The sequence below is a fragment of the Lissotriton vulgaris genome, chromosome 3_1, assembly GCF_964263255.1.
Source record: "Lissotriton vulgaris chromosome 3_1, aLisVul1.2, whole genome shotgun sequence".
In the NCBI taxonomy this organism is placed as follows: domain Eukaryota; kingdom Metazoa; phylum Chordata; class Amphibia; order Caudata; family Salamandridae; genus Lissotriton; species Lissotriton vulgaris.
Genome location: NC_141689.1, coordinates 1387065256 through 1387137344, shown reverse-complemented (window position 1 = coordinate 1387137344; position 72089 = coordinate 1387065256).

Here is a 72089-nt window from a genome sequence, read left to right as displayed (position 1 = left end):
GGCCTTGATGTGTGCCCCTTACCTGTGGATCTTCTCATGTACTTAGTCTGCACGTTGTGCTGGCCACCAGCCTTGTTGTTCCCTGCTGTTTGCCACTTGCCTTTGCAGGATCTCATGTAACTACTATGAACATTGGACTGGCCACTGGTCTTGATGTGTGCCCCTTACCTGTGCAGCTTCTCATGGACATACTATGCGCCTTGTACTGGCCACTGGCCTTGTTGTTCATTGCTGTTTTCCACTTGCCTGTTCAGGAGCTCATGTACCTCATCTGCGCTTTGTCCCTGTGCAGCATCTCATGTACTTACTCTGCACGTTGTGCTGGCCACCAGCCTTGTTGTTCCCTGCTGTTTGCCACTTGCTTGTGCTGGATCTCATGTGACTACTCCTCCGAACATTGGACTGGCCATTGGCCTTGATGTGTGCCCCTTACCTGTGCAACTTCTCATGGGCATACTCTGCACCTTGTACAGGCCACTGGCATTGATGTTCACTGCTGTTTACCCCTTCCCTGTGCAGGATCCCATGTAACTACTCTGCACTTTGTCTTGGCCACTGGCCGTTGGTGCCTATCTGTGTGATATGTGAATAAAAACAGTTACTCCAGTTGTCTGCCTTGTCAGTGTCCTTGCTAAATGAAGCGTTTTCTGTGTGGGTATAGTTCACTGTGACACATGCTCTATATGCCACTTCAACATTGCCAATAGCTTTTTTACTTTGATCATGTTGTTTCCACTTTTGGGGTCCCAGACTTGTGCATCTGTGGGTGTTGGGTTAGCTGTATGTGTGTTTGCTGAAGGACTGCTTAACTTCCTGGGTGTGGTGTTGTCTGTGTGCAGTTTTAATTGTTGTTGTGGGTGTTCATGGTGTGTCACTCATAACTGTGTGAAACTGGTATGTTTGTTGTGCACACACTGCTTCGAGTGCATGCAGTACTGTGAGTGTATGTTGCCTTGTCCTTGCCTGGTGTGCATCCCCTGATGTACTGCTGTGTTTGCAACGTGATTTCTTGGCATGTGCATCTGTTGTGTGTCTGATATGGCTGTGTGCAGTGTTTGGGCTGTGTTGTCTCTTGCAGTTGACAGGTGCTCTGTGTGTGGTATTCAATTTGCATGTCAGTGTATGTTTTTTGTTGGTGTCTATCATTCAGATGTTTGTTGCCAGTGTGGTGTCCCTTACTTGTGTGTCTGTCACATGAACTTAGGTCTATTCTAGTTACCATGCTTGTTTTAGGTGCAACTTGGTGTTTTCTCCTCTCATATTTGGGCTGTCTCTTGTCATTCTTGTGCCTGTGCAGGCATGTGGTACACTATGAGACCATTTTGACTTGATGGGTGGTGTGGTATGTCTGTCTGTGTGTCATTGTAGGCCCATTTCTCCCAGTTTGTGTCCATGATTGTTTTGTGATGATGCACTTCTTGTCTGTGTTGTGATATGTTGTCCGTGCATTGTTCCTGATTGATGAGGTTATTTACTCATGTTGTGTCTGTGCTCCCATTGCCTTTCCACAGTTTGGATGCACAGATCATGTCTGGTCTTGTTGTAGTTCTGTGTGTGTTTTTATTGGGTTATGTGTTTGTCTGTTGTTTTTGTGCAAACATAGGTTCAAGCATCCCTGTGTGTGTGTGTGATGTTTGTGGATACCCTCCAGGGAGTGTGATTGTTTGTCAATGTATTAACTGGACATTATTGGCACCCTTCTGTGTGTTTGACACTGGTGTTGTGTGCTACAGGTGTTATTGGGGGGGGTATGTGTGAAGTTTCATACTTGTGTTTGACAGTCATGGAGTGCTGCAATGGGCCCTGTGTGTTCTGCTGTCATACTCCTGTCATGTAGTTGGATACAGATGTGTGGCTGATCACCATTTGACTTCATACCCTTCCTTTCATCCCTGGCCCTGTACATGGGTTGCCTTGCTGTCTCCCTGAGTTTTTGCACTGAGGTGACTGTGGTTTAACTTCACTCACTGTGCCAGCCATGTGTGATTTGATGGGCTGAGGTTGTTGTTATATGTTCCTTCTCTTGCATGTAATGTACACATGCTTGTTGGCTGGCTCCCTGGCCTTCCATTTGTGTGCACATCACTTTAGGTTTCCTATTTGTTGTCCTCCATAGCAGCTGGCACGTGGCCTGTGTTTGTGGCTGTGTGTCAGTGTGAGGTATATCTGTGTGACTTGGCAAGCTGTATGTCCAGTTGAGTGCTTGCTATTTATCTGTGTGTGGGTTTATTTCGTGCATGGACTCATTTTTCTTGCCATGAGTGTGGTGTTTTTGTGGTGTGTGGGTTGCCCTGGCCCTGTGCTCCTGTGCTGTGTCTTCCTCTGCAGCCACACCTGTTGAGACTGTCTCCCTAGTTGTTTGGTGTGTGGTGCAGCGTGTGGATTCACCTGGCTGGGTGTTGCGTATGAGGGAGCACAGGAGGGGCACATAGCATGTCCCTTCATGTATTAGGGGCCTGGTATGTGGAGTGTGGTGGTGTGGCCCTGCGAACTTTGTGCATTGCATTGATATATCCACTAATACAGCCATAAAGCCACTCACAAACAGAAAGGACCAGACCACATACCACGACCATATGAGGAAGTAGAAATACTACAAATAATAAAGAAAAGCAGGCAAGACAGTGCACCAGGACCGAACGGCGTCCCCCAGGCAATCTATAAGGAAGATCCCCACTTTTGGGCCAGTAACTTCAACAAACTGTTCCGGACGATAAACATCACTAGTCGGATCCCGGAAAGCTGGAGAGGGGCGATTATCAACCCAATATATAAAGGCGGTGATCGAAAAAATCCAGCAAATTACCGCCTGATAGCGCTCACCGACCCCGAGGCTAAGTATTACGCCTCCCTGGTGTTAACCGATCTCATAAAATGGTCCGATGACAACAATAAAATCCCAGAAAATCAGTCAGGGTTTCGCCGTGGCATAGGCACTATGGCCAATGCCATAGCTATAAGCCTGATAGCTGAAAAAAGCCTGCAAAATCGTCAAGCATTACACTAATGTTTCGTGGACTTTAAGGCGGCCTTCGACCGTGTTAGCCGACAATTAGTTTGGTCCACACTAAAGCAGCAGGGACTGCCAGATGCGATCGTAAATCCAATAATGGACTTATACACCAACACCTGGATGCAAAGGATTAAAGCAAGGCTGTGTCTTGGCCCCTCATCTGTTTAACTTATTCATTGCTGATTTGACACCAAGGCTAGACGGGATCAATGAACACCCTCCACGGCTAGGAATATTGCCCCTCATGCATCTTTCCTACGCCGATGACGTTGTTCTTCTCAGTCAGACGAAAATAGGGCTGCAACGCCTCATGCAAGAACTGGCTGAATACACCAATCAGAACCTTTTGGAAATAAACAGTAAGAAAACAAAGGTCATGATAATAACCCATCACTGTATACAACCGCTGATCTACACTATCGACAATAATAATCTGGAAGTAGTAAAGGCTACAAGTACCGGGGGATACATCAGGACAGACGGTTCACCTTTTCCACCCATTTTGATGCCATAGAGAAGAAAGGAACAGCCTTACTACACGCATTCAGCAGTTTATATAAGCAGCTAAAAGGCGCTTTGTTCACTCCCCTCCTAACAGTCATCAAAGCCAAGCTACTTCCAACAATAGCTTATGGCAGTGTGGTATATTGTGGAAGGAGTGCACCGCTCTTAGACAAAATTCAAACAAGAGTATATAAACGTGTATTTAGCTTACCTTGTGACGCCTCACCTGCACAGGTTCGGCTCGAATTTGGCCTGCAGTCCCAAATATTGCACAAAAAATACGAGACAGTCAAATTTTGGTACAGCATCTGGTTGAACCGCGAAACAGAAATTAAGCCATGCAAAACAATCCTAATTCCCAGTATGCGAAGTACCTAAACTCCTCCCTTGTAATCACTGAATTGACGTCATTGTGGAAAAGGAAGCTACCTGTATCCCTATTCAAGCAGGCTGTAAAAAAGGCAGCTAACATGCATTCGCTGATCGATGACAAAACAACTCTGAGACATCGCTCACACGCCTGGTTGATAATACAAGCTTACAAAAAGCCGGTACCTTCAGCCTATCTACGGCTTGCTTTTCCCTCACATTTCAAACTAATGTACCTAAACCTACGCATGGGCAAATTGCCAACAAATGCCGACCAACCCGGCTTGAGGACACCAGGCCCAAAGGAGTGCGATCTATGTGGTGCTGCTGTACAAGATATTATTCACTTGATCTGCATTTGTCCTGCATTCGATAGTGAACGCCGGAGCCTACTAAAGGCAAAATTTAATGAAAAAGGAATTTGTACATGCCGCTCAGCAATTCTACAAGCGTTGGACTCGGTGGATCCCCAATTTATCTGTCGAACAATTAAATATGTTATTAATTTCGGGAAAAAAAACTTTGCAAAGAGCTATCACAAACTTGAATCTCTAGGACACTTTTTACTTCAAAAGATCTTTATTGAAAGCAAAGCCATTGACATCACCAGCATTATCACATGTGCATGAATGAACTCCGGGATTGGCGCCAATTTCTCAGAAACTGCTAGATGTAAGTCGTACACAGCCTTAGTGCCAGCATCCCGGAGGCCTGGCGGCGAGGTAGTAAAGTAGCAGCACAACCATGCCAATCGAGGGCTCCCAACACAGGTAGCGTATTGTAGTGGTGTGACAACTGGCAATCAACCTGTCCACATGATAGTCAGCGATCCAACCTCATATCTACTATAAGAAATTAAACAATGCCCAACAAACTGCCCCCCCACCCACCTGTGTGTGTCTGTGTGTCTGCCTAACCCGTCCCGACTATACAATCACCCGAGTGTTCCTACCCCGTGTCCCCACCCCGTCCCCCCCTATAAACCTGCCCCTACCCTACTATCCTTCAGCAGCCCATCTCCGAGTTCTCACAGCCACCCTCAAGCAACCAGAGGCCTCCCCATTCCCGCCTCCCCCGTGTCACCGTGTGCAGTGCTGGCATCGATCTCTTCTACTCTATCTTGTAGTTCCACCTCCTCAGCGGTGTCAGAGCCGTCCTCCTCACTCCTCTGTTTGTACTCTTTGTAAAGGTCCCAAAAATTCTTGGGCCTGCTTCTGGGCGGAAGAAGGTCGCTATACAGTTCTGTCTGGGTACAGCAGTACTGCAGGTCCCTCAGCCATTTAGCTTTGGTGGGGAGGGGCCCCCTCATCCAGCAGGTCGCTACCACCCTCCTTGCAAGGAGCAACGCCATGTCCACCAGACGACGCAGTCCCGGGGCTAGTGGTTTCGAATAACCGAGTAGCGCCAAAGCAGGGGCACGAGACAAAGGCTCCCCCAGTATTTGATCGAGTTCCGCAAAGACCTCCCCCCATAATGCCTGCACTCCTGGGCACTGCCATGCCAAATGGTAGAAATCAGCTGTCGGAGTCCGGCAGCGTTCGCATTCGGCCGAGGCGCGGAGGCCATAGCGATGGAGGCGAGCCGGGGTGTAATACACTCGTTGTAAATATTTGAAATGCACCAAGCGGTGCCGTCCGTTTAGAGATATCTTGCGCGTGCTTGTGCAGCAGTAGCGCCACATTCCATCATCTATGGGGGATTGTAGGTCTGCCTGCCAGGCCTCTCTGGCCTTCGACTGTTGCAGACGCTGGTGCGTCACACCCAGCTTGTTAAGCTGTGTAATGAGTTTCGCCGCAGAGGTGGATTTCAATATATATGTTAGTTCCGGGATCTCCTCAGGTTCCTCCAAATCCGGGCCCAGTAGCTCACGAAAGGCCGAGCGGAGCCTGTGGTATTGGAATTTTTGTAATAGCGTGTGGCCTGCCCCGGCTACTAGTAGCTGATCCCAGGTTTTGAGTACACCTCCCTCAAACAGGTCCTCCATTTTCGTTACACCAAGAGAACTCAGCGCCTTGACCACTCCCTTCTCACCGAGCGGGTCGAGCCATAGGGCCCACTCCACCGGTAACAGTGGGGAGTAAAGCAGAGTGCAGCCCCGAGAGCGCACTAGGCAATTCCAGGCGTGGTTGGTCGCCTTCAGCGAGACCATCCGGCCAGTGGCGCGGTCTGTGGGTAGGCAGACAGTAGCAGGCAGAGGGAGCGGGTCCGCGAACAACCGCTCCAGTATAAGGTGCGGGGTCCGAGGGTCACCGTGCACCCATGAGTATAAGTGCGATGCCTGGGCGACTCTATAATACCGTTCTAGGTCCGGCGCTCCCAGCCCCCCCATTTCGCAAGGTAGAATCAAAGTCTTCCAACTAACCCTGGGCTGTTTCCCCCCCCAAGCTAGTTTCACCAACACCGAGGTGAGCTGCCGGAAGAAGGTCTTGGATAACACCACAGGTAGGTTCAGGAAGAGGAACAGAAATCGGGGGAGGACCACCATTTTCATTAGTGCAATCCTACCCGAGAGGGAGAGCGGGAGACGGATCCACTTATCTACGTCATCCACTAGGTTGTTATAGGCCACTCCGTAGTTGTCTCGAACAAGGACCTCCGGGTCCGAGTGGAGTTGAATGCCCAGGTAGCGAACTGAGTCGGCGGACCAGTGCAGTGGGTAGTCCATGCCGAACTGTCGTGTCACCGGGGTGAGCGGGAACGCGATCGATTTGTCCCAGTTCACTTTCAGGCCCGATAGCGAGCCGAAACGGACCACTTCACGGAGCACCGCAGGCAAATTAACTTCCGGTTCTCTGACGTACAACAGCGTGTCGTCAGCGTATGTTGATATCCCGATCTTATATGTAGGGAAGCTAACCCCCTCTAGGCTGTGGTACTCCCGCATGGCGCACGCCAGGGGTTCCGCCACCAGTGCGTAAAGCAACGGCGACAATGGGCAGCCCTGTCGAGTGCCCCTGCTTATGTCAATCGGATCCGTTACCCTGTCACCCAGGCGGAGCCTAGCGAAGGGTCGATGGTACAGCGCGCCAACCTGCTGAAGGAACTGTTCGCCCAATCCCATCTTGCGCAACACCCGAACCATAAAGGGCCATTCAACCGAATCGAACGCCTTTTCCATATCAAGGAATATAGCCAATGCGCTGTTCTCCTGCTTGATATGCTGCATCGCGCCTAATACTGTTCTGATATTGTAGGTTAAATTCCTGCACGGGACAAACCCGGACTGTTCTGGGGCAACCAACCCAGGTACTAGCAGGGCCAGGCGAGTGGCCAGGACCTTGGCATAGATTTTGGCGTCTACATTAAGGAGACTAAGGGGTCTATACGAGCCGCAGAGATCCGGGGGTTTACCCGGCTTGGGTATGGTGATGAGTAGCGCCTCCCGCATGGTGGTCGGCATTTCACCGTTCTCGCAGATGGCGTCAAACAGGGTGATTAGGTGTGGCAGCAGCAGATCCTTAAATGCCTTATAAAACCCCACCGTGAGGCCATCTGAGCCCGGTGCACTACCCGAGCGCATGCCCGCCAGTGCCTCTAATATTTCGTCTTGGTGGAAGGGGGCCATTAAGAATTCCCTGTCCGAGTTCTTGAGGAACGGCATGGCTATATGGTCTAAGTAGTCCTCCATCTCACCCTCCACTCCCTGTGTTTTAGCTCGGTATAGCTCCGCATAATAACTCCTGAACGTCTGAAGTACCTGCTCCTCGTCCGTCACTGTGTCTCCCTCCGGAGTTCTCAGTTCCTCTATGACCAGCGGTCGCCTGGTGCTGCGAACCATGCGTGCTAGAAGCGCCCCGGGCCTCTCACCCTCCCCGTATTGTCTCGCCGTGGCGTATTTGCCCATGTAGAGGACCTCTCTGTCCGCCAGTGCCTGAAACTCGGACAGGAGTTGGGACAGCGCCCCGTCTCCCGCCTCGCCGCCCAGCCGCAGCTGCTCTGCCTCAAGATCCGCCATCTTCGTTTCCAGAGTAGTTAGGTCTCGCTGTATGGATCGTAACACACTGGAATGTTTCGACATCGCTACCCCCCTGATGTAAACCTTAAATGCCTCCCACACCGTAAAGAAGTCATCCACTGTGCCTATGTTTGTAGTAAAGAAATGCTCTATTTCCTCTGCTAGTTCCCCCCTGAAGGCCTCGTCAAGCAGTGCAAAAGGCGGGAACCGCCAGGTGAAGGCTGGGATCCCCCTCCTGGGCGTCGCGAGGCGGAGGAGAATAGGGGAGTGATCTGAAAGCGTGCGTGGGAGGACTGTGCATGTGCTAATGTTGTTAAGTACCAGGGGGGGTGCCAACCAGTAGTCTATCCTGGTGTGTACATCGTGAAATGCAGAATAGTGTGTAAACCCACCCGCCCTCGGATGCTTTTCCCTCCACACATCCAGCAAGTCAGATTTGATCATTTCAGCCGCCATGTACGTGGCCGAGGCCACAGGTCTCCGGGCAGGGCCCGCGGAGCGGTCAATTGATGGGTCAAACACAAAGTTAAAGTCCCCGCCCCACAACATCCAGGGCTAAGCATGCATTCTTGCCACAGCTGACAGGGTCTTATAGAATTCAGGGTGGTCATAGTTAGGGCCATAGACGTTCACTATTAGTATGTCCATCCCCTTACCCACACATCTCGCCAGGACATATCTACCGTCTGGGTCTGAATTCACCGGAATGAGCCGCAACTGTGACTTTGGATTGACCCAAATTAACACCCCTCGGGCATGTGTAGTGTAACCCGCCGCCACTGTGTTCCCCGACAAACCCCTGGATTTGAGCATTCTGCTGGAGAGTGGCAGGTGTGTCTCCTGCAGCAGTGCTATGTCAACGTGGTGTCTGCTAAGATAGTTAAGGACTTTCCTCACTTTGTGGAAGTCGTTCAGGCCCCGCACATTCCAAGTCAGTAAATTCAGCTCATTCCGGGCATGTGCATGCAAAGTCGGTGTGGCATCAGCCATTGCTAAGTGGTTCCAGAGCATGGACCGTAAGGATGGATAGTGCTGGACACAGTAGGACACCCCAACTCATAATCGCCCTCCGGCGCTCGCAAACAGGGACAGCAGAACACTTCAATTCACACACTTCACAGTCAAACCCCGTCAACAACCCCAACCAAACACCCCCCCTTTCCTCCCCGAGTCTAGCTCCCACCCCAAGTACAGTAACCCACCCACAGCCGACCTCCCCCAACCTGGTCAGACAGACCCCACTCTCCCCCCCCATGTACCCCCTACAGGCGTAGTGTCAAATGGTCCGACACCAACCCCTCAGTGAGTAAAAACAACCAAAAGCTCAAGGGCAGAGCGCACCAATGCAGTACACCCCGAACTGTTCCAAGAGAGTGCAAGTACCGCTCCCCTCTCATCTCCATTCAAGAGTCAATGCTCAAGGCATGGTAGAAAGTGTTACTCAGACCCACTCTGACTGGCTCCCCCGGCACAGTGTATTTTGCCACGAAGCACACAACCCCTTACCAGCGCCATAGGGTAACCAAGTTGTCCATCCCCAAATCGTGGAGCAGGTGCCAGTGCAAGGCCGGGGCGCCCATATTATCCGGGTCCGTGATCCGACCAGTGTGTAGAGAATCAACCCCCTCTTCAGCCGCTTTTTAGTCCTGTTCCTCCATAGATACCTCCTCCTCGTCCTCCCGGCCACTCCGGTTCTCCTTCCTTACCCGAGTCCAGGTCTTAAGGGACTTATGCAGTTCTGTCGGGTCCGTGAAGTAGTACGATTTCCCACCTGTATTGATCTGAAGTTTGGCTGGATACATCATTGCATAATCCAGGCCTAGTGTTCTGAGTTGCTTCTTATATGGCGCGAACTGCCGCCGTTCCTCCTGCACCTTGGCTGTGAAGTCCGGATAGAGGGAGATGTTCATGCCCTCATGCTGGAGTTTGCCCTTCTCCCTCGCCACTCTCAGGGCAGTGTCCCGATCGCGATAGTTGAGCAGTTTCGCGATTATGGGGCGAGGTGGCAAGCCAGGCTGGGGCTGCGGGCCCAGTGTGCGGTGGGCGCGTTCCACAATGAACATGGGGGAAAAGACTTCCTCTCCCAGGAGTGTTTTCAGGAGTTTCTCCACAAATAGTTCCATTTTCCCCGTTTGCGTGGATTCCGCCACTCCTGTGATACGGAGGTTAGATCTGCGAGAACGTGCTTCCAGGTCCTCTGTCTTGTCCCTGATGACTGTCAGGAGTCTGTCGAATTGCTTGCGTTCCTTGTCCCACTCCATCTGGGCTTCTTCGGCCTCAGTGAGCCGGCGCTCCGCCATGTCAAGGCGCTCCGCATGTTTGTCCACACGCTCTGCCATACGGTCCATGCGGTACGACAGAGCATCTATCTTGGTGCCCACCGCCGCTATACTCTCCTGAATGCCTTTCTCCATGGCTGCCAACATGTCCCGGAGCTCCGTCGGAGCCTGGGTCGGCGCCGCTGCCGCACCCTTCGGCGATGTGTCCGGTGCCGGGACCTCTGATCCCTTCAGACGGCGACGTTCAAAGGAGATCTTCCCCTGGGTCGCCTCGTTCTTCCCCATGGTGTTTACGATGCGTGGCAGCACCGGGCAAAGAAGCTCGCCGCACTGGCCGGTCAGGTGTCTACTCCGGTCCTCGATACCTCGTCGCCAGCGGTCAGGTATCCGATGCGTGGAAAATGGCGGCGGCAATGGCGGGCAGTACTTCCTTGTCCGCAGGTTCCAGAACGGCCCAGTGCCAGATAGGGTCAGGTCCTCCTCAGCTGTCCCAGATAATCAGTCCCTCAGCAGAATAAGGGGAGATGGCAGAGCCTCATGTGATCTGTGCAAGTGAGCCAGGCTGCAGCGCCGGGCTCGGTGTCGCCCCACCACGTGGCGCGGCGCTTCAGTTAGTGTGCTCCACCGCTCCGCTGCTTCTTCAGTCCCCTGTCCCACCGGGGCAGTGTGGAGTAGGAGGTGGAGGGCTTTGCAATCCAGGGTCCGTTCCAATCGCGCCTTGGTTTGCACGGTGTGCGGCAGCCGCCGGAATTGTGGCCGCACGCACAGTGACGTCGCCCGGCCTCTTTTCCAGGATAGCCCGCTGCTTTCGGCCTAGTCCGCCACAGGCGCGCCACCAGGCACAATGCCCCGGGATGTTCAGGAATTCACGCCCTGCAGCCGTCCAAAAAGATCATCGATCACTGCCCGGGGTGCCAGCCGATGGTTCCAGACAAGCTATAGCCAATTTGAGCACATCAAGGATAGTCAAGCAGGATAATTCTGGAGCTTTGCGAGGAGCCGAGGGCTCACGCGTCCGCCATCGACGCCGGCTAGCTCCGCCCCCCATCTCTAGGACACTTAATACGCATTTCCTAATATTGAATCAGCTCTTTGAATCATTAGGACACCAAAAACACCAGTGTTCTTTACCATTTTAATTAACGGTTGTTTTAACACTTGTATAAAAATGTATTTTTCTACATATTTTAAAATAATATTGCATTTCATATTGTAACAGTTTTTATTAACTATACAACAAAATAATTTATACCTTCAAACACTGTCAGTCACTCATGGAGCTACTCACACACCTACTCACTCACCTATAGAGTCAATCAGACAGCCATTTACTCACCTATAAAGTTATAAAACACACCCACTCACTTACTCATACAGATGCTAACATACAATCAATGGCCCACACAGACCCTCACACGTGCACTCATTAACTCATACAGCCACTATCACAATCGGTCACTCATACATAAAGTCACTGATATACTCCAACACTTACCTATACTGCCCTTCACATATCCACTTACTCACCCATTTACCACTGGCAGATCCATTCACTCACTGACACAGCCATAGACACACTCAGTCAGTGATGTCATTTGAGATGTCATGAGTGATGTCTCTGACCATGTCATGAGTGATGTAATATGTGAGGTCATAAGCAGTGCATTGTGGGGCTGTGAGTTCTGCGGAATTTTTCTGGTTTTGTACAAATGAAATGTCAGCCTAACTATTAGGTACCTATAACCTTTGTTTTTTTCAGTGAATATCTAAGGTTTTTTTTCACTCTATTTGCTAACTATAACAGTCCTGTAACCTCTTTTTTTGTGAATATATATATATATATATATATATATATCCTGATTTCGCCTCTAGCACACAGGATTCGAATCCCAAGAGACGATGCAGACCCAAAATCGTGCTGAATGTTTCTTTATTGCAGTTACTCGCCCAACACCACCCCCATGACGCTTTTCGGTCCCTCTCGGACCTTGATCACATGACACATCACATGGGCAGATCAACACCTTTTAAAGTGACAGTGCAATTACCAATGTACTAAACATGGAAGAAAGACTCAGTCCCTGCTTGAATGCAAATATAACTGTGAAATACAGTACAAATTGGCTTATACATGTTGTACAAACCTCCTGTGCAAATATTACTGTTAAATACAATGCATGTAAAGTGCAAAACGTGCCAAGGTCATGTGCAAATTTGCAATTTAAGTAAACATTCACAATAAATATTTGCAGAATCGAGTAAAAAAACATCAATAAATAATTAAATTCATTATTCATGATAAAAGCATCCCATTATTAAAAACAACCAGATAAAAGGAACTTTCTAAAATATATGCATGATTTAAAAATCTATGCTACAAAAGGTCCTCCACGGCTGTTTCAAATAATCAGTCTAGTTCACTCGAAAACATGAGTCACATCCGTGACTGGCACATAAGGAGAGTTGTGTTAAGCCACTACCCCTGCAGGAACATGAGAATAATTACTCTTAAATCAATATACAATATATATATATATTCACTGAAAAAACCATAGGTTATAGACCATATATAGTTAGGAATTAGCATTTACAAAACCTTGAAAATTCACTGAAAAAACCATGGGTTATAGAACATATATAGTTAGGGATTAGCATTTACAAAACCTTATTTTACTCACACAAAACCATTGAAATTTCATATATAGTTAGTTGCACTAACTATATATCGCGCACCCGCAATCCACTGCTGATCATGTCACATATTACATCATTCATGACATGGTCAGTGACATCACTGATGACATCACTGATGACATTATCCAGTGACTGTATGTTTCTGTAAAGTTAAAATATGTCTTACATATTGAAGAATGAGTGGATGTATAAGTGTCTGGATGAAGGATTTAGTAGGGGCGTGACTGACTGTATGAGTGAGTGATTAAATGTGTCTCACTGAGTGCATGGGTTAGTGACTAAACTGTCTTAATTTGTGCATCATTATGTCTGTTGTTCTGTAAACTGCTGCATGTGTTGATCAGTAGCTATATGAGTAACTATATGGGTTATTGATTGGTTGCCCAAGTATTTGTATGGGACACTGAGTGTGTGTGTGGGTGGCTGGGAGGTGTATGACTCTGTGCATAGATGTGTGAGCAGTGGATTCACTAGATGTATGGGTTCAAAAGTGCATGTGGAAACAGCTGTATGGGCGGTTGACTGTGTGCATGAGTCTATTGGTGAGTGAATGGATATCTCAGTGCTACATGTCAAAGTAAGTACATATGTAAAACACAGTACATGTGAGAGTTGACATATTTAAATAACTGTGCATGAGAGCCAGTGAATGTGTGAGTGGCTGTATGGATCATTGTGAACTTGTATCAGGGATTGTATAAGAGAGTAAATGTGTGTTAGTATATGTTTGAATAAGTAAGGTGTGTATAACTGTATAGTTGAGGAAATGGAGGTGTGATTGATTCTTTACATGACTGAATAGGTGTGTGAGTAACTCCATGGATGAGTGACAGTCTGTGAGTGTCTGTTTACACTGATTGTATCTAAGGTTATATTAGAGTCTGAAGAGGTTCATCGTATTATCACATGAATGATATCATCAGTGATGTGATCAGTAATGTCAAATGAGATGTCATCAATGATGTCATTTGAGATGTCATCAGTGATGTCATTTGAGATGTCATCAGTGATGTCATCAGTGATGTCATTTGAAATGTCATCAGTGATGTCATCAGTGATGTCACTGACCATGTCATGAATGATGTAATATGTGACATGATCAGCAGTGGATTGCGGGTGCGCGATATATAGTTAGTGCAACTAACTATATATGAAATTTCAATGGTTTTGTGTGAGTAAAATAAGGTTTTGTAAATGCTAATCCCTAACTATATATGTTCTATAACCCATGGTTTTTTCAGTGAATTTTCAAGGTTTTGTAAATGCTAATTCCTAACTATATATGGTCTATAACCTATGGTTTTTTCAGTGAATTTCATTGGTTTTTTAAAAGCTAATATCTGTAGCTGTAAAATGTATTCTTCTTTAAATCTTAAAATATATTTTACATGTTTTGGATACAATTTTTTTTTAATTTTTTTTTTTGTTTCGCTCCCAAGTCCGCGAACCGGTTAGCTTCCCGTTAGCTCAATTTGGAGCCGCGACTCGGTCCGCGAACCGGTAAACGTTCCGTTTGCGTACCTGTTGCGTTAGCATGACGTTTTGCGTTGTCGCGTAATACGTCATGTGACGCGCCAAGTTAGCGTACCCGGAAGCGAACTGGAACGCGGCGCAAAGCGCGAAACGTAAACACAGCAGGTCATGTGACTCGGTAATAACACTTTTCATTGGTTCATTTCACTTTTGGTTTCCTAATGATGTAATACTAGGTCATGTGATCTAAAATTAACACTTTTCATTGGTTTAGAACTTTTGCTTTTCCCAAATGATGAAAACACCTCCTTCTTTCCTCATTCTGACTTTCATCTTGGTGAGAGAAAGACCCTTTATTAACATTGAGCAATGGCTTCTTTAGTAGCTTCAGCTGGTTCTTCCCCACCCCCTCCACCACATCCAAGCAAGAGAGGACCACCTGCTGAAGTTATTATTCAAGAAGAAGAGGAAGAACAGGAAGAGGAGGAAGAGCAGGAAGAGACACTGTTTTTGCCAGAGGAGCCCAGGAGGTATCATCGGAAGGAGAATTATATTTGGCGATTTTTTAAATTTCCCGAGGGCCAAAAGAAAGTAAATGCACGCTACGTGTTTTGCCGTATATGTAATGATAGACTGTCCAGGGGGACTGATAAAAAATACAGTTACGGCAACTACACTATGCATCGGCATATGAGTAGGTGGCATCCTAACAACTATAGTGCTGCCCAGTTACGAGACGAGCAAGAAAATCCCCCTTCGATGGCCAGAAGATCGGTTGTACAAGAAGTGACGAGACCAGAGGCGAGGGAGATGGTCCCAAACATACAAATGAAGTTTGGGGAAGTGAAACAAGTGTGCGTGCGCTGTAATCAATTCATTTGCTACAGAGAAAGTAGCATTACTCTAATTATCAAAGCTATTGATAATCATGTTTGCCCGAAACGCCCCAAACAATAAATTCTTCTTTTTTTTGTTGCTCCTGTTGAGCCCTTTACAATGAATAATTTTTGTTTTTCCCTCTCCCCAAAAAACCAAAAAAATATCAAAATGTTCAGAAAATACAAAAAAATTTAAAAAATGTTCTGAAAAATAATAAAAAAAATTTAAAACAACAAAAACAAAAAAAAAGTTCTTTTCAGAACTACCTCCCCATTATAAAAAAATTGGTAGAATATTTGGAACTCTGCCAACCTCTATTTCTTTTAGCTCGCTTCCCGGTTCGCACTCCGGTAAGCGAACCGGGAGCGAATCAAAAAAAATGTTTTTAAAAAAAGAACAGTAAGTATAAGGGAAGGAAACAGACAGTTATGTTAAAAGAAAGACAGCTATAGGGACTAAACAAAAGATACTGTTACCCGCAATCCACTGCTGATGATGTCACATATTACATCATTCATGATATGGTTAATGACATCATCAGCAGTGGATTGCGAGTAACAGTATCTTTTCTTTACTCCCTATAGCTGTCTTTCTTGTAACATAACTGTCTGTTTCCTTCCCTTATACTTACTGTTCTTTTTTAAAAAAAAAAATTGTGATCAATCAGAAACAATGAAATTAATAGAGACAGAGTGAGTGAACAAGAGTGAAGAAGTATGAGAAGAGAGGGACTGAGAAAAATAGTGGAAGGAGTAGAATAATTAAGTAATAGAGAAAGGAATGAGGGAAGTAGCAAAGGCAGGAAAGTAAGGATTAAACAAATGAAGCAGTAGAACTAATAGAAGTTAAATGTGATAGATTAAATGATTGATTCAGGATGACGATAAGGTGTGGCCTCTCCAAAAGTTTGTTTAAGGTGAGGCCTACTCAGGGTTGCATATCAAATTTATGCTTGTTGAAGAATACAGAGGAGATAATACATGTGAAGGCCTACCATTGAAGTAAAACATGTCCACTTCACTCTTGAACAACGGCCAGACTTTCACAATCCTGGACTACTAATATCTTACCCTTCTTGCTCACTCATGTTCTACTTTTCCTATGACACTGATACTGCTTACTATGAAGCAGACTTACTTGCATCAGGTTTATATAGTTGGATTTTTAAAATGACATTATAATTAAAAGTTTTGGACCAATAATCTAGACAGCATTGCAGACTTACCTTCCCTCTACTTCATGAACCTCTTGCAATTCCTCAGAGCAAATCCCGAGATTCTTTCCTTAAAATTTTGGTTTTAAAAACACCAGGTAAGAATTTTTAAGGTCATATGGCAATTTTTTTTTGAAAGTTACAACAGAATCGTTGCAGAATGACCAGCCGTTTCTAGACTTTAAATAAGCTGTGTAATGTCCTGATGTTGTTGAAGGACCATCATGATAGATAATTGCTGCAGTTACAAAAGTCCTTCCTGATATTGACAACTGCGAAGCAACAAAAATGTTTATTAAAGTTGTCAATTTTGATCCATCAGGCCTACATCGTTGGATCATTAAAATGACATACTGGCCATATCTTCGTATAAATAATGTTGACATCATTTCAGATTTACATTGGCTACACTCCATGTTGTGATCAGCTGCTTTTACTAGCTTATTAAAGGACACTGATTTACTGTCTGGCAAAGTTAAATATATAAATCTTTCTGAGTCTACACTAGTAGTACTTGATACCCTACAGTTCTCGCAGTCATGCTGCCATTGATAAGAAAGCCCAAACAGGTGATCTACATCTACACCCTCATCTTGCAATACATCAAGCATATACATTAAAAACTCCTGACAATCCTGCTGAATATTTTCAGAGAAGTCTGTTTGACCTGAACATTCGTCTAACAGATAACGAACTTCAGACACACTTTCTACTTTTGTTCTATCAGTGCTACATTTCTCTAACACAGAATTCAACAAACAGCATAAACTTTGTTCAGAATTGATCACAATCTGTTCTTTTAAAGTCTCTAGTGAAAAGACAACATTAACCACTACATTAGCATAGCAGTTGACACCAGAACTGTTTTCAAATTGAAAACCGACAACATCTTCAACAGAATCCATTTTCTTTCTGCTTACAATTTTCGGTTCATCGACTTTTGGGCTTTTTGCTACAACCTCCCTACTATTACTGATATTTCTTCGTTTCCGGCCTACCACACGTTTCTCAAACAAAGGATATTGAGGCAAATGTGGCGCATACTCTCTTCCTAACCTATTGTATTCCTTAACACAATCTAGATCTGCACAAATGTTTGTGACATCACAGTCAATCAAGTACAATCCTGATAAAGATCTAACTTGTGACAAAGCCACATATGCCATACCTTCCTTGAACACAGAACTTCCAATATTCACCAATGCACTATCTACACTTAAACCTTGCGATTTATGGATTGTCACCGCATATGCCAAGCAAACAGGAAACTGTTTACGGCGAACATATAAGTCTTTAACAAGCAAAAACCTTGCAGAACAACGACCAATTAGCTGTACTTCCTCAATGCCATCAAATTTAATTTTTAAGAATTCAATTCCATCTCTACTTCTGTATTTCTCAAAATCAACAACATTACCCATTGATCCATTTACCAGACCTCTTTCAACATGTAAATTCCTTCTCAAAATGATTCGGCAATTTAAACACACATTCAAAGTCTTTTCAAAACCCGCTGTTTTAGATATAGTCTTCTCTAATGAATCCAATTTTGATTTCAAATTCTCAGACAAAATAATTGTTGATCCCATATGCTCTATTCTGTCAATAGCTTCAAGTTTCACAATCTCTTGCTTTTCTAAATTCAACATTTTGTTGTTGAAGATGGCACATTCTGCAAAAGTTGGCATCAAACATATTCCGGATTTCTTCTCAGTAATTTTCTGAAAAATATTCTCAGGCACAACGTCTTGTTCTGGATATAAATTTGACAGTAATCGTGCATGTAATGCTTTTTTTCCATGCTCGGTCACTTTTCCAATTCTAATATCTTGTAGAATATTCTTGTAATCTTCATCCTTTGCCTGACGCATATTTTCATGCAGTTCAGCATAATTAAAGTTTAACCATATATTGACGTTGCCAATGCTCTTTAGGCACTTCCTGGTATCTTCATGCGTGAGTATTTTGAACACAGGTTGTCCTTTTACTGGTGTCAGCTGTAGAAGATCTCCGAAAACAATGATGTGTTTGCCACCAAATAACACATCATACTCAGTTTTAAGAACGTCTTGCATTCTCAAATGCACAAAGGCAAGCATGACATTGGAAACCATGCTTACTTCGTCAATGATAAGAAGTTTCATTTTCCTCAAGACTCTTGAAACTTCACAACAAGCATCCCCAGATAACTTGTGGTATTGTAATTTGTTGTCATGCTCCACTGGCAGCATCAGTAGACGATGCAAAGTAATACCTTTAATGTTATGTGCTGCCAGTCCAGTAGGAGCGGTAACAACACAAGACAGCGATGACTCAGTCCTTTCCTGCAAATAACAAGAAATTGCTTTAATAAGGAAACTTTTTCCAGTTCCCGGTTCTCCACTCACGTACAGTCGGACAGGCTTCAACGACGTACATGAGCATTCTTTCTTCTCATGACTTAATCCATGATCAATTTGCTTGGTAACTTCGTCATATATTTTCCTCTGCTCAACGTTGAGTTGTTTTTCCAAGTCTTCTAAGTTAACCGCATCATCCTGAGCATGTGCCATGCGCTTTCCACTTCATTCATAGCAGTGGCAGCTTCATTTTCGATAATAGGTCCTCCTAGTGGATCCTGACTCAATGAAACAGAACTCTGACTGTCCTGAGAACTGTCTCTGGCAATCTCGGCTGCAATTGTTGCTTCCTGCTCAATTTCCAAAGTCAACATTTCTTGATATTTGGGAAAAGCAGGACATTCTATGGTCTCCTTGGCGGCAGTGAAAGAGTCTTCGTAACAGAGGAAATCTCCAAGCAGTTCCTCTTCTGCACGGCAAGGCTTGAACAGTTGCAAAAGTGCTAAATAGAAAAACTCCTTTTTTTCTGGAGATTCGCCACTCAATTTTCGATTATTTACCAAGTTGCATTTTCTTTGCTTCACCAGACATCCCTCACTTCCAATTACAGCATACACTCCTTTCTCAATATCTTCTATGATGTACCTTTTGAATATGTAATTTTGTAGAACCTCATACAAACAAACATTCTCGAGGTGAGTGCTTCGATTTGGATAATATGTATCCAACATGTTGGTCTTCAAAATGTCGGTACTGTTTGGCTCCTTTTCCGCCAAATACTCAATTTCCCGCACAGGTTTCAGAACTCGATTACGCGTTGCAGCAAGACCAAGACTCGCCCAAACGATACTCCTGGATTTAGAATAAAGACTTGCTGAAGACAACCGGTCAGAACATTCGTAAGCTCCAATTTCTCAATGCAACAACATCTTCAGACTGAAACTGTACAACTTCTTACTGAGGCTCTTTTCATGGGAAATGTCCTCCCACATATCCTTCAATTCTGTCTTTTCTTTTTTGGTGATGTAAGATGTCACATACCGAGCCACAGCCATACAGTTGTCAGCCACAAACTGTATATCCATGTTAGCATTCCACATGGACAAAATCACTGGGTTGTAGTCGTTGATGTACTTGGACTCTTCGTTCCTTTTCAAATTGTATGTATTTTTGGGTGATTTCCTCGTCACATTATGTCGCAGAGAAGACATTAAACTGTTCACTCTTCCTTTAGAAATCACCGGTCGTGGAAATTTGAAACGACATTTGGTGTAGAACTTGTCCTTGTTTCTGAATTTACGATGACAGTACTTTCCACAACGATGGCTTTGGAAACGTAGAACTTGTTCTCTTAGGCTTTTCTTCTCCGTTGCGTTTGGAACAGCACACGTAGAATACTGTTCTATGAAATTCATCACTAAGTCATCCGGATCTGTTCCAAATTTAGGTGCATCCTTGATCCACAGCAACATATGTATATAAGGAGCACCTCTTGCTTGGTACTCCTTTCTCCAGAAGAAATCCAACACCTCTCCAAGAGGTGGATTCTTCTTATTTGTGATGAAAGACATCATAGCTTCAAATCTATGATTGAAGTACCTGCATACATTCACTGGATCCAAAGAGCACAGTTCTCCGGGTGTCTTGAATTCAATGTTTTCAATGTTTCCATTTGCCTCTCGTAGAAATTCAAGTAAGTCTTCCCAGCCATACTCGGCACAGCTCAGAGTGAGGAACCATGTCGGAGTTCCTAAGTTCCTCAGCATACATTTTAATCACCATGACGATGGTACCAGTATTCATTAGTACCACGCTGACACGCCATGAGATTTATTAGGTGAGAATCCAAAATACTGTCTTGGACATTGACTTTATGCATAAAGTCACTTGCCGAGATGTTTCGCATCTGTATACCACTTTTTAAGATGTGGTTCACTGCATATGACAGTCCAGACAGATCGCTTTCAAACAGGAGATGAAACAAATAGGGAATACATTGACGAAACCTAGGATCTTCTGCATACAATCGTAAAGTCCGGTATTCAGACGCAGGAATTTGATGAGGTCGCTCATCATATCTTCCTCCTTGACCAGTTGGAAATAGCTGTGGGAAACACCGAGCTTCCAAACTTTCCTCCCAAACACTAATGGGACTCCCTTTGGCTTGTTTCATTTGAAACAACTCAATAGCATTCCCCATGGCTTCCTTGGAATGCAAAGGATGAACACTACAATGTTCATATATTTCTTCACTTTTAGAGGCCTCTACTTTCTCAATTTGGCCAGCACACAAATCGCTATCCTCTCCATCACTTACTTCCTCTTCTGCAACATATACATTCTTATAGTACTTATTATTTTTCTTCAAATACAATGTTGCCTTTTTGACTTTCCTAACATCCACTAAATCTTGCCATATTTTCTTATTCTTTGTCGGAACCCCATAAACTAAGATAACCAGAGGTTCCTCTTCCACTTTTTCTACTCCAATTGTGTTTATGTTTTTGTTCAAATCTAGAGGCAAATAAACAACTCTTCCCTTTAATCCTCTCTGTAAATCTGATGGAGGCAACTTCCCTGTCTTTGGCTCCATTCTTACAATAGCCTGAAAGGGATGGATACTTTGAATCAAAATAGATTCATAAGTATTTAAATCCTTCAATTCAGAAGGAATCTCAACCAATTTCAGATTATTATGAACCGCCCTAGCAGGCATCTGGTTTTGGTTTAATTTGTTACAACAATAAGTACACACACGTTGATCCGATCCCAAATCAAAACAATTTTCTACCATCAAGTATGTGGCAAAATCCTTCCATTCACTATTATTTTCCCTTTCAGTTTTTGCATATAAATCCACTAACTTAATCTGATTCTTGTAATAAGTGCGTCGACAACACACACAAGTGAAATTAGGCCTCTCACTTGATTTCATCTGAAACGTGGCAATTTCCTTCTGAAAATTATCTGTACTGGAAACCTGTACATTATCTTCAACATTACCCTCTACTTCTGGGTCAATTTGAACATTCTCATCTTTACTTCCAAAGTAACAAAAGTCAATTTCTTCACAAATATTCTTGACATCTATTTCAGAACCATGCAAAAGAGCAGCACATAATTGTTTAAGCATAATTGCTGGACTCTTAGCATGATACAACATTCTGACTAATTTCCTCACTTTATTATGATGCACTGCTAGCATCCTGAAATGATGAAAAACACTCTGGCATACTCTCCTGGAAAGACAAGCCAGTGAATGACCACGCAAACCTGTCACTTGTCTCACTCTGCAAGGATCTAATTCTTGCAACAACTTCATTTTCTGCTTCAAACTTTTCTTATTAAATGCCCGTACAAAATCACAAAGCAAATTGATGGAATCCTGTCGCACACTGCAAATAGAACTACACTTCCAAATGTACACAGGACCTTTAGGACGTCTTTCTAAAACCTCATTACCTAACATCTCTTCTATCTCTGCTGTCACAAGTTTTTCTTTTTCAACTGGACAACCATCCTTCACTTCATAAGCTCGACCACTGGTGTCAACTGCAAACACCAAATCATTATCCTGAAAATAACTCTCCTCATTAAAAAATGCCTCACAACTTGAACTATGCATCCATTCTCCGGAAAAAACTTCACAAAAATTACTTCGATTAACTACTCTCTTCCATCTACTATTTGATTTGAAATCAGAAATTACCTTGTTTAGTTTCCTAATTCTATTGATTACCAAAATAAATAACTTTCGCTTAATTTCGAAAGCATGATCAATAATTTTCTCTACATTTTTCTTTTTCTTATAAAATGCCACTTTCTGTTGGCCTTTCTTAATATTTTTTAATAAATTAACTATTATCCTGTTGCGGAACATTCGTTTTCGAATGTCCCTAAACTGTTGTTTCCTTCTACTATCATACACAGAGTTATCTCTTGCTCTAACAGTAACATTTTTGATTGGTCTTTTCTTTCCGTTTAAATTTCTTCTCTTTTCCTGGACTGAAACATTTTCTGTAGAAATACTTTTTTTACTACAAATATTTCTTATGAATGATTTCGTGGTCTTACCCGGAGCTTTCTTGGTGATTTGACAGGTTTTTTTGGGAGAGGACTGCTGCAATAATAGATGATCCTGCTGTCTTTGACGTTTTCTAGCCTTTCTAATTCGATTCTTAGTTGGCATTTTCAAATTTTGAAATGATCTGCAGTTGAATCTGTGGAAAAATATAATAAAAAATGGTATTAACCACTATTACCAAACAGAAAATGAATAACAGTCATCAAAAACTTAACACCCTACTTATTATTTAACATAGCAAATCTTTTGCACCACCACTGCGTCACAAAAATGACGCACAGTGGTACAAAACAGGCATACACCTATCATAAATCTCTCCGTAACATTTTAAATGATTGATTCAGGATGACGATAAGGTGTGTCCTTTCCAGAGGTTTGTTTAAGGTGAGGCCTACTCATGGTTGCAGAAGAGTTTTTCGCTTGTTGAAGAATACAAAGGAGATAATACATGTGAAGGCCTACCAATGAAGTAAGTCATGTCCACTTCACTCTTGAACAAAGGGCAGACCTCTTTTGAATCTGTGGTCAGACCTAAACTTCATCTGCACAATGTCATTCATAAACTTAGGAAACACTACTAATGTAATTGAAAAAAGTGGAGTTTTTTTCCTTTTTTCAGAATTACATCACCTATGTTTCCTCATTGACTTAAAATGTCCTTAAGACACATGAAAGCGTTTTTTGATTGCCCTTGCACCATTTTTGGGTCATTTTTAAAATGGCTATGTAACTCCCATAATCAAAATCAAAATTTGCCAAGCACAGGTGGGGGCGTATTTACAAGAAAGTTGCCCCATGGAGAAAGCTCTTCAATTAAAATGGGAAAAATAACATCATAGACACTCAAATGCCTTTTAAATATGCTCCAAATAACCTATGAAGCTCTAGCAGTACATATCCAGAAATTTAATTGATTTCAAAAAACGTTTTTGAACACAACATATAAATCAATTGTATACCTACATTCAAGAGGAAATGACTGAAAATGTCCTTAAGACACATGAAAGCGTTTTTTTTGATTGCCCTTGCACCATTTTTGGGTCATTTTTAACATGGCTATGTAACTCCCATAATCAAAATCTAAATTTGCCAAGCACAGGTGGGAGCGTATTTACAAGAAACTTGCCCCATGTAGAAAGCTCTTCAATTAAAACGGGAAAAATAACATCATAGACACTCAAATGCCTTATAAATATGCTCCAAACAACCTATGAAGCTCTAGCAGTACATATCCAGAAATGTAATTGATTTCAAAAAACGTTTTTGAACACAACATATAAATCAATTGTATACCTACATCCAAGAGGAAATGACTGAAAATGTCCTTAAGACACATGAAAGCATTTTTTGATTGCCCTTGCACCATTTTTGGGTCATTTTAACATGGCTATGTAACTCCCATAATCAAAATCTAAATTTGCCAAGCACAGGTGGGAGCATATTTACAAGAAACTTGCCCCATGAAGAACGCTTTCCAATTAAAATGGGAAAAATAACATCATAGACACTCAAATGCCTTAACATTTGGGCCAAACAACCTATGAAGCTCTAGCAGTACATATCCAGAAATGTAATTGATTTCAAAAAATCGTTTTTAAACACAACATATAAATCAATTGTATACCTACATTCAAGAGGAAATGACTAAAAATGTCCTTAAGACACATGAAAGCGTTTTTTGAATGCCCTTGCACCATTTTTGGGACATTTTTAACATGGCTATGTAACTCCCATAATCAAAATCTAAATTTGCCAAGCACAGGTGGGAGCGTATTTACAAGAAAACAGCCCCATGACGAACGCTTTCCATTTAAAATGGGAAAAATAACATCATAGACACTCAAATGCCTTAAAAATATGGCCCAAACAACCTATGAAGCTCTAGCAGTACATATCCAGAAATGTAATTGATTTCAAAAAATCGTTTTTAAACACAACATATAAATCAATTGTATACCTACATTCAAGAGGAAATGACTAAAAATGTCCTTAAGACACATGAAAGCGTTTTTTTGAATGCCCTTGCACCATTTTTGGGACATTTTTAACATGGCTATGTAACTCCCATAATCAAAATCTAAATTTGCCAAGCACAGATGGGAGCGTATTTACAAGAAACTAGCCCCATGAAGAAAGCTCTTCAATTAAAATGGGAACAATAACATCAGAGACACTCAAATGCCTTATAAATATGGCCCAAACAACCTATGAAGCTCTAGCAGAACATATCCAGAAATGTAATTGTTTTCAAAAATCGTTTTTAAACACAACATATCTGTTTCAGCTTACATGAGAGACCATGGAATGGGCTCCATGTACAACAATAACTTATGTTACTGCATGCCAGATTTCTACACAGAATATGCAATTACAATTTCTCAAAGAAACAAAATCTATTTGTATATCACTTGAGACAAAGCAACATTTTAAAAACACAGCTTTCTTAATCATTTTCTCCTTAAATCATACTATTCTCTATCTAAATTAAATAAATCTTTTCTCACCTTAGCAAATACTTTTTGAGTTTCAAAACAGTCTCAAAAATACACCAAATTGTCTTCAGCAGAACAAAGAGGATGCACTCCAGAGGCTGCAGCTATAGAAAGCACAGAAATGCTGATATTCATTACACATATCTCTCTTATTAGCCAATCAAAACTCTTCCCTCACTTTTTTCAAATCAAAACCCTTCCCCCCTCTGCCCTCTCTGCCTTTTTTGCTTAGAAACCACCTCCTGAAAGACATCTGATATTTGCAAGTTCACACAACAATGTTTCAATTGAACTCTGAACTCTCAGTGCACCTGCGTATCCAGTGCAATCTTTCATTAAATGTTTTTTCCTTGACCATTCAAATTACATCTTTCAAAGAACACATCCATGCACCCTAACTTTCTGTTTTCAGAAATGGAAATGCACCAATCACTGCTAATGAATCATTAGCCCTGGAAATCCACACTTTTTTTCCTTACAAACTCCTACTGTTTCAACTGCCCTTTCATTACCACACTTCATCTGACTGCAGCACAACCTTCTCCCACCATGTTTAATGTCTGGATTGTTGGACATAGTTACATCTACTGGGCTCAAAGGTATGCTGAGAACAGAAATTTACCTAACCTCAATTTACAAGATGTGGAAATTAAGTGGTTGGGCCAAAGAGGATTAAAATGTCACCAATTGATACCATTGGTGAAAACCTTTATGCATTTGCCAAAACCTGACCTGTTAATTGTGCACTGTGGAGGTAATGATTTGGGCACTTTGACTGGGGTAGGTCTGGAAATGCTTTTAAAGGACACCTTTGAGCAATTAATGGCACTTTTTCCTCAAACTGCCTTGGTATATTCAAATATATGCCAAAGACAGAAATGGAGGTGGTCCAACCAATTTTGTCCACAAATTGAGAAGTCGAGGAAGCATGTAAACAAATCTGTTTCAGCTTACATGAGAGACCATGGAATGGGCTCCATGTACAACAATAACTTGCGTTACTACATGCAAGATATCTACAGAGGAGATGGAGTTCACTTCTCAGATGAGGGCAACAGAATTTTCATTTTGAATTTAAGACTGTGCATTGGTACCTACTTATAAGTACCTAAATGTACCATAAACCCAAAAGCTCTTCTCAGAGCTACCCTACATCTGATCACTCACAATTATTATTTTTCTCTAACTTTTTTCTCTAATTTTCAACAAACTACGCTCCCAGAGCGCTACCCGGTACGCGAACCGGAAGCTAACCGCGCAAAATTTCTAAAAAAAATGTTTTTTTCCCGCACATATGGTCCTCCTCAGCCACCCTCAGAAAACCTAGGGGGTCAAGATACATCTACCGTGCCCCCTTCTACCCATTCTGAACATTATTTGCCCTCCATCTTGTATCTTGATTCGACCGAAACACAAAATGGTGGACTCCCGTAACGCTGCTGGTTCGCGGACCGGGACGCATACCGGGAAGCGGTCCAATAAAAAAGGTGGGAAAGTAATTCACAGAAAAACGACTGGAGACACTCTCACCAAATATAGATTAGCTCATACTACATAACAATCCCTTTCATTTTCACAAATTTGATTTAACTTCTATTTAGCCATTAAGCCTGTAGACCTCTCTAAATACCGTGAGGTAAATTACTTCACAAAACACATCTGAAGTGTTGGAATTGACAACCAATGAAAATGTTACTTTCATTTTCTACTTTTATTACCTGACATTTGATTGGTTATATACCTGAATATATATAAAGGAAGAGAAGGAAACACAGCCATTTTGACTGCTACTTCTTGTTGTACATTACATTTGAATTATCACTAAACACTTCAACTTGTTTGTGAAGGTAAGTTGTTATTTTTAAAACTGAAGTATATTGTACACTATAAATTAATATGGTAAACTTTTTCTGATAGTTATATACTATCCCTCTGTAGTAGTTATAGATTTAGATAGACTTCTCTGTTATAGTTATGGATGGAGTTAGGCTTCTCTTGTATAATTATGAATTTACTTACGTAAAATCACATACACTTTTTTATAGTCCTACTTCCACTCTGATACTATACACTGCCAAAAGATAAATTCACTGATAAAAACTGCCTATCTAAAATTAATCCCAACAGTGCCCTATCTCTACTAATATATATTTTTTTTATCCAAATTTCAGGCAAAATGGAAGGCGAACAGAAAGTTGAATTTAAAATTGTCCTACAAGAGAGCAGCCAAGAAATCATTGATCAAAATGAAAATGAATTTATGGATGAAAGTAGGGACCAAGAACTACTGCAATGTGTACAAGCAGTAGATAACCTCCTTAAAAATGAGGACATTTTACACCCTCAGAGACTACAAAGTATATTCAATGAGAATTATGATATTTCTGACAGTGAAATGTTAGAAAGTTTAATAAATTATGAAACACAATCACAATAAAAAAAATGTTTGAAAAAATAAAGAAATTAAAAAATAATCAACAAAAACAACAAACAATTAACATACAGTATTTCAAAAGTCTATCATTCTTTTTTCCTTATAGTACGCTGCCCATAACGCTTTCCGGTTCGCGAACCGGCTGCTCCCCACACAAAATAAAAAAAAAATATATTTTTTTTTTGCCCTGCTGGGCCTTTTTAAAACCTCCACATAAAACCTAGGGGGTCAACGAGGATCTACTATTCCCCCTTATGGTAATTTCCCCCTTTGTTTTGGCCTCCTCTTGTCTCTCGATCCTACCGAGAGACAAGATGGCGGCCGCTCCGGACTGTTTAGAATGTTGACAGACACCGGAGAGCCAATCAGCTTCGCATCGCAAAGTTCCGTTACGCGAAAAGTACGCGAACCGGAGCGCTACCCGGAGCGCTGTTACAGATATATATCTTTTTTTGAACGTTAATTTCTCAAAATCCACTGGAGCACATATATTGAGACCTAGGTTCTGGTCAAAGATTCCTGATTGTCAGTTTCAGTGACCACTAGAGTGTGCCAGAGAGCTGCGAAGAACGCCAGAACGCCATTTCGAACGGCCGAACGGCTGAGTGAACCGCTGCGGAACTACCGGCTCGCTGCCCGACCTAGTAGTGTCCACCCATGCCGTGGAAGCCCCGCTGAAGCCCGCAGAGAGCCGCTGAAGCTCTCCCTCCCCGCTGGACCTCTTTGCCTGCTTGCCTGGCCATTTTCCATCTGTGCAGTGCCGGAGACGAGCTGAGCTGCTGAGCTGCGGAGCTCGCGGAGGGTTTGTGGCGGCGGAGCAGAGGATCACGGAGGGAGGACAGCGGGTTCAAGCGGGTTCAAGTGCAGGTGAGCAAGTGGGCAGCGCAGCGTCCCCGTGGAGCAGAGATGGAGCCACGGAGGCAGCCCAGAGCCTAGAGCAGCCGAGATTCATCGAGCCGGGCCGTTCTCTGTCTTAGCTGCGTCCGCTCACGCTCTTGCTGAGAGGCCCTTTGAGGAGGCAAACGAAAGAGGGCAGAACTGCAAACGAACGGTGTCTGCGGCCTGCCCGATCTGAGGAGTTGTAGGATCTCAGGAGCTTGAGTGCCGCTCGCATAGAGGTCTGTGTATTTGTTCAGGACTTTGCCCACAACTCGCTACAGGAGTAGCCCACCAACAAATCTGTTTACCTGCCCAAGGAGGAAGGAGTTCAACCAGCGCGGCCACAGAGGAGGCGCGAGGCGCGGCCCCGGGACTGCGAGGTACAGCGTAAGCACCATCAGCTGTTTCCTCTTCCCGCGTGGGCCGCGCCCCCTCCCAGTGCCCTGCCCCCTTTCACCACTTACTGTCTTAAGCAAGGCTGCCAACGCGCATCGCGGGACGGGCGCGGGTCGAAGCCCGGGCGAAGCCCGGGCCAAGGGCGGGCCCGTTCAAGCCTGGGCAAGTCTGGTCTGGGCCAATCCATTGACATCCCCACTAATCCATCTTTATCCATCCTGCAGCTTGGCCCCGGTAAGATTATAATAACCATAACTACATCTGCCACTATGACAACTAGGGCAATGAGGAATAAAACAGCACAAGGAGCGGGTCCCATAATCGGGCCGATCGATCAATTCATCAGTAAAGCTAATGACGCGATCAATCAGGGGATAGTCCTCCTAGAGAGACGCGTCTCCCAGGACCTCGCAGCAGCACGTAGATCCTCAATGGGCCTTTTGGCCCTAGCTAAAACACCCACCCAGCAGGAAATAAATGTCCCATTACTGCGCGAAACCCGTGCTGAACTTCATACCATACCAACAAGCGTTGATCTATCTGTCACCCACTTATCACTTGAAGAAGATACCTTGGATGATCTCGAAAAAACACCAACTTTGATGATTAGCCCCACCCAAATCACCCAAAGTCAACTACCAACTGCGATCGGGCCACAATCCTTAACCCAGTCCTCACTTCTAATAGTAGCTCCTCCAATAACAACTGATAAGGAGATAAGGGAGGGTCCTTTTCCTAATGAAGATAGTACAAGACCAGTAGTCAAGAACAAGATTAAGCAAAAAAATACACCAAGGCGCCGGAGGTCCAAAAAGACGACCCGCAATAATAACCGGAATAACACAAGCTATTCATCATCGGGAAACGCGGACGACCCCTCTGTTGCAACTGTACCGCCTGACGATCACAGGGGGCATGGCGCTACCAACTCGAACTATCTTGAGCTTAACTCACAAGTACTAGATGTAATTAAGGACCTTATAAAAACTCAACTAACACCAATAGAGCGAACCTTAAATAATATCGAAAAACAGATGGCAAGATTAATCAGCAACACTAGTCACCTTATGCCACCCATTACCACCTTAGCTCCTCTGGCTCCCACGACTTCCACCCATTCTAAGACAGTCACAGTCAAGAAACCCATACCGACGCCAATAACCCTCCCGAAACAAAATTCCCACAGCAACAGTATAATTGCCGCAAGCAAACCTCCCAGGCCCAATATAACACCACTTACCACTAATTTAAACACTCAAACAGCCAACTTACAACCGGTAAGCACCTCTATACCATCCCAGAAAGGTTCACAGAAACCAGCGCAGAAACCTACACAACTAAATCAGCTTAACGCAAAATCCCAGCAACCAAAGATACCATACGAACAACCATATAAATCTAGACAGATACCGGCACGCATTACCCTTCCACCTGAATGCGGAGCCTACGTCCTTGTATTGGTAAACATTCCAACACTTAAGCAAGAACAGAGTGAAACAACAACATCCCTGAAAAATAAGATACTTCATTGGTTAAGCCTGAATTGTAACTTCCCAATAGAATGTGTAGGGGAAATTTCCCACACGCAAAGAGTAGGTTGGATAGGCCCCTTACGAAAAAAATTCGAGGGGGATTGTGTAGCTATTACTTTCAGAAACCCCCAGTGGGCCGAAAAGACACTAGCCAAAGCACCACCACCCTCTACATGGGAATTCAACACAACCCTTCTCCCATTAGGTTATTTCTACAGGCATTTACTAAATACAACCACCAACATCCCGCCTGCCCCTATTAATCCTTTTTTAGAAAGACCTTATCCTACTACCTCTTACCCTTCCATCCCTCACCAGAACTCTAAGTTTCTATACCCAACAGGCTCGGTCCAGTGGCATCAGAGCCAAACGCCCATACCCCCACCTACCCATCCTTATCTCTCTGATACTCCCCATCAAGAGAATGGAGATAATCGATGGAGACAACCAGTTCCCCCGCTAGCTACTTCCTTTAACATCCCAATATATAACAGATTTAATGCCTTTTCTGGTTTAGATTTTAACGATTGACTTTCCAACCCTTACAATATCGGGGAATTCTCACAATCACCCAAAACGAACCCAACTTCATCATCTAACTCATATCCCACCCTTGCAATAACTCCAACGCATTTGCCTCTTCCTCCCATTAAACCTGAGTGCTCAAAAATCAATCATGAAGTCATTACAATTGTAACACCGACCCAAACTAATCAGGAAATCATCGAACGGAGGGCTAATACAGGCAATCCAGTTGACTCTATCTTAGATATTTTGCAGTTTCATTTTACCTTCTGGAATATCGCAGGTCTTTCCGCAAAGAAGATCGACCCCGACTTCCTAAGCCAGATCAATTTGAGCGGTTGTATCTGTCTTCAGGAGACGTGGGCCATAAGGCCTATACATATACTAGGCTTTAAAACTTTTTGGTCACCTGCGACGAAATCAACCTCTGGCAGAAATAGCGGAGGCTTAGTTACTTATATCAAAAACACCCTTTCTGTGGATGAGATAATCCCCATAAGTTTAGATACAAATTTTCAGATCATAGCAGTTAAGGTCACCAAACAAAGACTTTACCTTATTATAAACTTTTATAATAACCTCTCCAACTCTGCTATGAACACGCTACTCCCAGAGATCTCCGCAATAATACAAAAGCAACGAACTATTCACATCAAAAAGGCATGCATAACAATTTGGGGCGGAGATTTCAACTTACATCTATGCAGTAATAGTGACAACAATAAATGTGGTATTAGTGATGAGTCCGATACAAACCTCACGCATTTTACACACTCTAATGGGGGGGAAATAATGAATGAACTCATGGCTGAACTAGAACTAAACTTTGCTAACGAAATAAAGAACCCACCTGTTCAATTTCAGCCCACATTCAACGGAAGAGGTTTAACAAGCATAATTGACTTCATACTGATCTCATCACCCATAGGATCCATCGTAGAAGATTTTAAGGTTTTTAACAACCCTTTAAGTGACCATTTCCCCATTACCATGGTCCTTGCTGAAAGAACAAAGAACAAGCCATATGACATTCTGACCGCTCTAAATCAAAGCGATCTAGAACTAGGCTCTTTGAATGGCTTTACACTGAAGTGGGGTAATATTGATAAAGAAGCCACAACAAAAAAAATTGTCACAAATAACCAAACGGATATTATTAACTGCTTGGACTCCACCACCCACCCTAGTGAAACTATAGTAAGCTTTCTATCAATTACAACAACCATACAAAAAGAATTGACTAAAAAGCACAAACAAAGGCCCCAACCGAAGAAAGGATGGTTTGATACAGCATGTACTAAAGCATCTACACGCCTAAAGGAAGCTCTGAACAGTAAACATAAGGACAGAGTCGAAATCATCAGACTCAGAAAAGAGTATACAGCCGCCCTAAAAAACAGGAAAAAGGAAGTAAAAGCTGAACTATGGTCAAAACTGATCCAAAGCTCGGAACTTAATGATAGTGCTTTTTTCTGGCAGATAGTTCGTTCCCCACTCCTAACAGAGAAATCCAACCTTCCATCAATTGACGTAGCTATAAGCCAACACGAATGGGTGAACCATTTTACTAAAGTCTTTGCCAAAGACCCGACCGAAGACACAGATCAGCCTGAACCTCTGCCACATATTGTCTATCCGTTAAATCTTCACTTCTCCCATGAAGAGGTCCAAAAAGCTTTAAAATCTTCAAAAACAGCCAAAGCACCAGGCCCGGACGGCGTTCCGGTTGACGTTTTTAAACACCTCCCAGATCTTTGGACCCCGCTATTAACTAATGTCCTGAACGCCACCACTGAAGTAGGTATCCTGGAATCCTGGAAAACATCAACCTTGGTACCTATCTTCAAGAAAGGAGATCGAAATAGTCCAACATGCTACAGGCCGATCTCCCTCCTGGACTCCCTAGGCAAAATGGCAGGACGAATATTACTTGACCGCCTCCAGGAGTGGGCCATAGATCACAAAATTATTTCCGATCTACAATATGGCTTCCGGGAGGGACTAGGAACAATTGACCAGGCCCTAAACCTGTCCCTACTGGCGAGCAAATACCTGGACGCCAAAGGGTCCTCATTCCACATGGCCTATGTCGATCTTTCCGCAGCATTTGATTGCGTGGCACACTCAATGCTGTGGAATACAATCTTGAAAATGGGCGTTCCTACGCCAATTGTGGATTTCCTACGCGAACTATATACAGGCACCACTGGCAGGGTAAGATTTGGGACAAAGGGCGAGCTCACTAACTTCTTCAGAGTGGAAAAGGGGGTCAGGCAGGGGTGCGTATTGGCCCCCTTCCTATTCACCCTCTACACGAATGGCCTAGAGGCTGCCATGCTACAAGGCAGCAAGGACCTCCCGGCAACAGCTCGTCGGCAGATACCAGCACTTCTATATGCCGACGATGCTGTTATCCTAGCAAGAACATCAAACGAATTACAAATGGCCCTGAACAGATACTGTGATTTTATGGCAAGTTTAAACCTGAAACTAAACGCAAAAAAAACGTACACAATGCACGCAGGGGAGAAAAGAAATGTAAGACACAGGAAGCTAATGGCGCAGGGCGAACACCTGGACAGGACTAAAACCTACCCCTACTTAGGGATTGTCATTGACGAAAAATTCAAATGGACCCCAGCCATTAATACAAGAAAATTGATTTTCCTCCGAGAGACATCATCACTAAAAACCTTCTCGCAGAGATTGGGGCAGAGGCCAATTAAAGAACTAGTGCAAATATATAATGCAAAATGTGTAAGCACTGCAACATACGGGGCGGGGATTTGGGGTTTTAAAAACGTGGACTCAATACAAACAATAGAGAACTCCTTCCTTAGATATTTGCTGGCGGTGCCCAAAACCTGCTCCACCTATGCCTGCCACTCTGAGCTGGGCATTGACTACATCACTGACATCATAAAACTACAACCAATAATGCTGTGGCGCAGAATATGGGTTACCGAGCAATGCCACTTGACCAGGACGATTATACAAGATATTTTAACGCTAGACCACGCTAAGAAAATCAAATGGCTGTCGTACGTCAAAGCGTTATTGACAGATCTTGGATATAGGAAATACTTTGACCACCCATCGCTGATAGAGGAAATCCCTAAAAAGACCTTAAAAAGGGAGTGTTTAACTCATCTACGTCAGCTACGCTTATTATCCGAGGTCCACAAGCCATCAGTCCAACATTCCCTGCTAGTCCAGACTGCGTTCTCTGCTGAACCTTACCTAAATTTCAAAATAACACAGTTTGAAAGAATGCTGCTTACCCGCTTCAGACTTGATTTGTTCCATCTACTAGTTGCATTTCCTGAGCAAAATGTCAGGACTTCTACTACCTCTATGTGCCCTTGTGATTTGGTATCGCCACAATCAACGATACACACAATGCTATTCTGCAAATTCTATAGCGAGCCCCGGAAGCGCTGGATACTCCCTATCTTGAAGTTCTGGGGTCTCCGTCAATGTCGCCCAGCGTATTTGGCACTACAATTCCTGGAAAATGAAAACTATGCGAAAGCGATTGTATCTTACCTTAAATTCTGTATACGCCACCGCACAAATTTATAACCTCGAACAACATCGCTTATACATATTAACGAAGGGACTGAGATAACAGAAAAACTGTACGTCTTTGCACATGTGGGGAAAATTTGCCCTAATGAAATTGTGATGCACTTCTTACTTCCATGTATTTTTTTTTAAACAAAATGTACATTTAATAATCTTTTTAACCCTTTTCTCATACAATTGTAACTGTGTTTTTATTCTATCTGAACTTTTATGGTGTTTTTTCAAAACTACCGAATAAAGTTGATATTGAATTGAATTGAATTGAATTGAGACCTAGCAAAGGCACATCGGGCTAACAGTCCATACAATTTTGCCAAGTTTCGTGCAAATCCATTCAGCCGTTCGAGCTAAAAGTGAGGCCAACCGCCCTATGGAAAAATGAATGGGAAAAACGCGTTTTGGGACCCCCCTTTTTTCTCGGCCCCCCCTTGACGACCCCCCCAATTTTCAGAGGCTGCTCAGAAACAAAATGTGCCATTTTCCTGAAAATTTCAGCCGATTCCGTCCACAAACGCCAAAGTTATTAGACATAGAATTTTCAAAAATCCCATAGGGAAAAAATCCTAACTATATATACCTACTGGCCACCGCCAGTAGGTAATATATATAAATATATATTGCTTCAGCTTCTTCTCCCCACGATACCCGCAGATGAAGACACGGCACAGCAACAGGTAATTTCTCACTTGGTTTATTTACACACCATGTGCAAAGCAAACGTGCATCAAAAAATTGACGGTCTACGCGTTTCGGCTCCTCGCCTTCAACTGTACCATAAAGTCCCTAGGTCTAGACCTGATTTAAATATAGTGCTATGTGTAAGTGCCCTCTTCCCTTTCCATGGTCATCTAGACCTTCAACCCTGCATAATGCATTTTTGGCCAGCTCATGCTCGTGGCCATTTTATGTTTTTCAATTACCGTAAAGTACTCATATTAAAACAAACCTTTCCAAGCCGAAATAAAGTATTTACAATTATATGATTATCTAATCATGATGCTCATGTTCCCACCCTTTACTATATACAGTGTAAATCATATAGTAGAGTTTTAAATTTAAACTTATTGCGTTTTCACTCTTTCCAGTAAAGTAACATTCTCTTATCAGGGATGGTTGATTTGTAACCCATTGTTTCCAATGTTTCCAATGCTTAGCCAAATCAAATTTTCATACGTATATATGCAGCATTTCAAATTATAACCGATATTGAAATCTTCTATTTACAATTATGTACATATTCAGTTAATTCTGGATTGTATGGCCAATTATGCTTGATTTCAGGAATGTGTATAAACATGATATCTGTGAAGTACTATATCAAACAGTTCCATATCCCTTAATTCCTCTTACAAACTCTATTGTGTTGTTTTTTACCTTCCCTGATTATATCCTGTATTAAGAAGAAGTGGGGTTAATTGATCTAAGGTTTGTTTTCCGGTATGTGCTGTATCCAATATCCTATACATCTTTTTTACATAAATCATCATATACATTATTTACATTGATCATCCAAACTCACTAGTGAAGAATTCAATCCCATAGTTCATATTACATCAATTTCTATCTACAGATGTACATGTAGTTTGGCATCCAGATTGTGCCCAAACGGCACCTCAGTTCCCATACTTAATATCATTCTCGATTCAAGTCGTCTTAGTTGTACAGTTTAATCACCGCCTCTTTCCGAGATTTTGCTCAACTGGATCCCTGAGTATTTCAATAGGGCAGGATTGTTCTGATGATATTTGGCAAAGTGTGTGGCCATCGGGTAGCTTGGGTCCTTGTTCTTAATGGCCCTCAAGTGTTGAAGTATTCTTAGTTTTAGTTTGTTTATAGTGCTCCCAATATAAAACTTGCCACAGGGACATTGTAGTCCATAAACCACACACTTTGAATTGCATGTAATGTAGTCCTGAATTTTGTTTTGTTTTGCCGTTTTGCAACTTATATTCTTTGATGTTTATTCCATGCTCCTCACAGGCCTTGCACTTGTAGCATCTCCAGAAACCTGGTGTAGTTAGCCACGTCTGTTTGCTCCCTTCCCGTAGTTCCAGATGACTTTGTGTCAAGATGTCCCTTAGGGAAGAAGTCTTTCAGTATGTAATACTTGGATGTACCGTCAAGGTCTTTTTTAAGGTGTCATCCAGAAGTAGAACTTGCCAATGTTTTTGAAGGGCTTTTTTCATATTGGTACTCTGATTGTCAAAGTCCATAATGAGTCTAGTTACTTCATTCTCCTGGTTGGTCTCAGGCTCCAAGCTGTTATTTGGCCTTTTGTTTTTTGGAATCAGTAGATCAGTTCTGTTCTTCAAATGCATCCTGGTTCTGGCAGAGGATATTACTTCCTCAGGGTATCCCCTTTCTAGAAACCTTGTGCTCATTTTGTTTATTTCTTCTACTAGATCTTCCTGTTTGGAGCAGTTTCTTTTAGCTCGTAGCATTTGGCCATATGGAATGCTCCATTTCAATCTCACAGGATGTCCACTATTTGCGTGTAGGATGCTATTACATGCAGTCGGTTTCCTGTGGATTTTGGAACACAATTTGTTGTCTTTCACTGATATTTCCACATCTAGGAAGATCAGGGACTGAGAGCTAATTGTTGAGGTGAAGTGTAAGTTGTAATCATTGTTTTCTAGAGATGCAATAAAGGTTTTTAGTGACTTCTCATTTCCGTCCCATATGATGAACAAGTTGTCTATGAAACGACACCAAAGTCTTATTTTCGGCCCCTCCGGGTTCTCTTGGTCCTTCCTCACTACCTCGCTCTCCCATGCTCCCATCAGGAGATTTGCATACATGGGTGCAAATGATGTCCCCATTGCAGTCCCCTGTTTTTGGAGGTACACCCCCCCAAAAACAGAAAAGCGTTATGTGTCAGGCAGTAAAGGAGCATATCCAGTAACATTGTCGTATGTTCTAGTAGGTTCACGGAGCGTGTTTCTAGTGCTTTCCTGACCACCCTTACGCCATCCTCGTGGCGAATTGAGGTGTAGAGCGATGCAACATCGATGGTTGCCATTAAATAGGTTGATCTCCATTCACTTGTAGAGATTTTGTGTAAGAAATCCAATGTATCCCTTAGAAAGGATGGTAAGGCTGTTACATAGTTCATAAGAAAAATGTCTATGAATCTTGATGTGGATTCCAATAGTGATCCTATCGAACTCACAATCGGTATCCCTGGGGGGCATTCAAGGGACTTATGAACTTTGGTAAAAAGTATAGAGTTGCCATGATTGGATTGTCAGTTTTTAGGTAGCAATACTCCTCGAAGTCAAGTAGACCCCTTTCTTTCCAGCCCAACAACATGGAGTGATATTCGCTAGTCCATTCCTCCATGGGATTTTTCGTTAATTTCTCATAGTGTTCTTGAATCATTAATTGCCTATTCGCTTCCTCGATATAGCTCGAAACGTTTTGTACAACGAGATTGCCACCTTTATCAGATGATTTGATAATTATCGATGTATCATTTTTCAATTCAGCCATGGCTTTATACTCCTCTGGTGAGAGATTTTGTTTTTTCTTCCCTTCTCTTGCTGATTTGTCAGCAATCTTGGTTATTTCTTCAACCATCAGTTCTTGAAATAAATCTACTTTATTGCCTGGTGGAAGTTGCGGACAAAAGTTCGAGTTTCTTTTCAATCCGCTATTGCCTCCAAAATTTGTTGCTGTTCCCAGAGTGTTACAGAAGTCGATTTCCATTTCTAGAGATATTGTGTTGTCTTCTTGACTTGTTGAGGGGGTTTTCTTAATTGATGCAAGAGTTATCATTGCTGGTAGATCTTTCTGCACGACAGTAGATGTTGTTTTATTTATTTTCGGGACATGTGATTTTCTATGCTCCTTTTCCGCAAAATATTTTTTCAGTTTTACTTTTCGGCAAAATTTGTAAAGGTCAATGCTTGCATTACTTACATTTATGGTTTTTGTTGGACAATATGAAAGGCCTATATTTAAAAGTCTTAATTGTATATCCGTCAATTGTTTATTACTATATTGTTGGATATTGACATCTTCTTTTTCATAGCTACTTTTGCCTTCCTTTGCCTCGCTTTGCTTTTACTTCTTTTTCCACCCCTTCTGGTTTTTGGTTTGTTGGGGGTTTCTTCGGTGGACGTTGTTCCCTTCCCCACGCACTGGTTCTGCCTCTTCCTCTTTGTCGCATCACCATATGTGCTAGCTTTATTTCCCCCCGAAAATCCAGTGGTGTGCTAGTCGAATCTCCTTCAACAGAGCTCACCTCTGAGCTGTCGACCTCCTCCGTTGGTTCAGTAACTCTGTTCATGTTTTTATCCATTGCTACATGGCTTCTCAGGGTGTCATATTTGCGTGCGAATGTATAAATTCGCCCATTCATGTAATCCAACCTGTCTCTGGTGAATTTGTTGGCCTTTCGTTTCTCCACCTCCATTTCATGTTTTGCCACCTTCTTTTCCATGTTTTCAATGATTTCTTTATTTTCTTCCGATGTAGGGATATCCGCGAGTTCCGATTCTAATGCCGTTATTATACTCGTGATCTTCTCTAATTTCCTTTCGGCATGGATGATTAAGGTTCTCATTAATTTGAAGGAGCATTCATTTGTGTCTGTTTGCCATAGTTTGATTAAATCCGTGTTTAAGTCATTTAAAGTTGGCATTATAAGGATCCTCAATCCTCCCGGGATTCTCTTGTATTCAATGTATTTTTCTAAGGTTGTTTTTTCCCACCACTTATTTATTTCTTGGATTCGCTGTATTTGCAGTTCTCTAACTATGTTCACAATTGTTCTCTCTTTTGTTTTTTCTCCTCCATCCCCTTTGCCTTCAGCAGTCATTGTGGGGGGGTTATCATCGTTCAGTAGCTCGCTCGCCCTTAATTGGTGATTCCTGGATTTATCTGCCATTTTTTGACTGTGCAGGGTTAACTTATTTAACTTCTTATTGATGCACTGTTTCTATTGCCAGGTGTGTTTTTTGTTGTAATTTTTCAGGGATGATCAGCTCCCTCATAACAAGGTTCGCTGATCCCCAAGGTGTCTGTTGCTCCTACTGAACACCCTGTGTTCATTCAGTTCCAGATATGCTGCACGGCCCCTTTAAGGGATGTTCGTTTTCACCGAAGATGTAATCTCTTGGCTCCCCCTCCGGGTGACTTTCTGATGTTATCCCGCTTTCCGCGGGTGTTCGCCGGGTCGCAGATTAAGGTGAGCGTTTTGTGATCAAGAGGATTCAATCCCCCAACGTTTATCTTCACGCTCCACCCTGGCTACCGTTCCCGAAGGCTGGTTCGCCGACGAGAGGCTGTCTCCTCACCCCACCCGAACGCCGCCTCCGCCGCGCTACAGAGCAGAGCAAAACTGACACACCCCCCTGCCGGTTCACTCACCCTCGAGTCCTTCGACCTTTCAATCTTCCTGCAACCTTCTTTTCACTGCGAATCTTCCACAGCGCTTGTGTCACGGAGCTCCCAGCTTGCAGCAGAGGCGTCGGTCGTCCTTCCTCCAACTCGAGCTCACTGGATTTACAATTTCTTTTCTTTTCTCGACCGCTTCACCTCTTCCAGAAGTGCCTGTGTTGCGCGTTCCAGTGCACATGCCAAATTTTGATATATATATATATATATATATATTACCTACTGGCGGTCGCCAGTATGTAGTTATAGTTAGGATTTTTTTCAATGTTAAATCTCAAAATTCTATTTGGAATAACTTTGGCGCCGGTTGACGAATCTGCCTGAAAATTTCCTCAAAATGGCCTCTTCAAGCTCCGGTCCTTCTCTGAAAGTTTGGGGGGGATTTGTCAAGCGGGGGCCGAGATAAAAGGGGGGTCCCAAAACGCGTTTTCCCCATGTTAATTTCCATAGGGCGGTCGACCTCACTTTTAGCCCAAACGGCTGAATGGATTTCCACCAAACTTGGCAAAATTGTAGGGACTGGTAGCCTGATGTGCCTTTGCTATGTCTCAAGATATGTGCTCCAGTGGATTTTGAGTAATTTAGGTTCAAAAAAATATATATATCTATAGGCGCGCCCCAGTACGCGCACCGGGGAGCGCACTGGGCGCGCCACGCGACTTGCGCACGGAAAGCTGATTGGCTCACGGGTGTCTGTAAACATTCGAAACAGTCCGGAGCGGCCGCCATCTTGTGTCTCGGTAGGATCGAGACACAAGAGGTGACATAAAAAAAAGGGAGAAATGACTATAAGGGGGCAGGGTAGACCCCCTCCTGACCCCCTAGGTTTTATGTGGGGGCTAAAATAGGGTCCCGCGGGGCATTTAAAAAAAAATCGATTTGCGCGGGGGGAGCGCCCGGTACGAAGCATGGGGAAATCCAGGGCCTTATTTATGAAGGCCTTGCGACAGTTTTGCGCCGCCTGTGCGTCACTTTTTGTGACGCATCAGCGGTGTAAAAAATGCGCCTCGTTGCGCTATATTTAAAAAGTGACGCATCTAGGCAGATGGGTCACTTTTTAAACCCTGCGCCACATTATACCTGCGTCAGGTATAATGTTGCAGAGGGGGCGTTCCCCCGCAAAAAGCCTCGTAATAGTGACGCAGTGAAATCTATGAGATTTCACTGCGTCACTTTTAGGACGCTGTTGCGTCAAAATCTTGCGCCTGCCTCACAGCAGGCGTAAGACTGACGCAAGCCCTTTCACATGGGGCTTTCCCCATGTGAAAGGACGCATTACTGGTGTTGCGTCACTTTTGTGACACACTCCAGCAATGCGTCACTTTTGTGCTTACAGATACATCAGAAATACTGACGTATCTGTAACTCCTTGCGACATGATTCGTCATACATTAAATATGACACATCTGGAATGTCGTAAGGAGTGCGCACAGAAAAGTGATGCATCGCTGTTTTCACGCAGTGATGCGTCACTTTTCAGAAATGAGGCCCCCAGTTTATTTACTGTGTCACCTCTACGACCCTTTCTTGCGTCAATACGTCCCTTTTGCATACATTACACCTGAGGTAGGAATAATGTGGCGCAGGGGCTTACAAAGTGACGTAACTACCTAGATGCGTCACTTTGTAAATATGACTGAATAAGGTGCATTTTTTACAGCACTGGTACGTCACAAAAAGTGACGCATCGGTGGCGTTAAAGTGACGCATGGCCTCATAAATGAGTCCTTCAGTCTTCTACTCATGCGTCATATTACATTTATGACATATTATGTTGGAAGTTCTTTTAGATACGTTAGTATTTCAGACGTATCTGTAAGCGCAAAAGTGAAGCATTGCTGGAGTGTGTCACAAAAATGAAGCTACTCCAGCAATGTGGAGTTCTGGACTTTTTGGTTCCGTCCAGAGGTGTCAGGGAACAACACCCAAAGACCCCGGAGTTCCACCTGCCTTTGTGCACAAATGAACAGAAACACGGGCTTCTCGATGGTGGCGTCAAAGACCAAAGGTTTATTACTGCAGGGACACAGAAGTCACAGAAACTACGCATGGGCAGTAACTAGGAGCCTGTTCAAATTGTACAAAGAGGGTTGCTCCTTATATACTAAATTTTGGCCTTTAGGCGAATTCTTCACATGTTAGTACATTCCCAAACCTTTGTGTCATAAACAATAAATATTTGGTGTACACAGGAATCGTCGACAATATCTGATGTCAAAACATTACGAACGAGGGGTTCCCACTTTTCCATCATAATCTCATGTCAACTTTTCATTAAAGACCCGGACCGCCTCATCGTAAATTTCGTTACCTCCCCCTAATAAAGGCCCAGAAGGAAAGGAGCAGAGCCAGGTGCAGAAGATAGAAAAGCAGGATAAGGGATGTTTGTGGGTTGTAAATGGGCAAGGCTACCGGCTTCGGCCGCCTAATCGTGATCAGGACAATGGACACGAAGACCAGTTTAGCAGGACTGGCCTCGGGCAGAGGAGGCAGTCTTTGTCGAGTCATGCAGCTACAGCGTGATCTGGTTTAAGGTGCACGTGTCATGAAAGAGGTGAATCTCCGGCTAAGGCTACGTGTCCTTAATCGAAATGAAGTGATCAGAGGTTATTGCGTATGTGAGGGCAAGAAACACAAAATGGCGGCCATGATCTAAGATGGATGCCGTGGGTAGATCAGAAATGTGTTTATAAAAGGAGTGCTCTTGCTCGTAGCGTAGCGAAAACACCAGGATATGCTAAATGGATCATTTGCGGTTCGCTGATACCAATATTATGTATTTCCGACAATATTGAAAACACAGGTTCAAATCGTCACGGAACCTCAGACCCTCCTTTTGCCCTTACATAGGCAATTACTCAGTCTATGTCAGAGTCTAATTCTATGCTCATCAGGTCAGTGACATGCTGTTGTATCATCATCCTTTCTCGTGCCTTTTCTCCAAACGCAGGTGGTTTTCTAAGACAAGTTGCAGCACAAAGACTACACAGAGCAGGACCACACTGGATAATCAGGCAGCATGAGAACAGGAATACTAAGATGACACCAATGATCATTAGAACCTTCTATCCCCACACTGAGATCAGAGTCCAAAACCACTCCATGAAGGACCAGTTTCCCTTGTCTACGTGAATAGAGTCGGAAATCTTGTGTAGCTTAGAGATCGCCTCATAGACTGTTGGAGCATTATTAGGAATAAAGACACAGCAGCTCGATTGGATCATTCTGCATACCCCACCTCGATCTGCAAGTATAACGTCTAGTACCATACGGTTCTGCAACGTCATGAGTCTATCCGCCTGAAGCTCAGCTGTCAAATTGCTAAGGGCACCAGCAGTTTCGGTAATAGTAGATTCAACTACCCGTGTTAGCTGACGTATATTTCTACTATTGGCCATAGGCCCCCAGAACGGAAGGAAGCCTTTGAAGAAGTCTCCAGCTTCCTGACCAGCAGTATCTTCCTTGCTGAAGACACCTCTCGCTACTCTGGTTCTGTGGTAATCAGATGAAGCAGTGTATGTTGGAGGCAACAATCGAGCAATATTGCATGATCCTGAAAAGTCGGTAGGCAACCATGTATAAGCTCTATCTCGACAGATGAAGTAGGTACCCCTAGCAGTAAGAAAGGCAGGGGAAGAGTTAGCCGGAAACACATAAGTCTCTACGCACTCACTCCTCCCTAGCTGAGCTCTCGGATTTCTCCCATTCCCTTGCAAACAGACCTGACCTCGGTGAGGTACGACCCAGATTGGAGTTGAGCTTTTACGCTTGCTTTCTCCTAAACTAAGGCGATACTCTGAAGTATTCCAACTTAAATATACTCGCAATTCGTCTCTAGGGTAAGATGGAGTATTATTGACGTCCTTGATCATGTCAATAATTCCCTGGACTAAAGCTTTGTTGGCAGAGTTATATTTAGTGGAACGTGGTGGACGTGGAGGATAGGTTTCAAGGGCATAAGCAAAGATGGTTTGAAGGGCCTGAAATGATCCATTGTAGCTGAAAGGCAAAACCAGATAAGGAATACCTTTATCCATAGTGTGGGGTATCAAGCCACACACCCAGCAGTCTGTAGTGTTAACTACCAGTTGGTGTTGGTGCAAGAGCTGTACAAAAGTGTTGTTAATGAATTCTGAGCGTCGGGCTTGCTCATGTTCGGGAAACGAATGAAAAGAGTGTATAGAAGAAACAGTAGAAGTAGCAGGATCAAGGGGAGGTACTGTAGTAACTGGCACAAAAATCAAATTTATACTGAAAACGATTCCACCCACCAACGTTATCAAAACAATCAAGAATGTAATGGCACATTGCATCAAAAAGCATTTGCTGTGAAGAATTCTATAAAGTCTGTTTCTGCGAACATAAATCACATTTTCTCGTTGCAGCACAGGAAGCTCCATCTTCTACAATCCGCTCGCGACCACTGATGATGTGTACGTAGATGAAAATGCCTCTATCAGCCCTGGGAGTTCCCAGAACCAACAGAAAGATCGACCTTGTGTCAGACCCCTGCAAATTCAACTAGGCACACAGCCACGACCCTACGGCTACCCAGACGGCAAGGCAATTTTAAAACAACAAAATAATAGCAAACTTCCTGGCTGAAGGCAAAAGTCCAAAATTTCAAAATATCACAATAGGCAGTTGCCTGCTTTATTTGTCCATTTTACGGTTTCGTAAATTATATCTTTGCTTCGCAGGTACTGTCTGATCGGCAAATAGCGTTTCACTGGTAGCTGTTGCAGTGTTCAAGTTCGCAGATGACAGAGTTCTTTCTGATGCAGGGGACAAATGTTCAGAGTTCAAAGGAGTCTTTTCTGGAGGAGAGTCAGAGCTTGGAGTGTCAGTGATCAATTCGGCATCGCTGAAAGGGATGAATTTTGGCGTGCTTTCAAATTCGGAGGAACCAATTCCTTTCTTCACCCAGTCGTCGTAAGGAAGTGGCAGAGGTACACGCTTTACATGGGATGCATGCACCCAATGCTTGCGGCCAGCCACACGAACTGCTGTTCTCGTTGCAAGTAGGACTTGAAAGGGGCCGACAAATCTCGGCTGAAGGTTCTTCGTCCTCGCGAAATTTCTGGTAACCACAAAATCTCCTGGTTTCAGCTGATGCCCTGGACTCTCCGGAGGCTTTGGCAAAGCATCGAAAACCTGTTGGTGAATAAGACTCAATTTAGCAGTCAAGTCGTAAAGGTAGTCTATCAACATAGGATATTCTAGAGAACAAAACTCCTTAGGCCTCGGCACACCCCAAATATTTGCCGGGCGGCCAAAAACGATTTCGTAGGGGCTAAGCCCCACTCTAGAATGTACAGTTGCTCTCGTTGATAACAAAGCCAAAGGAAGTGCGTCTGGCCAGGCCAAACCTGTGGATGCTTGTATTTTAGCTAGTTTCAGCTTAAGGGTGCCATTGTAACCCTCCACTAAACCAGCAGACTGGGGATGGTTTGCACTGTGGAACTTTTGTTTCAGACCTAGGCCGGCACACACACTCTGCATAACTTTCCCTATAAACTCACTTCCGTTATCTGACCATACAATCCGTGGCATACCAAATCTAGGGAAATATTCTTTGAGAAGAATTTTGGCAGTTGATAGGGCAGTGTTGTCCTTTAGTGGGTATGCTTCGATCCACCTGGAAAAAGCACAGACTACCACCAGGACATATTTCAAATTATTACAGCGATCCATGTGAATGAAGTCTAACTGAATCACTTCAAAGGGGCAGGAAGGAGGAGCGAAGTGACCAGCTGGAGTTGGAGTTCCCTTGCCAGGATTATGCATCAGGCATACCATACAATTTTTCACCACTCTCTCTGCACACTTACTGATCCCATCATTCTTCCAGACCGGAGCCAACATCTTACAGATTCCTTTAGAACTTATATGCGCTACTCCATGCGCCATTGTCACCACTGCAAGCACATACGCATCAGGCAACATCCAACGCTGCTGTTCTGTCAAATCAATCCAACACCCATTCGAATCCAATTTGCCCGTACTTTCTTTCCATACACGTTTTTCCTCCTCAGTTGCTTCTTTCTGAATCTCTTTCACACTTTCCATAGTATCCTCACACATTCCAGACTCCGCAATCCATCTTGCAGACGTAGCAACATACATTCTGCTCATCGTGTCTCTAGCTGTCTGTTTAGCAGTTTCATCAGCAAAAGCATTCCCGCGACCAACATCATCCGTGATTGCTTTATGAGCACTGCACTTTACAATCGCAACTTCAGTCGGCAAGGTTAGAGATTCCAACAAGTCGTTAACTAGCTGACCATGTTGAATCTTAGTCCCATGGGACGTAATGAAACCTCTTTCTCTCCACAGACGGCCAAAACTATGGGCCACGCCAAATGCGTACTGACTATCTGTAAAGACATTCACTCTCTTTCCCTTAGCTAAAACACACGCTCTTGTTAGAGCTATTAATTCTGCAGCTTGGGCAGAATTCTGACTCACTCTTGCAGTCTCCACAATCGTCTTCAAAGTCGTTACTGCGTAAGCAGCAGTCACATCACCATTCTCCAACTTAAAACATGACCCGTCCACATACAGCATGCCATCTGGATCGGATAACGGAGTATCCTTTAAGTCAATGCGTCCTTTTGTCTCTTCCTCCGTTTTAAAACAACAATCATGTGGCTCGGAATCACTCGACTCTTGATCAGTCGGCAACAGCGTTGCTGGATTCAATACATTACATCTTTTGATCTGAATATGACTCGCTAGTAATGTCAGCTCGTAACCAGATAGTCTCGCACTGGTAAGGTGTTGTGTCTTCGTTCGATTCATGAGTGTATCCACCGCATGAGGAACCATGACCACTAGCATGTTGTTCATCACCAAACCAGCAGATTGTCGAATGGAAGCCGCAGCTGCCGCTGTAGCTCTCAAACAACTAGGCAACGCTCTAGCTACCGGATCTAATGTTGATGAAAAATACGCACAAGGGCGTTGTTTATCACCAAACTTCTGTGTCAGAACACTCAACGCGCAACCTTCTCTCTCATGAACATAGAGCGTGAATGGCTTACTGTAATCAGGTGTACCCAATACAGGAGCTGAACACAATGCTTTTCGTAATTCAGTAAAACTTTCCTGACATTCATCAGACCATGGCACCGGACTCGGAACATTTTTCCCAGTCAAAGCTACCAACGGTTTTGCTAAAAGAGAAAAATTTGGGATCCACTGCCTACAGTAAGAGGTAATGCCTAAAAAGGCACGCACTTCTCTCTGTGTGCGTGGAACACTCATCTGCGTAATTGCTTTTATTCTCTCTGGGGTCAACTTCCTTCCCTCCTTTGACAAGAGATGACCTAGGTAGGTCACTTCTTGGCAGCAGTATTGCATTTTCGAAGGTGACACCTTGTGATTCAAATTAGACAAATGATGCAATAACGAAATCGTAGCTGCTTTGCAAGTTTCCTTGTCATCGGCAGCCACTAGAAGATCGTCTACATACTGTACTAGAGCAGAACCTGGAGGAAGGACAAAGGAATCTAACTGGCTTTTTAATGCTTGACTGTAAATAGATGGGCTCTCACAATAGCCTTGTGGAGCGCGTTTAAATCTGAAACTTCGACCTCCTAGACAGAAGCCAAAAATATCTCTGCTTTCCTCGGCTATTGGAATGCTGAAAAAGGCCTTTTTCAAGTCGATGACTGAGAACCAAGTGGCTGTAGCAGGAATCAGTGTTAACAAGGCAGTAATGTCTGGGACTACAGGAAACTGCGGAACTACAATCTTATTAACTTCTCTAAGGTCGATAACAAACCTATAAACTGGAGGCTTTGTAGGATCAGTTTGTTTCAAAATCGGTAGTACAGGACTGTTACAGACATTTCCTCTCGTTTCTTCAACCACACCTTTCTTAATCAAATCTTGCACAATCAATAAAAGTGCACGCTCACCTTCACTAGATATTTTGTATTGAGGAATTCTTGGAAATTTTACATTTGCTTTCAAAGTTACTACATATGGTGGTATTTCCAAAAGGCCTACATCGTTAGGACCAGTCGCCCAAAGAGAATCAGGGAGTGAACGTAGCTCTGGCGGGAGTGCATCCATTGACAAGTACATCGGAGAAGTGATGTTTTTACCCAATGTAAGCTGTACTCCTTCCGGAGAACAGTACAATGTCGCATATAGTCGTTTTAACAAATCTAAACCAAGCAGATTTTCATTACAACCTGTCGTCAAAATCAGAGGTGCTTTCAAGTGACACGGTCCAACAGAAATAGACAAAGGACCAGATATCGGGTTGTAAACAGGGGCGCCTGAAAAACCTACAGAAACATTTGTTGAGCCGGACAAAGGTGCGCCAGGGAGTTTCGCATGAATGATAGAACTTTTTGCGGCACCAGTATCCAACAGAAACGGTTCGACTACACCGGATGTTGCTACTGCGACATAAGGCCCACTCTGATCCACTGGAACTGATACTACTCCCTCTCTCTGTCCATGGCTGTCCTAGTACCCATTTTGCTGAAATCCCTCATCCACTTCACAATAATCTTCAACAAGATATTGTTGAGATCTATTTTGCTGAGTAGACTGTCCATTTCGTTGATCAAAGTGATTGGAAGGACGATCATTCGTTTGTGGAGGCATAGCACCTCGTCCTCGACCTCTAGAATTTTGCACAAAACCACCACGACCTCTCTGAGCTGCTGCTGCATTATTTTGCGCTAAGATCGGACATTCATTTTTATAGTGACCCTCTTTCTTACAGTACGCACATTGGTTCCACTGATATTGAGGTCTCGATGTACTATAATCTGTCCTTTGATACGAACTTTGTTGCATATTAGTCTGATTCGTGCGAGGCGGATACGCCTGCTGCAAAAGAACTTTAGTCTTTAAATCCTTCGTTTTTTTATCTGATTTCTCCTTTTCCTCTTTATCCCTGTTTTCGTAGTACTGTGCAGTCGCAAGTATTTGCGCAGTTGTGGATACAGCCCACGCACTCTCTGAATCCTTTAATTTATTGCATAATTCAGGTAACAAATTATGCACAAATTTATCGACAAACAGTCTTTGCCCTCCTTCTGTGCTCATGTCCTGACCACTATGATCTACAAAAGTCTCTTCGAACCTCGTGAAGAAGTCGGAGACACTTTCGTCTTTCTTCTGCCTGCATGCTGATAACTTGTCCCAATTAACACGCAATGCGGGCATCAGAGTCTTCATTAGATCAATTATTCTACCTGGAAGGTTAGCAATTAGGGGTTCGGGTTTTGCACCACCTACTTGCTGACCATCCGCCGCAGTGATAGCTGCCCAGTCACCACCTAAGGCAACTTGATGATCCTCTCTACGAATTTTAGCCCACACTGGTTGCGGAACTACGTTGCCAAATAACATATCGATGTCTGCTAAGTTCATTATACAAGCCTCAACTGTCTGTGTTAATTCCTTATAGTATCCAGCAGGATTCTTACGTGGATCTGGCAAGGCCTGCTTCACTGCTAATACTTCAGCTCGCTTCCACGGAATGTGTATCCACACTCTTTGGAATTGGGCCGGAGCAGCTACAATACCATTATTTTGATCAGCTTGCACAGCTTCGCGCCAAATTGGAGGAACCTCCCTCATTGGATATTGGCGACTTAATTTCATTTTGCCTTTCTCTAGATCTCTCGGTGAACGAAGTGATGGGTCATTCCTATAACTTAAAATCAGTTCCATCGCTTCTTCTATATTATCACCCACTATCATTCCTGCAGCAAACTCTTTCTGAACCTTAATTAAGTCTTCTAGATTTGATTCAACATCATCTTCTTCTATCTCCTCACGTAACAACGAGCACATCTCGTCAAAGACATACCGTTGCGTTGGTTCTTTCCACTGCATAAACGTGTCTAGCACATCTCTCGTACTATATCTCCTACTCTTTGAAATCCATCTGAGAGCCGTGGAATCTAAAATTCCCCGTTCCTCAGTACTCGGAAGCTGACTACGTCTCTGAACAGAGTCGGAAGTAGGAGTCTTGATTAAAGTTTTATAGAAAGGAGACAGCATGTTAGACACAGAATCAGTGATTCTCCGACGAACAGAAAGTGGAGTCAACACACTCGCAGACGCAGAGAACACAGTAGAGGTAGGAACAGATAACGGAACAGTAGAAGTATCGAGGAAGATAGTTTGTGGAACAGTAGGTGTAAGCGAGACGGATACAGGTATAGAAGTCGGCAATCCAGGAGGAGGAGGAGCCGTAGGAACATTTACATTGACCACAGGAGGTACAGGAACCTGATTCTGAGGGACAGGAGCAGGAACATTAGGTTGTCCAGCAACCGGCAATTGTACATTCGGTAAAGGTGGAGCCGTAGCACCTTGTGCATACGGTGGAGGTGACCGTAACAAATAAGATAGCAGAGGATCATTTTCAGAATCCTCCAGTATCTTAGCTGTTTTCGATGGCAAGGCAGGATAGCACTTGTCGATCGCTAAATTGTGCTCTCTAATGGCCACCTCTATGGCTTTCTCTGACTCGTTAACTTGCAGCTGCTTAGCAGCTTGCTCCAGAGTCAACTCTTCTTGCTCTTTCTGTTTTTTCTTTAACCTTTTCATTTCTCTCTGTTTGGATTCTTTTCGCCAGTAACGGAAAGAATCAAACATTGCCGGCCGGGCTTTCTTCTTAAACAATTTCGCTTCTAGATTGTCGAGAATTTCTGGTTCAAAACTACCATGTAGTGGCCAACTAAGGACACCATCTTTCTCAGTGTATCGGACCCACACCTCATTATAAGATATAGGACCCACACCATATTTACAATACAAGTCATATAGGGGAGTCCCAATCGGAGGAACCAGACATGAGTCCTCCAATCGTGAGTCACTGTTGCAACCGAAACAAGACAACATACAGTTTTTCCGACTTACCATTTTCAGTCCGGAACACAAAACAAACAAAACACGAAACAGATATGTGCACTCGAACCAAGAACTTAGGCCTACCAAAACGAACTGATGTATCGATACCCAAACTAAACCAAATAGATTATCGTAACCAGAACAACCAGTGATAATCTTACGAGACCAAACCAAACCAAGAACCGAAAAGGATTTTAACAACCCTCACAAAGTAACCAGCTAGCTATCACTAAATACTTAACTGAGGCACTGAAGACGTCACCAAGGAGAAACCCGTCACGTTTCGCTGTACTAAGGACTGCACCTCGGGTCCAAGACAGGGCGACGGTCAAGGCAACGGCCCACTGCAGCCGTCCTGAACGGGAACCCTCGTGGAAGAGAACGTCGGGCCACTTTTGCGATATGCCGGGATCGATGAAGTGGGGCGCCTCCCTCAGGAATCTTCACACGAAGCTTCTCGAACTCTTCAGGCTTTTGGACCGGTACCGAATGACGTCGCCCCACGTTGGGCGCCAATTGGAGTTCTGGACTTTTTGGTTCCGTCCAGAGGTGTCAGGGAACAACACCCAAAGACCCCGGAGTTCCACCTGCCTTGGTGCACAAATGAACAGAAACACGGGCTTCTCGATGGTGGCGTCAAAGACCAAAGGTTTATTACTACAGGGACACAGAAGTCACAGAAACTACGCATGGGCAGTAACTAGGAGCCTGTTCAAATTGTACAAAGAGGGTTGCTCCTTATATACTAAATTTTGGCCTTTAGGCGAATTCTTCACATGTTAGTACATTCCCAAACCTTTGTGTCATAAACAATAAATATTTGGTGTACACAGGAATCGTCGACAATATCTGATGTCAAAACATTACGAACGAGGGGTTCCCACTTTTCCATCATAATCTCATGTCAACTTTTCATTCAAGACCCGGACCGCCTCATCGTAAATTTCGTTACCTCCCCCTAATAAAGGCCCAGAAGGTAAGGAGCAGAGCCAGGTGCAGAAGATAGAAAAGCAGGATAAGGGATGTTTGTGGGTTGTAAATGGGCAAGGCTACCGGCTTCGGCCGCCTAATCGTGATCAGGACAATGGACACGAAGACCAGTTTAGCAGGACTGGCCTCGGGCAGAGGAGGCAGTCTTTGTCGAGTCATGCAGCTACAGCGTGATCTGGTTTAAGGTGCACGTGTCATGAAAGAGGTGAATCTCCGGCTAAGGCTACGTGTCCTTAATCGAAATGAAGTGATCAGAGGTTATTGCGTATGTGAGGGCAAGAAACACAAAATGGCGGCCATGATCTAAGATGGATGCCGTGGGTAGATCAGAAATGTGTTTATAAAAGGAGTGCTCTTGCTCGTAGCGTAGCGAAAACACCAGGATATGCTAAATGGATCATTTGCGGTTCGCTGATACCAATATTATGTATTTCCGACAATATTGAAAACACGGGTTCAAATCGTCACGGAACCTCAAATGCATCCTTTTACATGGGGCCAAGGCCCATATGAAAGGGCCTGCACGCCTGCTGTGACAAAGGCTTAATATTTGGAAGCAACAGCGTCATAAAAGTGACGCGGTGATATGTCATAGATTTCACTGCGTCACTTCTACGACCCTTTCTTGCGTCAATACGTCCCTTTTGCATACATTACACCTGACATAGGAATAATGTGGCGCAGGGGCTTACAAAGTGACGCAACTACCTAGATGCGTCACTTTGTAAATATGACTGAATAAGGTGCATTTTTTACAGCACTGGTGCGTCACAAAAAGTGACGCTCTGGTGGTGTTAAAGTGACGCATGGCCTCATAAATGAGGCCTTCAGCCTTCAACTCCAGCAATGCATCTTTTCTTACCCTTCCACACCCCCGTTCCTTTTCAAACATTTTCTTTGTATATCAACATTCCCCATATTCACTCTTCTTCTCCTTACTTTCCTTCCCAACACTCACCTTCTTTCAGTCCCCCTACTTCACTTCCTCTCATATCTTTCGGTTCTTTCTTACTCATTTTCCTTTCCATTATCAATGCACTCCATTTCACTTACTCTTTTTCATTTTTTAAAATATAGCTCTTTGATGAGAATTGGAGGTAATTCTGAAAAGAACTTTTTGTTTTCTTCTTTTTTCAAAACAGGAACAAAAACAGGGAATGGAAACTGCTCAACAGGAGCAAAAAAAACAAAAAAAAATTAGGGGTTGTAAGGGCAGTGATGGTTCTCCAATGCTCGAACCATGAGCTGGACACTTTGCTCCCCATAGGTAAGGAGTTGATTGCAGTATCTGCATCTCAGGACACCATGGTTAAATGCAGGTTGAACATTTGGTACAAGCTCCTGCGAATGCCCCCTCCCAGAAGTAGTTGCTCCTCCGGTGGATGTAGAGGCCCCATCACTGGGAACCTCTTGTGCCAGAGCCCTGACCGTTTAACGGGCAAAATTCTGGGGGTGCTTCCTCTCCACATGCCGGATCATCGTGAAGTTCCCAAATGAGTATTTTTTTTTGGGGTCACCCCGTGACAGGACTTGTTTGCAGATCCTGCACTCCACTTTTGGAGCATTCACCTTTTTTTGATTAGGTGGTATTTGAAAACATTTCAAAATAAAATGTTCCTTCACCTTTGGTTGAGGAGGCTCTTCATTGATGAATTCAGGTTCTTCATCACTACTGGATTCTCTGGCAGCCATGGTAAACCAAGAAAGATCCAGGAGCAAAAAAGAGGTCTTTCAGTCACAAAAGTGAAAGAAGAAGTGAAGGAAATGGGTGGGGATTTCATTCTTTGTAAACAAAAATGTAAGCAACCAATGAAAAGTGTTATTTTAAGGTCACATGACTTGACGCGCTGACGCTGCGCGCACCGGAGCGCTTCCGAGTGCGCACACGCGGCGCGAACGTAGGCGCTTCCGGGTACGCACACGCGGCGCGAACGTAGGCGCTTCCGTGGCACATACGGGGCGCGAACGTAGGCACTTCCGGGGCGCATATGCGGCGCGAACGTAGGCGCTTCCGGGGGCGCTTACGTTGCGCGCCGAAGTGACGTCTTCATAGTTTTACGGAAATGCAAAATCATTTTCATTTCCTTATAAAAAGAAACTGCTTTTCTTTATTTGTATGGTACGAAATGTTTTGCATTATTATTAAGTTTTCATTCATATTTTTTCACGAACGAAAGAAGCGCTCTTCGTTCGCTTTCCGGAGAGCTTACCGGAGCGCGCACCCAGAGCGCCCCAGGAAAAAAATGATTAAAAAAAAAAAACTTAAAAATTAATACTTACACAAAACAGCAAATTGTAAAAAAAAACATAGGTTAGAAACTCGATATAAAAAGGATTTAGCATTTAAAAAACCTATGAAATTCACTGAAAAAACCTTAGGTTTCACACCAGTTATAGTTAGGAATTAGCATTTAAAAAACCTATTAAATTCAATGAAAAAAACCATAGGTTTCACACCAGTTATAGTTAGCTGGAAATTTTACTGACATAAAACCATTGAAATTCCCACGTTATAGTTAGTTGGACTCACTATAACTTGCGCGCCTGCAATGCTCTGCTGATGACGTCACATACTACATCACTCATGACATGGTCAGTGACATCACTCATGACATCACTGATGACACCATCCTTGTGACAGAGTGACAGACCTCCTTTCACTGTAATGTATCTCTTGAAACACATATTCAAAAATAGAAACTAACATTTTCCAAAAAATGGAGATACCCATACCAGTTACAACAACCAATTCAGTAATTCCACCATCTATATTCACATCCACTTATTCATCAACAGTTCTATATAGTCACTCATACATATACTCACTCATCATATGTAGTGATACACCTATACGTCCTGTTACACACCGACAGTCATCCAAAAGTTACTCACACACATACTCACACATGCAAATAAACTATTGAACATCCATTTTTTTTGCATATGCAGCTATACACACATTACCATCTTACTTCTAAGGAAACTTACACATACTTAATCTCTTAAACAATTACTTATAGAAACACATACTTATTTAAACAGGAACTCTTACAATCTCTCACTCTCACATATACTCACTTATATACATCAATGCTCACATATACTAGAATAAAACATATTTAGTTACTAATAAAGAAGCTAGTGAGACAGTCATTCACTCACTAACACACACATATACACACTCATCCACCCTTACAATCCAACACATATGCTGCCTTCAAAACACATACAAACAGTGAGTCAGTCATTAATGCATCTATGTGCTAAGTAATACCCCAACCAAACCATACATACACTCATACTGATACTAAAAAAAACATCTATTAACCCATACACACACACATGTAGCTACTCACCAACCCATGCAGCCACTTATACACAAAGTGAAACACTTATACATATATTTAAATATTTAAACATTACTCGCTAATATATGTATTCACTAAGGTACACTTAATAAGCCAGTTAACTAATCAATTTTTTTTTTAAAACATCCATTTAGACACTTATTTAAAAATGTATTCTTCCATCGACCTTTTTCATATACATATAGAAAACATATTTATTTTACAGAAAGGCACACATTCACTGAATGGTGTCATCAGTGATGTAATGAGTGATGTCACTGACCATGTCATGAGTGATGTAATATGTGATGTCATAAGCAGTGCATTGCAGGCGCGCAAGTTATAGTGAGTCCAACTAACTATAACGTGGGAATTTCAATGGTTTTATGTCAGTAAAATTTCCAGCTAACTATAACTGGTGTGAAACCTATGGTTTTTTTCAGTGTATATATATATATATATATATATATATATATATATATATATATATATATATATATATATATATATATATATATATATATATGCCAGGAACTTCGTCTATTCTCCATGAAGCTGGAAAAGAACGAATCGGACTCAATTAGGTGAATTTGCTTAATTTTTTACATATATATAAATATTCCAACGAACGCTTTCAGCATTATTCCGACGCTGAAGACAGAGAGCACACCGTTATCCTTGCAAAAATGCTGTATTACGGACCCCTCATCCCCCGACAGGCGCATTTCACCTCGCGGCTTCGTCAATGACATTGACGAAGTCGTGAGGCGAAACATGTCTGTTAGGGGGTGAGGGGTCATTAATAAAGCACTTTTGCAAGGATATCAGTGTGCTCTCTGTCTTCAACATTGGAATAATGCTGAAAGCGTCGGAATATTAAAGTGGCTCAACACCCCGGGATCGAAGGACCTGGGAGTGAGGAGTAAGTATGGGCGAAATGCGGGAATTCACATACCGCGAATTTGCACGGAAGCAAATCTGTGATCCGCAAAATCCGCACGAAATTTTTTTGCGTGTTCGCTGGGCTTTTTGCGTGTTTGCTGGCCGCTTGCAGCGCATCGACCGCGAAGTTACCCATGCGGTCGTACATGGGTGCGCCATCTTGTTCGAGTTGCGTATTTCCATTTCAGGTCGCTATGGTCGCGTTTTGCACGGGGCGTGATTATGTGTTTGCGTGTGTTTTTGCATGCTCGCTGGGGAAATATCGCGCGAACTTACCCACGCGGTCCTCAATGGGCGCGGCCATCTTGTTTTTTATTCATTGCTATGGATCTCGGGCATGCTTTTCCAATCCTCACCTAATCTTTGCAATCATTTGCTTCTTTGAACTTTGTTTTGATCTTTTTTACTCATTATCTATCCCTTTCTTTTTCTACATCTATATTTTGTGTTTTTTCTACTTTTTGTTACTTTTAAAGCTACTTTTTTAACTCTTTTCTTTACTTTACTTTTTCCCTATTCTTTCCTATTTTTTTTTGCAACTGTCCAGGACCATGGCAAAGGGGGCCAGGAAGAGCAAGGGGAAGGGTCCTGCACCCCGTACCCGGCTCCCATGCGGGCGCTTAAGAGAGGAAGCAGTAATAGCCCGGGAGATTTTCAGCACGGTGGAGGTGGACGCACTGGTGTTCTTTGTTCAACACCACCTCCCCAAAACCGTTGCAGCAGTCTCAGTGCCGGGTACGGGCTCCAGGAGCATCAAAGGCTATGGGGGAAGGTGTGCCAGGCCATGTATCGTGTGTCTGGGGTCTGGCGCACTACAGTCAGGCAACGCACTGGTGGTCCGATGTCCTGGACTGGGAACACAACCGGCTCGACCTGCTAGGTGTCGAGATCCCTGGGCTTGGTGAGTAGTAGTAGCTATTTAATCACTACTCTGTTTTCTCCTGCTCTATGTTATCATATTGCAAATGTTTGTTTTTTCCGAAGAGCAAGAATGCTGCCGATTACATTGCAGGTAAATTATGTTTCAAAAGCTTCTGTGATTGCAGGTGCTGGCCTGCTCACTGGCGGTGCTACTATGCTTACTTGTTTTCAATTTTGTGTTCATTTGGCCTGGGTGATGATTATGTATCAGTGTACTTTACAGGAATGCGTAATGCTAGACATTAGAGACTCAAGTCCAGTCCTTCCTTTGTACTCCTACCACTAAGAAGAGATAGTGATGGTGATCATGACAGGGTGTGTCTGTCACTTCGCGTGCTGCTGAGTGCTGACTGCCAGTCCTAGTAAAACCTTTTTGTAGTTGGTTTGGTGAGTAACATAACTTTCCAAGTAGACGGTCCACGAATCCAGCAATATCCTAGTAGACCACATCAGATAGGTCAATAAATTTAGTGCAATTGTTGTCTATTTCCCCGAAATAATTTGTTATTGTTTTTTTGAAATGTTTGATGTGGTTGACAACAATCATCCATGTTTGTTTCTTTCTTTCATGTTGTACATCAGCTTCCCCCAGTGGCAAGGGGACACAGGAGGAGGTAGCAGCGCCGGCGGAGCAGGGACAAGAGCAGGAAGGCCAGGATCGGTCTGGCGAGGGCTCCTCTGCTGGCCCCAGTAAGTTTTCCTGTTAATATTAATAATTATACTTCCCTATCTTTTACAGCACCTGTATTTTTTCCAAACGTTCCTCATTCTATTTTTTCCTAAATCGTCTTTGATCTTCTTGTAGACTGTTTCTAAATTTTTATCCTGCCTCTAGTATGACTCCCTGAGGTACTACTAGATTATTATTAGTCTGTCTGTGTAGCTAACTAAGCTTGCACACTTGGCAAAAGGTGTTAAACAAAACTCCTATTCTATTCTGCAATAGCTCTATGCACTGAGTGCAGTCCTCTGGGTTGTCCTTAATGTCTATTGAAGTCTTCTAAATGTTTATGCTTTGACAATTCCCAACAATAAAATGTCAATGGCCACCAAGAATAAGATACTAGTTTACTTTTTGATTGGATATGAGGACAATCCATACTACTACTGTTGCAGGGACTATTCTGCACAAACAGAACTATGGACAAGAAATAGGGCATTGGTTATAAATTATAATAGGCGCAGTAAGACTTTCCACATAGCTCAGTCATAACAGAAGTTGAACCCCCAATCTCCTTACTGACTAGCTAGTGTGTCAGAGTCCTTATTTAGCTCCCGAATGCAGCGATGATTGATCCCCATGATTATACAACCCAGGACATAAGACACGGAGTCAGAGTCCCGACCTCTCTGAGCCACAGACTCATGCTTGCAAATTGCAAACCCTTTCGCTCACTCACTCATGACCAAAAACCACAGAGTCTATGTAAGCTTTAAAGCTTTATTAAAAGTAAAAACATTTATTAAACTCAACTTCATCATATAAGATAAACGGTGAAGGATTCAAAACTGAAATGTGGCTGATTTCACACATTAATTGTGGGAGAGCCCTCCCCTGGTTAGAACTTCAAGACTTCTTTGTGGGGATGAATCGTTGCTTACTCCAAGTGATGATGATCTGATCTTGCTCTTGTTCTTAGAAGGGAAGCTTCTGTCTGTTTTGAGATAAATGGTGCGTGTTAAAAAGCAAGCATCCATCAGTTACGGCTAAGTATAAATAATACAAAACCTTTCCTGAAGAAAGGGAAATTTGTAGTTTAGAGACTAGAGAGTCATAAATTATTAAATATGTTTATGTAGTACTAGTAACATTTTTTCATTCCTAGACAAAATAGGGAGTGGTGTATATGACATCTAAGAATATGAAATGTATTTTCTAGCTGGTACATCGTCACAGCCATCCACCATTGCCGAGCCAGCGCGGAGGTGGGTACTCCTAGGGTGGAGGCGGTGGAACAGCCATCCGGAACTGCTGTGGCAGATACCACGGTAGTGGCGGGAAGTGGTAAGCTATTATATTCCTTCCTTATTGAGATTGCAGACTGCAGAGTGTGCTCTCTGCATAGGTGTATATGTTGTACAGTACAAGTACACTTTACTTTGAAGAAGACTTTCAAATTTAGAAGTAAGTTTTTGTCAACCAGGTAGAAGACATTCACTCTTGACTTTGCATGAGCAATAGCATTAGCAGCGGGAGTTGACGAGTAACCAATGACCTCCTCTAAATTTGACTTCACCTCAGCTGTGAAAATTTTATCGACAAGCCAAGTCAGATCAGAGAAGAACTTGATGGATGAGGTGAACGAAAAGGGAAAGAAGGGTGTAAGGAAGGACGAGCGAGTTAAAAGTAATGACTGGCAAAGAATGATACGTGTTTTTGAATGTTGCCCGAGGTGGCTGGGAATATGATGCATGGTTGGTTGAAGGCTGAAGCAAGGATGGGTGGAAGGAGAAAGGGAAGAAGACTCCCTGGGTGGGTGAAACAGAAACTGTATGTGTGCGCAATATATCCTTTGCCTCAAATTCAAATGCAAGTGAAGCACGGATGCATGGCTGGCGGTTTCCAAAATAAAATAAATAGGTTGTTTTTCCATGAGAAAAATGAAGGTTTGTCCAGTTGAGACATTAAGAAGAATGATTGAAATTTACTTTGAATGGAAGGATGCCTGGATCATGGTAATATCTTACTCATACATAGCATAGGTGTATATACACAAAGTAGATGGTCACTGGATAAAGTAAGTGTTACTTTGAAGAGCATCTAAAACCACACTCGTCCATCCGTTCCAGTGTAGCAAAGGCGAGGAAAAGAAGTTTTCAGAATACTACCATGACTAGCAACAGTAGTTTGCAAGCACAGCATATATCCTGCCATTACGGGGGCCACTCACGACCTCTGTTAATAATTTTATTACAACTCTGTCATTCATGCGTGGCCTATCAGTGTTCACTCAATAAAAAACAAAGCATCCCATATGTAAACAAAAATCCTGTGAAGGGGTAGGCAATCATATTATTTATCTTCTTCATTTTCCTTTTCTTGTAGTCATTGGCACTGCAGGGTGAAAGTTAAATTAATTAAGCAGTAGCCCTTGTAACAGAGTATGGCCAGTGCCACCCGTAATAGAAAAGTAAGAGCTTCACCATCTGCATGTACTAGAGTGGTACAGTAATGCAAGTCTATGTCATCATGGTTTGTGTCTGTTTTTCTTGGGTGCAAGTTGACTGCGCTGGAATTCTGTCGGCTTCCAGAAGTTTACTTACCAATTTCGCTAAACAAGAGAGAAGAAGAAAAAGAAGACTGGTCTACTGTCTGAGTCTAATGTAGTGAGTCCATATAGTGCTAGTAGAATTGATTTCTGAAACTCCCACTAATGTCAGAGCAGAGGCCGACGAAGTGGGAGGTAAGATAGATACAGGCCACAAATGTTATGTACTGGGCTTGCAAGTTGCTAGTGCTACTGTGACACAACTTTCTGCTGAACGATTTTGTGTTAATCTTAAAGAGCATTGGTTACAGTATGTTTTTCTTTCTTCATATAGATGCTCCTTCCAGACTAACACGGAGGGAGCTGGCTAGACGGGCATGGCAAAGGAAGCTGGAGGCGATTGTCACCGAATATCGGCGGCTGGTGGCCCAGGAGGAGGAGGAAATGCAGTCTCAGTCCACAACATCCACGACGACTGCTTCATCCTCCTCCGCGCTCCCTGGGTCATCCAGTCAGCGCAAGCCTACAGTGGTACGGAGCCGTGGTACCGCAGCCACCCGCCACCGCCAAGCAGCCAAAAAATCAGCTGCCCCCCACAGCAGGTGCAAGGCACACATCCACCGCCTAACCCTCAGGGTGTCCAACATTGAGCAGGAGATGGAGAGAGTCAAAACCCTGCTCAAGAACCTCCGCAGGGACCAACGGGACCACCTGGCCAAAGGACACCGCCGGCGGCAGTAAAGGAAGAGAGACTGTCCCTTGCCCCTTTTTTAAAGACTTTTGGGGGGGGAATTGGGAGTTGGGTTTTTGGGACTTTGGGGACTTTTTTATTTCATGGACATTCTTTGGGGTTGGGGGGTGGGTCGGGTCTTGCGGGATAGTTTATTTTTGTTAGGGATAAAAACAATTTTTTACTTTCAACTTAAACATAGCATACACGTTTTTACTGTTGGCGGGGGGGTTAACTGTACGTTTGTTTTCTTGAAACTTAACTGGCTGCTTGATTCAAATTGTCTAAGTAATCACCCAAATGTGTACAAAAGTAAGTGCCACTCACAGAGTTAGTGAATTCAATTGTCTTACTACTTTACTAGTACTACCGTCAGTCTCTCCTCTCTCCTCCTACTCCATTATTCTTCCTCCTCTGAAATGCTTATCTTACCCGTGATTCGTGTTTGAGAATAGGGGTAGGCACAGGGCTGGCTGCATGTCAAATGGCGATTAAGGTTGGCAATCCTGGGCGGATGAAATGGCATTGTTGTGGCGGTAGTAGAGGTGGTACACAGTGGCAGTAGCAGCATATGGAAAAAAGAAAATGAAACCTTGAGTGGCCTGAGCGGAGCATTAGAACAGTACGATAGATAGCACAGTACACAAGAACAGTGCCATAATTTAGCCTAACAAATGCTAAAGTATTCAAATATAACTACTAGTTGCGTGGAGTTTGGCTTTGGCTACGACAAGAAATAGTACTGAAGGTGCAGGACACAGTAGCGTAATCATTCACCACGTGTAGGAGGAGGATGTTCTTGATGATCAATCCAGTTGATGGTTTCCCATGAAAATCAGATTTGATTTGCAAATAGTCATGAGTCTGTGTCAAGCTGAGTAAGAATATATCCCCGGATTCCTTCACCAGCATTGAAATCGATTTTCTGTTGCTTTGACCTTATCCTCCCCAGCAAGTGTGTGGAATTATTGTTGTCATTTAGTCACATCTCAATGAAAACCACACAGCCCGGGGGAAGAGGGTTAGGGTTTGAAAATTGGATGGGAATGGGGTTTTTTGGGAAAGTCTTGTTGAGATAGGAAAAAAACACAGCATGGACAAACAACAAATGAAGATAAACAAATCTTTGGATGCGAAGATATCCATAAATCTTTTAAGGGACATAAAGGAAGTGCATGCACTATTGCATGCATGAAGTTGATTGCTAAATGGATGGCTAGGTTACTTAAACTAAGTAGTACTTTCTACAGCTTACTAACTATGAAGAAATAATGTGACAGTACAGGGCTGCAGTAATTACGGAATTTCACTTGCCTATCTGCCCTCAGAGAGAAGAACCACTTAGCACATTAAATTAGTTTAAAAAATAGCAAAGAAAAACGTATACAATGGCTGGAGGGATGAATTGAAGCAGAGAGCAAACAAATTCACTGAGTCACACTCATAGAAGTTCACAGCAATAACATTACTTAAAAGATAAGTAGAAATGAAGATGGATACTATAACTGTATGTTGTTGTTGTCTCGTTGAATTTGGGACGTTGCATGCATCCAGCCATTCCTCTTATTCGCGGTACTCCTCCATTCCATCTGACGCTCCGTCAATCAATGTTGGTGACCAGAATACACCTTATCCACTGCCTGCCTGGCGGATGCGGAATTGCGGATCGCTAATGGTAAGCCAGAGTTAATCGTTTTTCCCATTGCACAGGGTATAAGCTGGCCTGTAATTGTTGATGGAAATACAGGAAGTGATGTTAAAACACCACGGAGAAAAAAATATACGGTACGCTGTGTAGTGCAAAAATAACACTTTCAGTTTCAGAGTCGACAGTATTACATACAAGCATAATTTTCAAGGATAGTAATTAGTAAGTATGGGTGAATTTTGCGGATCTTTCCCCTCAAGCTAGGTGCAAACTGCTATTTTAGAACAAAATTAGATCTTCCCAGCAGTGCTTTCAGACCCCTAAACCCACTCCCAAAAATTGAGAACACCCCACAGTACCCTCCAAAAAACATGCAATGCTGCTACCTGGCATGAGCCCTAACTTAAAATCGTGCCAAAACGCACCCTGAAAATAGCCCCAAAACCCCCCTTTTCCACCATGGATTTTCTTCAAACCACTTGCAATCAAAATTTGACCTTACCAGCAGTGCTCCCAGACACCTCAACCCGCCCCAACAATCTAGAACAGCCCCAAACAGCCCCCCAAAAACATGCAATACAACTAGGCCTAAGTTTCAATCGTGCCAAAACGCTCTCTGCAACTAGTCCCAAACGTCCCTTTTCCACCATGGATTTTCTTCAAACCACTTGCAATCAAAATTAGACCTTCTCAGCAGTGCTCCCAGACCCCTCACCCCACCCCAAACATCTAGAACACCCCCAAATGGCCCCCAAAAAACATGCAATACTGCTAAAAAAAAACTTTTCCACCTTGGATTTTCTTCAAACCACTTGCAATCATAATTAGACCTTTCAACCAGTGCTCAAAGATCTAAAACCCCCCAAGCAGCCCCCCAAAAACATGCAATACTGCTAGGCCTAAGTTTCAATTGTGCCAAAATGCTCTCTGTAACTAGGCCCAAACCCCCCTTTTCCACCATGGATTTTCTTCAAACCACTTGCAATCAAAATTAGACCTTCCTAGCAAAGCTCCCAGACCCCTTAACCCACCCCCAAAGATCTAGAACCCCCCCCAGCAACCCCCCAAAAACATGCAATACTACTAGGCCTAAGTTTCAATCGTGCCAAAACGCTCTCTGCAACTAGGCCCAACCCCCCTTTTTCCACCATGGATTTTCTTTAAACCACTTGCAATCAAAATTAGACCTTACCAGCAGTGCTCCCAGACCCCTCAACCCACCCCCACAAATCTAGAACACCCCCAAACAGCAACCCAAAAACATGCAATACTGTTAAAAAAAAACTTTTCCACCTTGGATTTTCTTGAAACCACTTGTAATCAAAATTAGACCTAGCATTCAGTGCCCCCAGACCCCTCAACCCACCCCAAAGATCTAGAACCACCCCAAGCAGCCCCCCAAAAACATGCAATTCTGCTTGGTCTAAGTTTCAATCGTGCCAAAACGCTCTCTGCAACTAGGCCCAAACCCCCCTATTCCACCATGGACTTTCTTCTAAAAACTTGAAATCAAAATTAGACCTTCCCAGCAGTGATTCCAGACCCCTCAACTCTCCCTCAAAGATCTAGAACCCCCCCCAAGTAGCTCCCAAAAACATGCAATACTGCTAGGCCTAAGCTTCAATCGTGCCAAAACGTTCTCTGCAACTAGGCCCAAACCCCCTTTTTCCACCATGGATTGCCTTCAAACCACTTGCAATCAAAATTAGACCTTCCCAGCAGTGCCCCCAGACCCCCACAACCAACCCTAAAGATCTAGAACCCCCCCCCAAAGATCCCCCAAAAACATGCAATACTGGTAGGCCTAAGTTTCAATCGTGCCAAAACGCTCTCTGCAACTAGGCCCAAACCAACATTTTCACCATGGATTTTCTTCAAACCACTTGCAATCGAAATTAGACCTTTCCAGCAGTGCACCCGACCCCTCAACTCACCCCAAAGATCTACAACCGCCCCCCAAAAACATGCAATACTGCTAGGCCTAAGTTTCAATCGTGCCAAAACGCTCTCTGTAACTAGGCCCAAAACCCCTTTTCCACCATGGATTTTCATCAAACCACTTGAAATCAAAATTAGACCTTCCCAGCAGTACTCCCAGACCCCTCAACCCACCCCCAAAAATCTGGAACACCGCCAAACAGCCCCCCAAAAACATGCAAAACAGCTAAAAAGAAAAACTTTCCCACCATGGATTTTCTTTAAACCACTTGCAATCAAAATTAGACCTTCCCAGCAGTATCCCAAACTCCTAAACCCACCCCCAAAGATCTAGAACTCCCACGCAGCCCCCCAGAAACATGCAATTCTGCTAGGCTTAAGTTTCAATAGTGCCAAAACGCTCTCTGCAACTAGGCCCAAACCCCCCTTTTCCACCATGGATTTTCTTCAAACAACTAGCAATCAAAAATTAGACCTTCCCAGCAGTGCTTCCAGACCCCTGATCCCACCCCCAAAAATCTAGAACACCCCCAAACAGCCCCCCAAAAACATGCAATACTGCTAAAAAAAAACCTTTTCCGCCATGGATTTTATTCAAACCACTTGCAATCAAAATTAGAACTTTCCAGCAGTGCCCCCAGACCCCTCAACCGACCCCAAAGATCTAGAACTCCCCAAGCAGCCCCCCAAAAACATGCAACACTGCTAGGCCTAAGTTTCAATTGTGCCAAAACGCTCTCTGCAACTAGGCCCAAACCCCCCTTTTCCACCATGGATTTTCTTCAAACCACTTGAAATCAAAATTAGACCTTCCCAGCACTGCTTCCAGACCCCTCAACCCACCCCCAAAGATCTAGAACCCCCCCAAGCAGCCCCTCAAAATCCTGCAATACTGCTAGGCCTAAGTTTCAATCATGCCAAAGCGCTCTCTGCAACTAGGCCCAAACCCCCTTTTTCAACCATGGATTTTCTTCAAACCACGTTCAATCAAAATTAGACCTTCCCAGCAGTGCTCCCAGACCCCTCAACCCACCTCCAAAAATCTAGAACATCCCCAAACAGCCCCCCAAAAAAATGCAATACTGCTAAAAAAAAAAAAAAAACCTTTTCCAACATGGATTTTCTTCAAACCACTTGCAATCAAAATTAGACCTTCCCAGCAGTGCCCCCAGACTCCTCAACCCACCCCAAATATCTAGAACCCCCCCCCCCAATCAGCCCCCAAAAACATGCAATACTGCTAGGTCTAAGTTTCAATCGTGCCAAAATGCTCTCTGCAACAAGGGCCCAAACCCCCCTTTTCCACCATGTATTTTCTTCAAATGACTTGCAATCAAAATTAGACCTTCCCAGCAGTGCTCCCAGACCCCTCAACGCACCCCCAAAAATCAAGAACACCCCCAAACAGCCCCCCAAAAACATGCAATACTGCTAAAAAGAAAAACTTTCCCACCATGGATTTTCTTTAAACCACTTGCAATCAAAACTAGACCTTCCCAGCAGTATCCCAAACTCCTAAACCCACCCCCAAAGATCTAGAACCCCCCAAGCAGCCCCCCCGGAAACATGCAATTCTGCTAGGCTTAAGTTTCAATAGTGCCAAAACGCTCTCTGCAACTAGGCCCAAACCCCACTTTTCCACCATGGATTTTCTTCAAACCACTAGCAATCAAAATTAGAACTTCCCAGCAGTGCTTCCAGACCCCTGAACCCACCCCCAAGAATCTAGAACACCCCCAAACAGCCCCCCAAAAACATGCAATACTGCTAAAAAAAACTTTTCCGCCATGGATTTTATTCAAACCACTTGCAATCAAACGTAGAACTTTCCAGCAGTGCCCCCAGACCCCTCAACCCACCCCAAAGATCTAGAACTCCCCAAGAGCCCCCCAAAAACATGCAACACTGCTAGGCCTAAGTTTCAATTGTGCCAAAACGCTCTCTGCAACTAGGCCCAAACCCCCCTTTTCCACCATGGATTTTCTTCAAACCACTTGAAATCAAAATTAGACCTTCCCAGCACTGCTTCCAGACCCCTCAACCCACCCCCAAAGATCTAGAACCCCCCCAAGCAGCCCCTCAAAATCATGCAATACTGCTAGGCCTAAGTTTCAATCATGCCAAAGCTCTCTCTGCAACTAGGCCCAAACCCCCTTTTTCCACCATGGACTTTCTTCAAACCACAGTCAATCAAAATTAGACCTTCCCAGCAGTGCTCCCAGACCCCTCAACCCACCTCCAAAAATCTAGAACATCCCCAAACAGCCCCCCCAAAAAATGCAATACTGCTAAAAAAAAAAAACTTTTCCAACATGGATTTTCTTCAAACCACTTGCAATCAAAATTAGACCTTCCCAGCAGTGCCCCCAGACTCCTCAACCCACCCCAAATATCTAGAACCCCCCCCATTCAGCCCCCAAAAACATGCAATACTGCTAGGTCTAAGTTTCAATCGTGCCAAAATGCTCTCTGCAACAAGGGCCCAAACCCCCCTTTTCCACCATGGATTTTCTTCAAACGACTTGCAATCAAAATTAGACCTTCCCAGCAGTGCTCCCAGACCCCTCAACGCACCCCCAAAAATCTAGAACACCCCCTACAGCCCCCAAAAACATGCAATTCTGAAAGAAAAAAAACCTTTTACACCATGGATTATCTTCAAACTACTTGCAATCAAAATTAGACCTTCCCAGCAGTGCCCCCAGACCCCTCAACCCACCCCCAAAGATCTATCACCCCCCCCAAGCAGCCCCCCAAAAACATGCAATTCTGCAAGGCCTATGTTTCAATCGTGCCAAAACGCTCTCTGCAACTAGGCCCAACCCCCCCTTTTCCACCATGGATTTTCTTCAAACCACTTGCAATCAAAATGAGACCATCCCAGCAGTGCTCCCAGACCCCTCACCCCACCCCCAAAGATCTAGAACACCCCCAAGCAGCCCCCAAAAATATGCAATACTGCTAGGCCTAACTTTCAATCGTGCCAAAACGCTCTCTGCAACTAGTCCCAAACGTCCCTTTTCCAACATGGATTTTCTTCAAACCACTTGCAATCAAAATTATACCTTCTCAGCAGTGCTCCCAGACCCTTACCCCACCCCAAACATCTAGAACACCCCAAATGGCCCCCCAAAAACATGCAATACTGCTAAAAAAAAACTTTTCCACCTTGGATTTTCTTCAAACCACTTGCAATCAAAATTAGACCTTTCAACCAGTGCTCAAAGATCTAGAACCCCCCAAGCAGCCCCCCAAAAACATGCAACACTGCTAGGCCTGAGTTTCAATTGTGCCAAAACGCTCTCTGCAACTAGGCCCAAACCCCCCTTTTCCACCATGGATTTTCTTCAAACCACTTGAAATCAAAATTAGACCTTCCCAGCACTGCTTCCAGACCCCTCAACCCACCCCCAAAGATCTAGAACCCCCCCCCAAGCAGCCCCTCAAAATCATGCAATACTGCTCGGCCTAAGTTTCAATCATGCCAAAGCGCTCTCTGCAACTAGGCCCAACCCCCTTTTTCCACCATGGATTTTCTTCAAACCACGTTCAATCAAAATTAGACCTTCCCAGCAGTGCTCCCAGACCCCTCAACCCACCTCCAAAAATCTAGAACATCCCCAAACAGCCCCCCAAAAAAATGCAATACTGCTAAAAAAAAAAAACTTTTCCAACATGGATTTTCTTCAAACCACTTGCAATCAAAATTAGACCTTCCCAGCAGTGCCCCCAGACTCCTCAACCCACCCCAAATATCTAGAACCCCCCCCAATCAGCCCCCAAAAACATGCAATACTGCTAGGTCTAAGTTTCAATCGTGCCAAAATGCTCTCTGCAACAAGGGCCCAAACCCCCCTTTTCCACCATGGATTTTCTTCAAACGACTTGCAATCAAAATTAGACCTTCCCAGCAGTGCTCCCAGACCCCTCAACGCACCCCCAAAAATCTAGAACACCCCCTACAGCCCCCAAAAACATGCAATTCTGAAGGAAAAAAAACCTTTTCCACCATGGATTTTCTTCAAACTACTTGCAATAAAAATTAGACCTTCCCAGCAGTGCCCCCAGACCCCTCAACCCACCCCCAAAGATCTATCACCCCCCCAAGCAGCCCCCCAAAAACATGCAATTCTGCAAGTCCTATGTTTCAATCGTGCCAAAACGCTCTCTGCAACTAGGCCCAACCCCCCCTTTTCCACCATGGATTTTCTTCAAACCACTTGCAATCAAAATGAGACCATCCCAGCAGTGCTCCCAGACCCCTCACCCCACCCCCAAAGATCTCGAACACCCCCAAGCAGCCCCCATAAATATGCAATACTGCTAGGCCTAACTTTCAATCGTGCCAAAACGCTCTCTGCAACTAGTCCCAAACGTCCCTTTTCCACCATGGATTTTCTTCAAACCACTTGCAATCAAAATTAGACCTTCTCAGCAGTGCTCCCAGACCCCTTACCCCACCCAAACATCTAGAACACCCCCAAATGGCCCCCCAAAAACATGCAATACTGCTAAAAAAAAAACTTTTCCACCTTGGATTTTCTTCAAACCACTTGCAATCAAAATTAGACCTTTCAACCAGTGCTCAAAGATCTAGAACCCCGCAAGCAGCCCCCCAAAAACATGCAATACTGCTAGGCCTAAGTTTCAATTGTGCCAAAACGCTCTCTGTAACTAGGCCCAAACCCCCCTTTTCCACCATGGATTTTCTTCAAACCACTTGCAATCAAAATTAGACCTTCCTAGCAAAGCTCCCAGACCCCTCAACCCACCCCCAAAGATCTAGAACCCCCCAAAGCAACCCCCCAAAAACATGCAATACTGCTATAAAGAAAAACTTTCCCACCATGGATTTTCTTTAAACCACTTGCAATCAAAATTAGACCTTCCCAGCAGTATCCCAAACTCCTAAACCCACCCCCAAAGATCTAGAACCCCCCAGAAACAGGCAATTCTGCTGGGCTTGAGTTTCAATAGTGCCAAAACGCTCTCTGCAACTAGGCCCAAACCCCCCTTTTCCACCATGGATTTTCTTCAAACCACTAGCAATCAAAATTAGACCTTCCCAGCAGTGCTTCCAGACCCCTGAACCCACCCCCAAAAATCTAGAACACCCCCAAACAGCCCCCCAAAAACATGCAATACTGCTAAGAAAAAACCTTTTCCGCCATGGATTTTATTCAAACCACTTGCAATCAAAATTAGAACTTTCCAGCAGTGCCCCCAGACCCCTCAACCCACCCCAAAGATCTAGAACTCCCCAAGCAGCCCCCCAAAAACATGCAACACTGCTAGGCCTAAGTTTCAATTGTGCCAAAACGCTCTCTGCAACTAGGCCCAAACCCCCCTTTTCCATCATGGATTTTCTTCAAACCACTTGAAATCAAAATTAGACCTTCTCAGCACTGCTTCCAGACCCCTCAACCCACCCCCAAAGATCTAGAACCCCCCCAAGCAGCCCCTCAAAATCATGCAATACTGCTAGGCCTAAGTTTCAATCATGCCAAAGCGCTCTCTGCAACTAGGCTGTGGGGGTTCGGATGGGGTCGGTGTGTGTACTGAGGGGGTCTCGAACAGATTCGCACACACGGGTTGTCTGGGTAGTGCAGGTTTTATTGCTTTATACAATCGGCGTTTTTGAACAGGCACTCTGTAAAAAGGTAATGGCGGATCCGCCTCCTCTGTCCTGGATCTTCCTCCTACGGATCGTCTGTCCCAAGGTCTCCTGGGTGTTGTAGGCCTTTTCCCCACCGTCTCGCTGGTCTCGTAGAGCCGGTACACCGAAACAAAAGGAAAGAGAAAAGTCCGTCTCAGTATAGGTTCTCAATCGAATGTCTTTCAGGGAAGGGTGTGAGGGAAAACACACGTGCAACCTTCTACCCTGACTTTGGGACGTGAGCCCTTGTGCCAAACAACTTAACAGCAAGGGTGTGAAGGGGTGTTCTTGTCTTTAAGAGGGCTTCCCTCGTCTATAGCCTCCCCACCCTGTGGTTTTGGACCGTACCTGGGGGAGCCACACTTCCGTGTTAGTGTGGCTGGGCGATGCGCGTCCCGCAGAGCCTCCTGGCCTCCCGTGGTAGTCCCCCTCAGGTTCGTTCTCTGAGCCTGCCGCCCCCTTCCCTCCTGGAGTCGTCTCGTAGCTCCGCCTCGGCTCTGGTTCACTCCGGGTCCACGATCGAGGTCTCTCACCGCTTTCCCCGCCGTCTCTGTGATGTTCATGCAGCTCCTCCACCTCCGTACTGCTCTCTCCGTCCTCCTCATCCTCCGTCCTCCGATCTTCCTCTCTCCTCCTCTCGTCGTCTTCCTCCGTCCTCCTCTCGTCGTCTTCCTCCGTCCACTCCGCTCCGCTGTCTCGCCACTCGCTCCACCAACCTCCTACTCCGCCTCCGGGTGTCTCGCACCCCTGGGTAGATTCCGGGATGGGCTTTACCTCGTCGGGGAGGGCGTGGTGCCAATCAAACTCCGCCCCCTTAAAGGTGTAGTCCTGTCGGATCTCCGCTTCAGGTCGTCTCCTCACCACATCAGGGGTGTTCCACGCCTCTGTATGCTGGACAAAAAGGGCAGACACGTTAATAGGCATACCAGGGGGCCCCTCGTCCGGGTGCCCCGTGTCACACAGGCCCAAACCCCCTTTTTCCACCATGGATTTTCTTCAAACCACGTTCAATCAAAATTAGACCTTCCCAGCAGTGCTCCCAGACCCCTCAACCCACCTCCAAAAATCTAGAACATCCCCAAACGGCCCCCCAAAAAAATGCAATACTGCTAAAAAAAAAACCTTTTCCAACATGGATTTTCTTCAAACCACTTGCAATCAAAATTAGACCTTCCCAGCAGTGCCCCCTGACTCCTCAACCCACCCCAAATATCTAGAACCCCCCCCAATCAGTGCAATACTGCTAGGTCTAAGTTTCAATCGTGCCAAAATGCTCTCTGCAACAAGGGCCCAACCCCCCCTTTTCCACCATGGATTTTCTTCAAACGACTTGCAATCAAAATTAGACCTTCCCAGCAGTGCTCCCAGACCCCTCAACGCACCCCCAAAAATCTAGAACACCCCCTACAGCCCCCCAAAACATGCAATTCTGCAAAGAAAAAACCTTTTCCACCATGGATTTTCTTCAAACCACTTGCAATCAAAATTAGACCTTCCCAGCAGTGCCCCCTGACTCCTCAACCCACCCCAAATATCTAGAACCCCCCCCAATCAGTGCAATACTGCTAGGTCTAAGTTTCAATCGTGCCAAAATGCTCTCTGCAACAAGGGCCCAAACCCCCCTTTTCCACCATGGATTTTCTTCAAACGACTTGCAATCAAAATTAGACCTTCCCAGCAGTGCTCCCAGACCCCTCAACGCACCCCCAAAAATCTAGAACACCCCCTACAGCCCCCAAAAACATGCAATTCTGAAGGAAAAAAAACCTTTTCCAC